The sequence below is a fragment of the Cricetulus griseus genome, chromosome 6 (assembly GCF_003668045.3).
Source record: "Cricetulus griseus strain 17A/GY chromosome 6, alternate assembly CriGri-PICRH-1.0, whole genome shotgun sequence".
NCBI classification, from domain to species: Eukaryota; Metazoa; Chordata; class Mammalia; order Rodentia; family Cricetidae; genus Cricetulus; species Cricetulus griseus.
Window position 1 is genome coordinate 6,642,555 of NC_048599.1, and position 71,680 is coordinate 6,714,234.

A 71,680-nucleotide genomic window follows, 5' to 3' on the forward strand; every position below is an offset into this window, starting at 1 on the left:
ACTTTCTGACTCGTTAACAACAAAACATGACTGGTTGGCACATGGGGGACCATGAGCCTGGTTAACCATTCCCCTGGAACTCACAGCGGAGGGTCCCAAGTCATTCCCCCTTCACTTCCTTATCCCTGTGATGAAGGGCTTTCCCTGCAAACTAAGCCCTGTTTCCGACTGACAGCCCCTCCCAGGAACCCATCCTGACCACCCAAGCCCTCTCCTCAGGCCGACTGTAAGGATTCAGGCATATGCTGGCCTGCCCCTGTCACCTGGCAGAATCCATTCAGGCAGTACCCTGGTGAGCCCAGGGTTCCGAGTGGTTGTGTAGTTTGCACACAGGTGTGCAAAGGACCCCTTTAAAAGACAGGCCCCGCCCACTTACACTCTCTTCTCTTTCCTGCTCCTCTCCTTCCCACTCTTTCCTGCTGTTCCCCTGGAACAGACAGGACTTTTCCTGTCTCCCTCTTCTCTTCTGGCCTCTCTCTGTCTCTGTGTCTCTTTACCTATCTTTTTTTTTTTTTTTAAACCTCCCCCTCAATACAACTTTCAATATGAGCCTACAGGTCTCTGTTTCCCCACCCGCCAGATGTCCATCACCGACTGGCCCCACCCGCCACCTGCGCTCCCAACCCATAATTCTTAACATGGGCTGCAGAGCAGCTATGGCCTCGTGCACTTGAGGCAGCTTCTTCTACCAACCTTCAGCCTGAGCCCTGACATTTTCATTTCCTACCATGAACAGCAGTACTCGATAGAAGGGCTGTCAACACTGCCTCATCTCTTCTTCGGGTGGTGTGTGGCGCATGTGACAGATAGCGGGTTGCTTGTGAGAAGCTGACCCAGCCCTCACTTTCCCAGGCAGGCTTGACCTTAGAGAAGACTCCTGCCCCTGGCACTGACACTGTTTAAACCGCGTTTGTCTTTGGGCTCGCATAGAAAACTGGAGGCTTAGTAGTAAAGAGCTGACCCTGTAAACCTGAGGAACCCATGTCAAAAACAGAGCCTTGTGGGTTGGGGTGGCTCATGCCTTTAATCCCAGCACTCCTGAGGCAGAGGAAGGCTGGTCTCTATGCGTCTGCATGGTAAATTCCAGGCCATCCAATCCCATGTGCTGAGACCTCGTCTCAACAACAAAAGACAAACAACAAAAAAGCAAGGCACCGAGGCACCGTATTACAAGCCCCTACACTGGGGACGTGGAGACAGGATGCAGTTTCGTTGGCCAGCCAGCCTGGCAAGAATCAGTGAGTTCCATGTCCCAGGGAGAGACCCTGCCTCAAAAAAAACAAAGTGAATTACTGAATAATGAAACACCAGGTTGTTTTTTGGTCTCTGGGCACACGTGTGTACACACACACACACACACACACACACACACACACACACACACTTACTCTGATGTGTCCCAGCACAGTATTTAAGTTTGAGGGAGTCCCAAGCAATCTCATACAGAGATTCATGTCATACAGACTCATCTGTTTGAGGGGACTCCTGAGGCTGATATGAATAGGGACCATTTATTGAGGAAACATCGGGACTCTCCTAACGCTGCTGTGAGAGGCACACCTTGGTTCCAACCATGTCCACACACACACAGGGCTGGCAGGAGGCTTATGCTCAAGCCTGTGTTTTGCATTTGAGAGGCCACAAAAAAAAAAAAAAACAAACCCAAAACTAATAATTCTTTTAAAACATCATTTAAATAGCAACAAGTCGGCTTCCCCGTCCCCTTGGCCCTCATTAGACGCGTCTATTGCTTCCATCTGTCTTCTCAGGGATGACTCTGGGAGCAGAGCAACTAGCCAGACTTTTGTCAGACCGATCAATCTCCTCTACTCCCCACTTGAATCAATAATTAAATTTTGATCTTTTCGCCCCCATACTCTGCTGCCACCAGGACTGTGCTTTTGGTTTGGCTTAGATACAGGGTGAGATTTGAATAGAACCCCCTCCCTGCTCACAGTGGCTCAGGCCTGCAGTGCCAGAGGCAGGAGGATTCCGGGTCAGGCTCAGCTACATAGTGAATCTGAGGCTAGCCTGAGCTATATGAGCTCCTGTCTCAAAAAGCTAGTGAAAAGGCCCCAGGGAAGAATGCTTGAAGATGAGCAAGACCAGAAGTCTCTAATCCTGTACAGAAGTGCCTGGCTGGGAACATGGCCCAGTGCCTTGTCACTATGCAGTTTGATGGATACGGTTCAAGCAGGGAGAAGGTTAGCTCAATCCTGCTGACAGGCTGACACCCATAGACTGGCCTTCCAGGTAGCCCCTGGGTTCTCGCCCTGAGGATTCTTATCTGGCTGCCCTCTACGTTGGGCCAAGCACACTTGCAGGGTGCATCACAGAACCCTGCCAGAACCTCCTGCTCTCCCGGGGTTCACATTTAAATGGAGGGAGAAAGCCAGGCAGTGGTGGCGCACACCTTTAATCCCAGCACTCAGGAGGCAGAGGCGGGTGGATCTCTGTGAGTTTGAGGCCAGCCTGGTCTACAGAGTGAGTTCCAGGATAGCCAGGGCTACACAAAGAAACCCTGTCTTGAAAAACTTAAAAGAAAAAGAAAAAAAGTGGAGGGGGAAAGTCAAGACAACACACAGCAACCATAGAACAGTGCGGAAATGAGATGACAGATTTCCAAAGCTATCAAAGAGGAAGCAAAAAGGTTTCTGGGGCCAAAGAGATGGCTCAGTGGCTAGAGGCACTTGTGTGCAGACCTGACAGAACTGTGTTTGAGCACCGGATCCTGCAAGATGGCGGAGAGAGCTGACCCCAGAGAGGTGTGTGAAACCCTCTGCATGTTATTATACACAACGTAAATCAATAAATGATCCCTGGTAATAAAGCTTCTAGGAGAGGCCTGGGGAGATGACTCAGTGGGTGCGAGCACTTGTTGTACAAGCATGAGGATCCAAGTTCAAATCCCGAGCACTCCTGAAAAAAAAAAAAAAAAGCTGGGTGTGGCCAAATGTGCGGGTTTCCAAAGCACTGCAGAGGTGGAGACAGGTGGATTCTGGGTGTTCACTGATCAGCCAGCTTATCCCCAGAATACTGCAAGCTGCAGACCCAGGGAGAGAACCTGTCTCAAGGGAATAATGTAGAGAGTGACAAAGCAGGACATCTGATGTCCTCCTCAGGCCTCTGGCCTCAGCAGGGAAGGCGCGCGCGCGCGCACACACACACACACACACACACACACACACACACACACACACACACACACAATCTCTGACAGACTTCTCCTTCAGAGAAGTGATTGTGGAGGAGTTGCTTAGGTACAACCATGGAAACCATGGGAAGACACCTGGCATAGCGTATGCAAAGGCCCTGTGGTGGGAAGGGGTCAGGTCTGCTGGAGGACCTGCAGTAACACACTATGCCTACAGAAGAGCCAGCAGAGCGAGGAGGCACAGAGTGCCAGGGGTCACAGCCACTTTCTCAAGGATGATGATGTGAAGTCTGGGGTTGGTTCCAGGGCCAGAGCTTGAGCTGGGGATGAACAAGACTTTTCCATTAATGGATTTCATTTTTTGTAGCAGTGTTAGGTTTCCACAAAATACGGGGCTCCCAAGCCCTATTTATAACCTGAAAAGAAAGAAGTATGCATGTGTGTCTCCCCCATCTGTGTGCGCACACGTGTGTGTGTGTGCGTGTGTATTTCTTCCTCCATCTCTGTGTGCTCGTATGTGTATGTGTTTCTTCCTTCATCTCTGTGTATGTGAGTGTGCATGTGTGTGAGAGTGTATATGCATGTGTGCACACATGTGTGTGTTTCCTCCTTATCTGTGTGTGAGTGTACATATGTGTGTGAGAGTGTGTGTGTATGTGTTCTCACATGTGTGTTTCTTCCTTCATCTGTGTGAGTGTGCATGTGTGTGTACAAACGTGTGTACACATGCATGGAGGCCAGAGGTTGAAGCCAGGTATCTTCCTCATTCACTCCCTACCTTAATTTTTGAGGCAGGGTCTCTCCCTGAAGCTGGAGCACCCAGATTCTGCTAGGCTGTCTGGCTAGCGAGTCCCAGCAATCCCCCTATCTCTGCCTCCCGTGCATTGGTTACAAGTGTGCCCCAGCAGGCCTGGAGTTTTAGCTTTTTGGGTCCTGGGGATCCAAACTCAGGTCCTCACACTTATGTGGCAAGTGCTTTGCCCATCGATACACTTGCCCACAGCAGAGTCTTTAGTGGCATCCACTGAGGCAGAAATCCATTTTGCTTTCCTCAAACCTCAGCCATTTTTTGACACAGGGTCTTGCTGTGCTGCTAGGCTAACCAAGAACTCGTGACTATCTTCCTGAGTGCTAGGACTGCAGGCATACCCCACCCCACCACCCTGTCTGCCCATCCCTTTTCTCTTTTTTAAATTTACTTTTGTTATTTTTGTTTGTTTTAGTTTGGGTTTTGGTTTTTAGAGCAGGCTTTCTCTGTGTAGCTCTGGCTGGTCCTGGAACACACTCTGTAGACCAGGCTGGCCTGAACTCAGGGATCTGCCTGCCTCTGCCTCCCAAGTGCTGGGACTAAAGGTGTGTGCCGCCACTGCCCGGTAGACTTACTTATTTTCATTTTATGTGTCTGGGTGCTTTGCCTGAATATGTGTTTGTTCACCACATGTGGGCCTGCTGCTCTTGGAGACCAGAACAGGCCATTGGATCCCTGGAAAGGAGTTACAGACGGTTGTGAACCACCGTGTGGATGCTGGGAATGGAAGCCTGGTTCTCTTTGTAACAAGTTCTTAACTACTCACTGAGCCATCTCTTCAGCCCCCAGTCTGTCCATTCTTTTTTAGGACCTGAAGAGGCAGACAAATGAGAAGACTGCCCTGGAGGCTTTGCGCTGGTTCCCTGAGCAACACCCCCCCCCACACACACACACACATACCATCGTCTTCCAAAACCATCCCTTGGCTGGCCACCATCCCAGGCCATGGCACCAGACTCCCAGTCCTGTGTTCCCACCGCCTGGCCTCCTCTGAGTCCCAGGGAACGACAACACAGAGAGACATAAAACACAAAGAGGCTCTCCGGAAGAAACTGTCCCAAAGCCATTGCCACACTCGGCTGTAACACCCAGCCAGCTCTTCCATGCTGCTCCCCAGCCCACGGTCGAGTCTTCGGAGCCCAGTACTTTGAAGATCCCTGTCACTCGGGAGGGTGACTCAGAGCCGGGGCTGTGGCTTGTGGGTGTCTTCAGAGAAGTCACCAGAAGCCTTGTATTGTCTGAAGATCCTTTCAAACACACCAGTAAATCAAACTTGTCCACTGCATGCCCTGGGGAGACTCATCGGGGCCTAGAGAAGACAGCGCACTTGGCACACAGATCCGTCGCCAAGTCTCAGATCAAGGGCAGTGTGGGTGGGGGCCAGGCTCCTGCTTTTCTGCCACCAAGACCATTTTTTCCCCTCAAATGTTTGCCACCCAAGCTGGGAAGCAGGGCATGAATGAGCTGATACTCAGACAACAGATCTGGGATACAGGACAGGCCGTTAACATCCTGGCCGTTAAGCTGGCCATGGAGACCCCCCCATTCCTGGACTGCCAGCACTTCGTAGCTTGGAGCCTGTTAGGACAATCATGTGTATGATAGAGAGGCGTGTGACACAGAGAGCATGGAGGGGTCTTTGGACAACCTGCAGAAATCTGCTCTCTCCTCCCATAGTGTGAGTCCCGGGGCTTGAACTTAGGTCGTCAGGCTTGGAGGCAAGTGCCCTTACTGGATGGGTTCTCTTGCCAGCCTCTTTCTTTCCACCTTTCTTCAGTGGAGGGGTCGAGTCCTAAGTTGACCTAGTGACAACATCTGCAGGATCCCAGTTGACGAGGCTCTGGGACAAAGTGGGAAACAACGGATAACAATCCTGCCTGCTTTTCATCCGCATGTGCACACACGTGGACATGTGCACAGCTTACACAGCGAGGTCCTAGCTAGGTGAGCCTGGTCAAGTAGGATGTGTTTCTGATCACAGCCCTGTGAGATTCTGAAAGACAAATCTCACTGGTCCAGTTCCAGTAAACGTTCTTCATTTCTGGGTTCTTCCAGAAAGATCTGAGTAGGAAAAGTTTCCCGGGGCTACTGAGACAGCTGAGCAGGTTAAGCGCTTACCCTGAAACTTGAGTTCCATCCCCAGAACTCACATAAAGGTGGAAGGAGAGGAGCGATAGCACAGGACTGTCCCCTGGTCTCTGTTTCTGTGCTGTGGTGCAAGCTACCCCATCACACCTGCAATAATAGTAAATTTTAAAAATGTAAATCTTTATAAAATGTTGCTGTCCCAGTTTCTTTCTATTGCTATAATAAACACCATAACCAAAAAAGCTTGAAGAGGAAAGGGCTTATTTGGCTTCCATGTCCTGATCACAGGGAGCTCAAGAAGGGCAGGAACCTGGAGGCAGGAGCGTCTGTTGCCGAGGCCACGAAGGAGTACTGCTTACTGGCTTGCTCCTCATGGCTTGCAGCCTGTTTTCTCACAGCTGTCAGGACCACCTGCCCAGGGGTGGCACCGCCCTGGTGAGCTGGGAAGTTCCCCATCAATCATTCATCAAGAAACACGACAAGGACTTGCCCACTGGCCAATCTGATGGAGGCATTTTTGCAGCTGAGGTTACATCTTCCCAGGTGACTCTAGCTTGTGTGGAGTTGACAGAAACTCGCCAGCACAGTTTCTTACAAGAGCTGGGCATGGTGGTGCAGGCCGTAATGTCAATAGTCACTTGGGGGTGGGAGACAGGAGAATTCTAGGTTCAGGGCTAGCCTGGGCTACATAAGGATCTGTTTCACAAAAGAAGCAGGGGGTTGGTGAGGAAGGCAGGCAGGCTTCATCTAGATCACCTCCCCATGTGTAGGTCAGACTCTTGCCTGCCCTCCACTCCACAGTGGGAGGATACTGAAGAAATGAAACACTCTTGTGGAGCCCTGTGGACAGCTGTCATTGTTTCTCCCATGCTCCTCAACCCGGTAGTGGCTCCAAGGCAGTTCTTTTTAAAGAGATACTCTCCCTTCCAGGCTCCTAGGACTGACATGTGATAGTGTCCCTGGGGAGGAAGCTGGTCATTCCATGAGGAAAAAAACAAAAAACCCAAAACTAAAAAGCTTGAATCTCCCCAAAGCCTTCTTTCAGTTAAATAAAATTAGTAACCTAATATTAAATGTAACACAATGCTAAATGTAATTAAATGTAATGGATACTAACATGAAGAATCCAGACAGACACCAACCACATGGAAGAGGATCTTATACCATGAGTTACATTGTTATTGCCTGTTTCCTCCCTTAATCGGATCTCCCCACAACTCCCGCCCCCCCCATGCCCACTTAGTCCCCCGCTTGCTGGGAGTGTAAGGGTGTAAGTGGGATTCCTTCTGGACGCCTAGGATATCCACTCTCCCCGACAGTAGATTTTGTCCGCTGAGGAATTTTGAATTGTCTGGAAATCATTTCTGTTGTTGTAGGGAGGACAGGAGCAGAGGGGAGTGGCCGAGGACACAGCACCCAGGACGACTCTTCTACCCACAGAAAGAACAAGCCACTCTATACACAGTGAGATAGAGCTGAGAAACCCTGTTCCAGAACAAACTAAAACGACTTACAAACCCCACTGCTTGCTAGCAGGCTGTTTCCCTGCTAGCCTGCAGATTTTCGGGAAATTCACAGCTTCCCCAGCCCTGGAGAGACCTCAGAGGCTTGTTTATCTGGGGAGATGCCGGAGAGCACATTATTCATTAAATGCAAAGAGAATTCCCCCCTGCCCAATTCCTCCACAAACACACAAGGACACACATCCATGGTCCCTTCACGCCTCACCTCTGCTTCAGACTTCCAACTAGGGACAGCCATTTTGTCACAACCATACTTCAGATTCCTCCTCTGAAACAGAGTTTTTGGAGGATACTGTAGTCACCAGTTGCCACTGTGACAGAAGCTCGTAGGACACAGTCCTGCCCCGAATATATCCAGTTCCAGGATGAAAAGTGTAGTTCTGTCCTTTTACCATCACAAAGTCAGCAGTTGTCAGTAGAAGCTGAGGCCACTGTACTGTGTGATGCTGCTGGCTGACATCCCTAGAGCAATCATGGGGACAGAAGCTAGAAAGTGTGTGTGTGTGTGTGTGTGTGTGTGTGTGTGTGTGTGTGTGTGTGTGTGTCTCTGTGTGTGTCTGTGTGTGTGTCTGTGTGTGTGTGTGTGTGTGTGAGTGTGTGTGTGTGTGTGTGAGTGTGTGTGTGTCTGTGTGTGTGTGTGTAGTGTGTGTGTGTGTGTGTGTGTGTGTGTGTGTGTGTGTGTGTGTGTGTGTGTGTGTGTGTGTGTGTGTGTGTGTGTGTGTGTGTGTGTGTGTGTGTGTGTGTGTCTGTGTGTGTGTCTGTGTGTGTGTGTCTGTGTGTGTGTGTGTGTGTGTGTGTGTGTGTGTCTGTGTGTGTGTGTGTGTCTGTGTGTGTGTGTGTGTCTGTGTGTGTGTGTGTCTGTGTGTGTGTGTGTCTGTGTGTGTGTGTGTCTGTGTGTGTGTGTGTGTGTGTCTGTGTGTGTGTGTGTGTCTGTGTGTGTGTGTGTCTGTGTGTGTGTCTGTGTGTCTGTGTGTGTGTGTGTGTGTCTGTGTGTGTGTGTGTGTCTGTGTGTGTGTCTGTGTGTGTGTGTGTGTGTGTGTGTGTGTGTCTGTGTGTGTGTGTGTGTGTCGGGGGCACTGGGAGGAGGAACCCTCAGTTGCAAGGTGAAAGGTAGGCATTCTGGAGACCAGCGACTGAGAAGCGCTTCTCAGCCCTAAATAGGGTCAGTAGGATAGAAAGTTCATGTCTGGTGTGTTTCACAACCAACAGTTTTATGGACCCAAACCAACTGTGTAGCCATGTGTGACCTCAGGCTGGCAACAAAGGACCATGAGGCTCCTTGTATCACATCTGGGGTTCTGAAAGGAGCACCACTCCTCAGCAACACACAGACATCCTCATTTTCTTCTGGATGACCTTAGGCTTCTGGGCCTGCTGTGAAGGGACCATGACACAGTGGTGCTTCAGGAGTGGAGGAAGCCCCCGGAAGATTAGCTTGGAAACTGTGGCCAGGTGGAGCCAGTATAGGGGTGCCCAGCCACACTCTCTCTCTCTCATATTTCTCTTCCTTCTTTTTTCCCCTCTTGCCTCCCTCCTTTCCTTCTCCTTTTGGTTTTTATTTCCTGGGGATGAAAGTCAGGGCTGTGCACACGAGGCAAGCCCTAGACTCAGAGCTGGCTCTCAGCACCCTCACCTCCCAGGGGCCACTTTAGTAGGGAACATGTTAGGCCCCTTGAGCAGATCAGCCAGGGAAATGTCTGAGCTCTTCCTATGTGCGTCTTATAGATTCCACCAGTCCAAGGCCTCTGGACAGGACATGGTGACAATGAAAGAAGGAGCCACTAAGCATGTCCTAGCAGTAGTCTTCACCTGGGGACGGAGCTGCTGCGACCCAGAAGAATTAACTGTCTGAGCAGAGAAAGGAAGGAGGCATGCACAATGTCACTGCCAAGGCACAACCAGTTGAGTAGCAGAAGAGGGGACAGAAGAGGGAGGGTGAGTCAGGTAAGGGTCCTTAGGGGCTTCCAAGGGGGACAGCGAAGATTAAACCCAGCCCAGCTCACAGGGCCCCGCCCCTCCCCAGCACCTGTGCAGTCTCTAGCTGACAGAGAAGGGAGAGCATTTTCTTCAGTGTGGTAGGTAGATGCTCCTGTAGTCAAACGCCCCCATCCTCCTGAAAACCCTGAGTAAACTCATTGGGTCACACACACACACACACACACACACACACACACACACACACACCCCTAAAAAAATAGACAGGGCTGGCAGGCTCGTGAGGAGGGAAGGGGTGGAAGGAGGAGGGAGACAAGAGAAAGTAAAGGGTTAAATATGATCAAACACATGTACATGTATGAAAATGTCATAATTAGAGCCATTGTTATGTGTAATTAACATATTCATTATATATATATTCATATATATATATATATATATATATATATATATATATATAGTCTCAAATATATATATTTGAGACTGGGTTTCTCTGTAGCTTTGGAGCCTGTCCTGGAACTCACTCTGTAGACAAGGGTGGCCTCGAACTCACAGAGATCCTCCTGCCTCTGCCTCCCGAGTGCTGGGATTAAAGGCGTGCACCACCAATGCCCGGCCATAAAATGTATTTTAAAAGAAGTTCCAGATGACTTTTTGTACAATCGAGAGGCCCAAGCTTTGAAGTGTGTATTTCAATACCAAGACAAATGGAACCCTTACACTTAGTAAGGGGGGGGGCAATGGGCCCTAATCTGACTCTGCAGGACAGGAAGCCTTCCCATGGACAGGACACATGAGGTGAGGGTGGAGGACACTCCTGGAATCTGCACTGTCTGAAGCCTTGGAGCTGGCAGTGACCTTGACCTAGTGTGCCAGGAGAGTCTGTGACACTTTGACTGGTTTGAGGAAGAAGCCCTGACTGACAGCGACTTGTGCACACACTTTGAGAAATCCTGGCATGTTGCATCTCTACAATAAGAAACCCCATAAAAGCCGGGTGCTGGTGCACAGCCTTAATCCTGGCACTCCGGAGGCAGAGGTATGAAGATCTCGGTGAGTTCAAGGCCAGCTTGGTCTATGAGTGAGTTCCAGGGCAGCCAGGGCTACACAGAGAAACCCTGTCTCAAGGAACAAACAAAAAAAGAAGCCCCATAAAGATCAACGCCCCCTGGTGTCATACGGGGGAAACCGAGGCTCGATGAGGCCAAGGAGTCATCCAAAGAGGCAGGAATGGGAAAGCTACTTTCCAACCTTCCCAGTGTGCTCTTGGCGGATTCTAAAGCCAGTGCCTGGGAGCATGTGTGAGCGTCAGGCCCTGGAGACTGACCAGGTGCCCCAACAGGCTATCTAGGCCATGCACTCGCTCGGAGCGGGCAGGGTGGCCGAAGCCTCTCCAGCATCGGAGCATTGGGTCTTTGAGACCTTGCAGATGCCACTTGGAGGCTCCAGGCCTCTGCTCCTGAAAACCTGGGTGTGTAATTTAAGTCTTATTAAATAATGAATCTGGGTCAGCTGTAATTTATAGATTACTCTCATTAACTGGATAAAAATAATCACCAACTCAACAGTGAGTCATAACAGCAATTAAGGGGGGAGGGATAGAGCCTAGCGCTGGGTGGGGTGTGAGGACATGTCTCCAATTATTTCCCCAAAGATCCCGGAGATAGGCGAAGGGCAGCATGAACATCGCCCCAGACTTGCTTTTTCTCTCCTTAATTTTTAAGCCCGTCAGGAGAAATTTAATCCATATGTTCGGAATTTGTTTACATCGAAGCCATCAAAACAGTGTTCGTCAGAAGCATTTGAAGTCTAGGAACACTCCAGCCTTCTTTGTTCCAGGCCTTTGGTCTTTGAATGAGGAAGTTGTCCTGTGCCAGATGCCAAGGGGCCGTTCCCACAGGAATGCTGTCCTGGCGCCCTATCCCACCTTGCTCCTGCCCCTCTGCTCCTTCACAGGGTAGGAGGAGGGGGCTGCCTGGCTCAACCCTGGGAACCCCTTAAAGGGTGGTAAGTCATCCCGGAAGAGCTGGTCTACCCAGAAAGGACCGGCAAGCCCAGTCTCACACAGAAGGATGGTTGCTTGGCTCTCCGGCCACTGAGTGTGTCCCAGATGTTCTGCTGCCTCGGCAGCTCCCCAAGGCAGGCACGTGAAGCATCCCCATTGCATAGATGGGGAAACTGAGGCCAGCAGAGATGCCCACATGCACCAAGCAGAAGAACTGCTAGACTTGAACTCTTCAGATACAGAACCTGCAGTCCAGAGAGCCTGCGCAGGAGGCTGAATGGGCAGGGGTGCTGGGTACGAAATGCTGCAGGCTTGACTGATCATGGCGTACACGGACAGGCGACCATCACAGAGCTGAGGCCACACCTGGCGTGCACCCCCCCTTCTTCCTTCTGCCCCTCAGCCCTTCCCATGTTTGCAGATTTAGCCCAGCCAGTACAGTGCTTGCCTGACATACACAAAGTCCTGGGCTTGGTTCTTAGTCTGTGATTCCAACACTTGTTAGGTGGAGGCAGGAGAATTAGAAGTTCAAGGACATCCTTGGCGATACAGCCAGCTTGAGGCAAGCCTGGGCTACACAAGACCTTCTCTCAAACAAGCAGGTGGCTTTCTTAGGACCAGTCTTGGAGGTGTCTTTCTTTTCAGTAGATATTGAAAATTTGTGTCCATATAATGACAGTTGTACAGCATCTACAACCTCCATACAGCTGGCTTACTCATCACCAAAGGTGTTTTCTTGATGTCCCTCTACAACCATAGAGTACCCCAGTCATGGGATTTCCCTAATGCCAAAGGGATGTCACCTCAAGGGGTACCTGCCACTGTACCAACGAGTGACATACCACAGTCTCCACACTTTTCTGCTTGGGTCAGGACAGACGGACCACTGGGCGTAAGACCTCAACCGTGTGTGTTGGCCTCACTTTCAGCTCTAGCCCAGGGCTTCTGTGAAGTCACCCAGCCTGCAGCATTCAAGTCCTTGCCAGGTGGCAGACACACTCAGAGCTCAGACCCGTGTTCGCTCACACCAACACCTCCTGTGGCTGTGAGTGGAACATTCCCCTCACCCCTCCCGTGACAGGTGGGGGCTGCAGATGTGTGGTGTGAATTGAACCATGGTGCCGCTGCGGTCAGAATCAGGGACTCCTCTGCCTTTCTCCTGGGTGGTGTGGCTCCTTCTATGTGTGCCGTGTCCTCCTTGCCACAACGTTTCCCTGAGTCCTCTCTGCTGCTGCTTTTCTCTGGTGACGACATGGAACACTTGAGATCTGTGTTCCAAATATGCAGCATTTGGAGGGGGGGGGACGGGGGATGCGTCCCCTGGAGGGGAATGACTTCACGGCTGTTGCTGTAGAGCCCTCATGGGTGAAGGTCAGTTCAGCTAAAAGCTGAGACTAGATGAGGTAGATGCTGGGGGCAGAGATGAGACAGGAGAGTCGGATGGGGAGTGGGGTCCAGAAGACCTTACATGAGACCGCAAAATTAGCCCATGAGAAACAAAACAGTTGTCAAAGAGGACAGACTGCCCGAAAGCCCCTGTTGAGGCCAGCTAGGACTAGTCAGGGCCACTGATTCAGGGCAGAGGCACACCAGAGTGTCTGGAGGTAACCTGTGGTTCCTTATGACACTAACACACACCCCTGGGTGGAGTCAGGTGATGGGTGAAGGTGTGTGTTGAACTACAGGTGACAGGGTCAAAAGTGACGGGCTCATTTGCATGCCCGTACCATGCAAATGAGCCACCTATGCAAATGAGCCTCCCTTCCCAGAGCTCTGCTCTCCATCTTCTAACCTGTTCTGGGCTCCAGCTGGTCCTCCCTTAAAGCTTGTCTTCCTAATAAACTGTCACTGCTTCTACCACTACCCACGTGTCTCTGGAACCCCTCCAGAGCTGCCTGCAGAACACTGATATCCACAGGTGTCAGAGGGGCTGGCATGGCCTCACTGTCCCCTCTCCTCCCTCCCTCAGCTGAACTAGCAGCAGCATGAGCTACCTGACTTTGACACCACTCTGGGTCCTGTCGTGACACTGGAACGTTGTCTAAGGCTAGACTCGATGCCCACAAGGCCAGTAGCATGCAGCAGTGTGTCACTTGGTGGCCATTGTCCTGGGGTAGGGGAGGCTCAGGTTGCAGTTGCCATATGCCATGGCTGAGGCTGGCTGTGGCAGCACCCAACTCCCTCTGGCCAGGGTGTCAAGGTTCCTAGGTTTAATCTGAAAAAGTCAACCAGACCTGGGTCAGCAGGCCTCCAGGATATGGCTTGGCCTGACTGTCCCTGGGCCTGAGAGTCCCTACTCAACCTGCTGTGACCAACACACGGCCCCAGGCCAGGATGTTCAGAAGATGTGAAGTGAGGCCCTTCTTTGCCCAGGGCAGCCAAGGAGACAGGAAGTTGACAGTCTGATGGCCCTGGCTGTCAGGGAGCTGGTGTGCTTCCCTAGAGAAAAGGCAAGAGAGCGTCATAAGTGAGGGGAGGTCGCTATCTGGTGCTAGGAACGCCTAAGCGTGGAAAGAAGGCCAATCTACCCAGTAGTTTTCAACTGGGTCCTATTGTCACCCCATAAACACACCCCTGCAACTCCAGGGGGACATCTGTCACATCTGTCACTCACAGGAGATGCATTTGGGACTTTCAGTTACACGGACCATTGGACCATTGGACCACTTCGGGGTAGGGGGTGGGGCAGAAGGTCCAAAGATGCTCCAGACTGTCCTGAACTAGACAACAGCTCATGACACAGTCGCCTTGTCCAAAAACAGGGGCGGTGTGTGGAGGACATGTTTCATTTTGAAAGAAAATTTTCATATGTATGATACATGTGTTATATTTGCCTCATGCATGTGTGTGTATGCACAGGCACATGTACAAGCAACGTCAGGTGTCATTCCTTGGAGACACCATCCACCTTATTTTTGAGATAGGGTCTCTCATTGGTTTGAGGCTCACCCATTAGGTCACACTGGCTAGCCACGGAGCACCGGGGACCCTCCTGTCTCTGCCTCACCAGCAGGGGGATGCATGTGTGCCACCATGCTCAACTTTTTGTTTTCTTTTAAAGGTGCTGGGGATTGAACTGAGATATTTGTAAGGAAGGCTTTTTATCATCTGAGCCCTCATGCCAGAACAACAGGTTGTTTTTAACACTGAAACTTTGGGATTAACATGAAAGTCCCTTGAAGGACGAACGCAGATTGTGTGTGCACACAATGGTGCTGTGGGGCAATCTTTTACACTGTAAACATGTGTTACTCTCCTTGGTTAATAAAGAGCCGACTGGCCTATAGCTGGGCAGGAAGAGATGGGCAGGAGAGCCAGACTAGGGGAGCAATGGGAAAAAGAAGGGTGAAGTCGGAAGAGTCTCAAGCCTGACTTGGAAAAAGCAACATGGAAAGTTCATAGATGAAGTAAACAAACACATAGATTGATAGAAATGGGTTAACTTAAGTTGTAAGAGCTGGCTGGAGACAAGCCTAAGCTATTGGCCAAGCATTTATAATTAATAATAAGTCTCTGTATGGTTATTTGTGGAGCAGCTGGTGGGACAGAGCTGATAGGAGGTCCCGACGAAAAACTCCACCTACATACTGGACTGTCTGCAGCTCTCCCAAGCTATGAAAGAAGCAGTGTGTACGTACACACGCACTCACGAACACACAAATAAGTAAGTAGCTTTTGAAAGACAACCCTGTAGTGAACACCATCGCCTCCAGTCTGTGGACCTGCCCTTGATTCTTTCCCTGGGCTCCACCTCCACCAGGGGATGTTGGGTTTAGTTATCGGTTCCTCGGCTTTGGAGACCACTTTGCAAGGCCACCAGGGTGTCAACTGTGGCCTTTGTTATAGCATTGCCTACCTGGCCTGGCAAGAATTCAGAGCAAGAGACTGAGGAAGAAATGAAACCACAGAGGAGTTCTGCTTCCTGGCTTGCTCCTACTTGTTCATCTCCTTTTGTTATACATTTTGAAGACTATGGGGGGGGGTGGCACGACAGTGAGCCGGCCCCTCCCACATCAATCAGCAATCAAGAAAATGCCTCACAGATATACCTACAGCTCAGTGCAATGGAGACAATTCTTTAGTTGAGGTTCCCTTATCCCAGGTGACTCTGAGTTTGTGTCAAATTGACAGCTGAAGCCGATAATGACACTTAGCAATGAATAAAATGTGATGGACAGCTAGGAGATTGAGGGACGGGGCATCCATATGACAGTGGTCCTGAAGGCGGCAAATGACCGTACCGGGTGTGACTGGGTCATTAGAGACACATTGGTTTATGAAATCACCTGCTCACACGGACCCTGGACAAGTGCATGGCTGCCTATTTTAGCCAAAGTGTGAGGTTTTTTGTGTGAGCGTAGAGACAAATCTTATTCCTGGTGAGTCAAAGAGTCAAGTGCAGAGAAAGCAGGAAAAGGAACAAAGTAATCAATGACACTAAAAGGAAGAGAAAAAGTATCAATGACTATTTTACAATCATAGGCACAGAAGAGCCTCTTGAAGCACAATGATGAAGACTGAAATCATAAAGACAATTTTAACCACTGAAAAGTTAACTTTTTAAAAAAAAGATTTATTTATTAGGTATAGTGTTCTGCCTGAATGTGTCCCTGCAGGCTAGAAGAGGATCACTAGATCTTATTATAGTTGGTTGTGAGCCACCATGTGGTTGCTGGGAATTGAACTCAGAACCTTTGGAAAAGCAACCAGTGCTCTTAGCCTCTGAACCATCTATCCAGCCCCCCAAAGAGTTAACTCCTAAAGAGCACTTAAAAATCCATAAATAAGTTGAGAGATAATAAAACTGGGAAAATTAGGGAATCTGTGTGAAAGGTGACAGACATGGTATGGCACCTCAGTCCATAAAGAATGATTGCTAAGCGGCAGGAAAAAAATCACTCATACTAATAGCATGTTGAGTATGAAGATGGACATGGTGGTGCATGTCTTTAGTCCCAGCACATGGGAGGCAGAGGCAGAGGCAGAGGCAGAGGCAGAGGCAGAGGCAGAGGCGGAGGCAGAGGCAGAGGCAGAGGCAGAGGCAGAGGCAGAGGCAGAGGCAGAGGCAGGAGGATCTCTGAGTTGGGGTCCAGCCTGGTCTACAGAGTGAGTTCCAGGACAGCCAGAGCTACACAGAGAAACTCTGCTTCCAAAAACAAAACAAGCAAGCATCAATGAAAAGGCAAGTATGTAAATAAACAAGTGGGAAAGTTACATGAAGTTATAACTAATTCAGTGCTACGTCAGACATGTTCAGTAAGATGGTTGTGTGGTGCCTGTGCCTGCCCCAAATCCCATAACTCACTGCGTCCTTACCAGGGGGTCCAAAGATTTAGGCTCTAAGCCCAGTGCTGCAGAATTCCTGCACTCCTTTGTTTGAAGAAGCTGAGTTAACCAGGAGAAATGAGGCTGCGGATAATACCTGCCCCTTGGGACTGCTACAATGTTTAAACAAGTTCATGCGTGTAAAAGCTCCGGGAACCATGCCGGCTCATGAGAAAGACCCTGCACCTGTGATGGTGCAAGTCATCTTGCCACTGAGGGGACCCCAGCCTGGGTGTCAGGTGTCTCTACAGCCAGCAGGGGGGAGTCCCCCAAATCTTTTCAAGCTGCCCAGAATTTCCCAATAAAAGAGGTTCTGGGCAAGGAAGCCAAACTTTCAGGCATGCCAGTGAGAGACCAAGTGAAGTCAGAGGTTTTCAGCCCCTGTCTCCTCAGAGTATAACCGTATGGTGAAGGGGGAGGTTTGGACCCAGCCACACATAGGGAGTCTGGCTAGGCTGTGTGTGTGTGTGTGTGTGTGTGTGTGTGTATGTATGTATGTATGTATGTATGTGTTAGAGAGAGAGACAGAGACAGAGAGAGAGAGAGAGAGACAGAGAGACAGAGACAGAGACAGAGACAGAGATACAGACAGACAGACAGACAGACAGACAGACAGATCTGTAATCTTGCTCAGCTCCATTTCTAGGCATCAACCTGTGTAACTGGAATACAGACAGTGACATTTGCATGTATTTGCTGCAGAACTACCCACAGTAGCTGAACTAGGGAACCAGCCTAGGTGTTGAGAAAACACAGGGAGTCAGGAAAGTGGGGAGTGTATACACAATGGGATTCCTTTCAGGCATGAAGGAAGAACCAGGCTATGCCATTTGCAGAACAATGGACTCAGTAGAGATAACTGCATTCAGTGAATTAAGCTAACTTCAGAAAGACAAACACGATATTTTCTCTCATATATGGTTCCTACATTTTAATCATAATTAATTTGATTTGATTGTTTGACAGCTATGCAGATAGATGGACAGATGCAAAAGCCAGTAAAGCTCCCTGGGGGAACCAAGGCGAGGGAGAGTGACAAGAAAGGGAGAAAGGAACTATGAGGTGGGCCATGCTCAATACATAATGCAAGCTTGCACAAAAGCTTAAAAAACAAATCAACAAACAGGCTGGAGAGATGACTCAGAAGTCAAGAGCACTGGCTGTGCTTCCAGAGGACCAGGGTCCAATTCCGAGCACGCACATGGTGACTCACAACCATTGGTAACTTCAGTTCCAGGGATCTGACGCCCTCTCCTGGCCTCCACGGGGAACTGGTACATGCATGGTGCATAGCCATACTTGCAGGCAAAATATTTATAGACACAAAATAAAATTTAAAAATCTATAACGTCAACAAAACAAACTAACCAATGAGCCTCAGTCTCGAAGGCTGATGGAGGTCAGGTGGCTTCTGCGACACTCACCGCGACAGAGGCGGAGAGCGGCCCCACAGCCCAGTCTCAGGCTCCAGGCTTGCACTGAGGGTGAGATCTTGGAGAATGCGGTCTCTGAGCTAAGCCCTTCAGCACCTGTAGCTGGCTTTCTGGAATGTTCTCAGGATGGTTCTAAAGTTGAGCTTCTTGAACCTTCAGCATTGACACTCCAAGCCAGGGGGTCCTCTATGCCCATCCTGGCATCACAAGGTCTGGCAGAGCCTCTGCTCTCCACCTGTGGGTGCAGAGCCTGGCTGTGTCACTCAGTTCTGACAACCAGAGAGCTCCAGAATGCTGCTGTGTGGGCCTAACGCTTCCCATCAGGACCAGGTCTTTCAGGAAGCCTCGTATGGGGATGTAAAAACCCCCACCCTTGGAGAATGTGCCCACTGGTGACACACCACACACCAGGTATCCACAGGCTGAGGTCACATCTCTGGTGCCAGTTTGATCCAGAAGCTACCAGTGGGTTTTTGAAAAAAAAAAAAAATGACCCCTTAGGGAGTGGCACTATTAGGAGGTGTGGCTTTGTTGGAGTGGGTGTGGCCTTGTTGGAGGAAGTGTGTCACTGTGGAGGTGGGTTTTGAGGTCTCATATGCTCAAGCCACACCCAGTGTCTCAGTTCACTTCCTGTTGCCTGCAAGCTCCTTCTCCATCGCCATGTCTGCCTACACACCACCGTGTTTCCTGACACAACAATGATGGACTAAGCCTCTGAACTGTAAGCCAGCCCGCGTTGAATGTTTTCCTTTATGGGAGTTGCTGTGGTCATGGTGTCTCTTCACAGCAACAGAAACCCCAGCTAAGACACTACCTTTAAATCTCTCCTGGTGAGCCAATGACAGATACTCAAACATCCAATCAAAACTCCGGCTTTCGGGGTTCTTGTGAAAGGGGGACCATCTGGTCTCACTGCACCCCAACACACAACAGCCAAAGGGAACACAGTCACATCTGCGTCTTCAGGTGGGCCCAGGCCTCCTGTGTGTCATTGTCCCCACTGCTCTATGGTGGGTGGCTGAAAGTTGGAAGGCTGGACCATTGCTGTTTGAACCCAGACAGGCCTCAAACTGGCAGCCATCTTCCGGCCTCGGTGCTGGGGCTACAGGCATGCGCCGCCTTCTTCCCGTGACATGCTCACATCCATGTCCATGCACGCATTTACATATAAACGCACTTGCATGTGCACACATAAACTTATGCACATGCACACACATGCGTGTAAGTTTGCACACGAAGCATGCGTGAACACAGCTGTAGCACAAACGCCCGCATACACACACAGACCCCACGTCTCACCTCCACCGCATCTCGCGCACCTGGCATCGAGGCTCTGTCCTTTGAAGCACATGCCCTGGCCCTGCAGGGGCTCACGGGTGTCATGGTGGATTGATGGATGGGATAGCTCAGCTTTCCCAAACTACCACATGTGTTTATTATGGCGATGAGTGTGGGCCTGGCCGCTTCTGGCTTGTGTAAGTGTCAACTGGTGACAACATGTGCTCTACAGAAGGCAGATGTCAAGGGGCAGCAGAATGGCCGCCCGCACTGTGAGGACCACCCAGGGGCACTGTTCGTGTAGGCTTGGGCCTCCCTAGCCGTTGATGAGAAGAAAGGCACCGGGCAGATGCAGGACCACAGGGACAGGCCTGCAGGAAGGTCGTGAGTGCAGGATGGGATCTCAGATCTGCTCACGCCGGCCAGCCAAGGCCACGCAATCCACCCCCTCTGCTCTGAAGACCCCGACCTGCTGCTTTAGTCTCCTTGAAGACCCCATGGTCACCCGCAGGTCCCAGGAGGCTCTGTGACAGTGTCTCGGCACCTGACCGGCACCAGGCACCTGGCACTCATTTCCCGTTTCCCGTTTGATGCTAGCAGAGCTGTGATTTCCCTCGGCTATTCTGACGATTGTCCCTGGGCCTTGGTGAGCACTAATAGGATGTCACTGTCAACAGGGCCTTTCTCTACATCCCGAGTGCCGCATCATCGCCACACCCACTTCTCAGGGAAGGAGGCCCAGAGGCACACTGGTTCTCCTCTCTCCTGCCATTCCTCCTCCCCCTCCTCTTCCTTCTTCTCCTCCCTCCTCCTCCAGCACTAAGGCTGAGGTCACAGAGCCCCTTCAATCACCCTTCTCTCTGTCCACCTGTCCTGACTGCGCTGCCCCAGCAAAGTCACCGAGCACTGCAAAACTATTGTAGCACGCCAGAGCTGGGTGTGTCCCGCTCCCCCCATCTTCTCTTCCTCTCAGGAGACTTTGCAGAGGCCTAGCTGGCTAACAATCTCACCTCCTCACAACTGCCTCACCTCCTCACATCTGCCTCACCTCCTCACATCTGCCTCATCTCCTCACAACTGCCTCACCTCCTCACATCTGCCTCACCTCCTCACAACTGCCTCACCTCCTCACATCTGCCTCACCTCCTCACAGCTGCCTCACTTCCTCACATCTGCCTCACCTCCTCACATCTGCCTCATCTCCTCACAACTGCCTCACTTCCTCACAACTGCCTCACTTCCTCACAACTGCCTCACCTCCTCACATCTGCCTCACCTCCTCACATCTGCCTCATCTCCTCACAGCTGCCTCACTTCCTCACATCTGCCTCACCTCCTCACATCTGCCTCATCTCCTCACAACTGCCTCACTTCCTCACAACTGCCTCACTTCCTCACAACTGCCTCACTTCCTCACAACTGCCTCACCTCCTCACATCTGCCTCACCTCCTCACAGCTGCCTCACTTCCTCACAACTGCCTCACCTCCTCACAACTGCCTCACCTCCTCACATTCTGCCTCACCTCCTCACATCTGCCTCACCTCCTCACAACTGCCTCACCTCCTCACATCTACCTCACCTCCTCACAGCTGCCTCACCTCCTCACATCTGCCTCACCTCCTCGCATCTGCCTCACCTCCTCACATCTGCCTCACCTCCTCACATCTGCCTCACCTCCTCACAGCTGCCTCACCTCCTCACAGCTGTCTCACCTCCTCACAACTGCCTCACCTCCTCACATCTGCCTCACCTCCTCACAACTGCCTCACCTCCTCGCATCTACCTCACCTCCTCACAGCTGCCTCACCTCCTCGCATCTGCCTCACCTCCTCGCATCTGCCTCACCTCCTCACATTCTGCCTCACCTCCTCACATCTGTCTCACCTCCTCACATCTGCCTCACCTCCTCACATCTGCCTCACCTCCTCACAACTGCCTCACCTCCTCACATCTACCTCACCTCCTCACAGCTGCCTCACCTCCTCGCATCTGCCTCACCTCCTCGCATCTGCCTCACCTCCTCACATCTGCCTCACCTCCTCACAACTGCCTCACCTCCTCACATCTGCCTCACCTCCTCACAGCTGCCTCACCTCCTCACAGCTGCCTCACCTCCTCACAGCTGCCTCACCTCCTCACAACTGCCTCACCTCCTCACATTCTGCCTCACCTCCTCACAGCTGCCTCACCTCCTCACAACTGCCTCACCTCCTCACAACTGCCTCACCTCCTCACATTCTGCCTCACCTCCTCACAACTGCCTCACCTCCTCACAACTGCCTCACCTCCTCACATCTGCCTTACCTCCTCACAACTGCCTCACCTCCTCACAACTGCCTCACCTCCTCACAACTGCCTCACCTCCTCACATCTGCCTTACCTCCTCACAACTGCCTCACCTCCTCACAACTGCCTCACCTCCTCACATCTGCCTCACCTCCTCACATTCTGCCTCATCTCCTCACAACTGCCTCACCTCCTCACAACTGCCTCACCTCCTCACAGCTGCCTCACCTCCTCACATTTGCCTCACCTCCTCACAACTGCCTCACCTCCTCACATTCTGCCTCATCTCCTCACAACTGCCTCACCTCCTCACAACTGCCTCACCTCCTCACAGCTACCTCACCTCCTCACGGCTGCCTCACCTCCTCACCATCTTACTGAACATGGCAAACCTGAAGCAGCACCTGACTAGGTTCCCACAGCTGTGGCCATCGGCACTAATCCTCCCTTGTCCCTACCTCAGAGCATTAGCTGCCTGGCAGCAAGTCAAACACACACGGGCCAGGCGGGGGAGCCAGGATAGCCTCTGTTGGTTCCCAGCGTGGGCATGGACAAAGGACTCGTGGGCAGATGAGCTACTAGAGACAGATCTTCAGGGAGCCATAGAGACTGGGGACAGCCGACCAAGGACTGAAGAAGCCAAGCAGGTTCCCCACCCCAAGGTAAGTCACATCCACAGCTTCCTGCCCCAAGTCTGGGAGCAAATCCTCCACAGGCTTCCAGGCAGTGACAGGGCGGGGCCAGCCTCACTGCTCCCTCCAGGTCCTGCTGCCTTCAATGGCTCCTGAGGTGCTGATACCTGAGGGTAGGTGTTCAGGGCGGTCAGAAGGCACTTTGGGGTACAGGGGAGTCTGCAGGAGCCAGGCTCTCCCTTCTCATGGACATTTCATGAGCACAGGTAGGTCCCACCTTGCAGAGGGGACAGGCCTGGCGCCCTCCTAGCTTCAGGCACCTGACTCCAGCCTGAAACCCAGCCCTACTTCTTGTTATCCAATCGCTTCATAGCCGAGCCAGGTGTCACACTGTCCCGGCTATGTCCACCTGGCCTAGGATGGGTCAGAAAGGCAAGGTGAGGAGGCCCAGAGCCCAGGTTTTAGTCAGTTCCAAAGATCAAGGACCACCCACGGAGGCATGCAGGGATGAGGGGTTCAGAGCCGCTGAGACGGTGCAGCTGAACATCTACACAGGGTATCGAAGAGACTGGTGCATATCAGTCTGACATCCATCACCCAAGACCCAGACCAAGGCCTGCTCATCCGTCATCCACCCCTCCGCCCACCTCTCCATCTATTCATCCGCCTACCCACCCATTACCCGTCACCCGTGGTCACCATGGTGGCATGGCCACTACCGCTGAAAGTTGATAGGGCAGGAGTTCAAATGGGTTGTTGCCACCACAGCAGGGGAGGAGGGGAGTGATCAGCCTGGGGTTGTCTGGAGTCACCAAAGCCTCCAGTGCCTGCCCCTGGCTGTGGTGGGAGGGAGCTGACCAGGTTGGCTTTGATCTGACAAATGCATGCATTTCCCCCCCAGAGGGGGTCAGCAAGCAACCAAAGGAACCATAACTGATTTGCCATCGACCTATCCACCTGTCCAGTCCTTACCTACACACCCATCGTCCACCCAACCATAATCCACTCACTGGACACTCCATCTCACCACTCACTCCCCTGTTCACCTGTCTACCCAGCACCTACAGACCCGCCTTCCCAGGTGTCCACCAACCTTCTTCCACCCGCCAATCATCAACCCACCCGTAACCCATCCACCCACCCACTCACCCACCTGTCCACCCATCCACTCACCCACCTGTCCTTCCACCCACTCACCCACCTGTCCACCCATCCACTCACCCACCTGTCCATCCATCCACACATCCACCTGTCCATCCATCCACACATCCACCTGTCCATCCATCCACACATCCACCTGTCCATCCATCCACTCACCCACCTGTCCATCCATCCACTCACCCACCTGTCCACCCACCCACTCACCCACCTGTCCATCCACCCACTCACCCACCTGTCCACCCATCCACTCACCCACCTGTCCATCCACCCACTCACCCACCTGTCCATCCACCCACTCACCCACCTGTCCACCCATCCACTCACCCACCTGTCCATCCATCTACACATCCACCTGTCCATCCACCCACTCACCCACCTGTCCACCCATCCACTCACCCACCTGTCCATCCACCCACTCACCCACCTGTCCACCCACCCACTCACCCACCTGTCCACCCATCCACTCACCCACCTGTCCATCCATCCACACATCCACCTGTCCATCCATCCACTCACCCACCTGTCCATCCATCCACTCACCCACCTGTCCATCCATCCACTCACCCACCTGTCCATCCATCCACACATCCACCTGTCCACCCATCCACCTGTCCATCCATCCATCCATCCATCCATCCATCCATCCATCCATCCATCCACTCATCCACCCACTCATCCATCAGCCCATCCACCCACCCACTTACAAGAGAGAACATGGGGTCTGGTACCAGAATCTGCTGGCACAGAACTTCGGAGTAGAAGCTGAAACCAATGCAAACCCAAGGGGCATTTGCTGAGCAGTGCTCAGGATATGCAGACTGCAAGGGTAAGAACTTCTCTGCCCCTCTGGAACTGAGTCTGGGGCTGAGTTCTTCAAAAGCCTCACGTAACTGGCCTACGTCACATCACCTTGTTCTCTTCTTCCCTGCCCTGGCCTCTGCCATCTGTTGTGCTGTTTTTCCAGACCTCCCACCTCCTCCACTCCCATGTGGGTCCCAGCCTGGCAGCAGCCCACCTTGCAGACCAGAGGCCAACCTGTGACAAGCGGTCCCCTGGGCCAGGGCTTGATTGAGTTTGGAATAGGAGGGCTATGGCACAGGTCCCTGGCACCCACACACTCCACATCAGCACCTCTGACCGATTCCTTTGGGCTCAATTTCAGGATCCCTGACCTAGAGCAGGAAGGAATGCTACCACTCAAGGTGTGAGGCTGGAGCATGTGTCCCCAGGCAAGGCTGGAGGAGCAGCTGGGTGATGACATCTTCCTGTCTCTCTCCTCCCCTGCCTCAGGGTCTCCGGCTCAGACTCAGCCTGGGCATTCTTCCCCTTGGCCATAAATGGACATTTTAGTCCTGTTTCTAGCCGAGCACACCCAGAAGATGGAGAAGGACCCAGTCTTGTGTGTCTTTCTTTGGGGAATGTATGATGCTTTTCCAAAACCCTTTAGCCTCACCCTCATCACACAGGTGGAAACAGCACAGGCCACTCCAGTGCCACACCTGAGACAGGACAGTGGGACCATGATAACCCTGCACTGCCTGTGTCTCACAAAGCCCCACACCGCTCCCTATTCTGGTCCCTTCTCTTCAAAGTTTTCCTCCAAGCCTCTCTCCCTGCCTCCACCTCCCATCCTGCAAAGGCAGCCTGATCCATTGTTAAGCCTTGAATCTGAAACATGCAACAGGCTTATGTCTTGAACACTTCGTTTCAGGCAGTGGTGAGACTCAGGGGTGGGGTAGGGGAGGCTTTGGAACCTTTAAGGGATAGAGCCTGGCTGGCAAGAGTGGCTGCTAGGGACAGACCTTTGAAGGTGACAGCTGCACCTGGTCCACAGCACTGTCCTGCTACCGTGAGCCACTCTGCCTCTATGAGGGACTGAAACCCTCTCACACAGATAGCCGGTGCTGAGAAGTGGAGCTGTTGCTGTGAGACACCTGACCTGTGGTTTGCAGGCTTTGGACCTGGCTGAAGCCTAGACTGCCCCGAGCTATCTTATTGGCTGGTTCTGGTTGGAGCCCAGAAAACCTGAGCTGGTGAGGGCTCAGGCAGGAACCAGGACCTTGCTAGGAACCAAAAAGAAGTCATTCCCATCAGGCAATTCCAGCTCGTTCTTGCAAAGCACTTGTCTGTATTCTGCCAATGTCCTGGACTTACATGTGGCTTAATTATATAATAATGTACAGCTTGTCATGGTGGCACACACCTTTGATCCCAGCACTTAGGAGGCAAAGGCAGGCAGATCTCTGTGAGTTCAAGGACAGCCTGGTCTAAATAGCTCGTACAATGTCTACCAGAGCTACAAAGACCCTATCTCAAAAAATAAAATGGACAAATTAATTTGTGTGTAGGTATGGAGGTCAGAGGACAACTTTGGCATCTTTCTCCAGGGCTGGCCACCTGGGTTGAGGTTTTTTGGGGGGTGGGGATGTGACAGCTCACTGAGTAGTCCTACCTGCTGGCTTTTTTTTTTTTTTTGAAGGTCTCCATTTTTTATTCTTTATGTACAAAGATTAGCATGATCTGTTTCACTGGGTAGACAGTCTTGAATAATCCATTCAAAGTTGCTTACTCCAACGTAATGAAGCCTATGTCCTTTGCATACTGACAGAAGCACTGACGGCACATGTTCAGCCCATATTTTCAGATCAGACCCTGGCAGTTAGAGCAGACTTGGCAAGAGTGAGAGCCCTGGCCAAACTTCCGAGGGTGACTCCAGTAGAGCTTCTGGTAACCCGTCTTGCCTTCAGCCAGCCAGAGAGGAAAAAGTCCTTGCTTTGTTTTTATTGTTGTTGTTGTTAATGTGGGCTCTGGGACTTGAACTCAAGTCCTGGTGCTTCTCAGGCAAGTACCCTCCTGGCTGAGCCATCCCCCTGCCCCACCCCATTTCCAAAGGTGTTTAAACAGACACACAACCTGAAAGTGAAAAACCAACTGTCAGTATACGTTATGCAGTGAAGGCAAAGTTCCTGAGGCAGAGGGCTGATGGACACAGGTCACAGATCCTGCCTGCTGGCAGAGGAAGGGCCCCACACACAGCTCGGGGGCAGCCTGTCTCCACCGACCACTGCAGTTCCTCTTTAATTCCAGGCTTCGTCCCTCACTGGTTCCCAGCTGTTACCCACTCCCTTTGTGCATGGGGATCTCTGATTATTTGGGCTGTAAATGTGCTTGTTTGTCATGTGACCTCATTCTCATCAATAGGATTCAATAGCTACAGGTAGGGACAGAAAAACTGCCTCCTCCCCTCCCCAGACTGAAAAGGGCTAAGCAGGTGATTCCAGCTACCCAGAGGCTGAGGCAGGGGTCTTAAATCAAGGCTAGCCTGGGGTACACAATGAAACCCTCATCTCAGAAGGCAAAAAAGAGAACTGGACAGTGGTGATGCATGCCTTTAATCCCAGCACTCGGGAGGCAGAGGCAGGTGGATCTCTATGAGTTCGGGGCCAGCCTGGCCTACAGAGTCAGTTCCACGATAGCCAGGGCTACACAGAGAAACCCTGTCTTAGAAAAACAAACAAACAAAAAAGCAAAAGGAGTGGAGAGAATTAAATAACTGTCTTTCTGCTGCTGCTCCTACTCTGTTTCCTAAATATGGAAACAGTGGGTAAAGGCATGGCAGCCATGGTGTAGCCACAAGGACACAGGCTACCTGCTAAGGATGGAGAAGCTAGGGCCGTTTTATGACAGTATTTCTCTGCAGATTCACCAGCCTAGAGGCCAAGCCTCCCACAGGAGTAAGGAAACACCACCCTTCCGTTCTAAAATGCTCTGTGGTGAAGTTTCTGCGCATACAGCTAACAGAATCCAGAGAGACCATCTCCTTACCAGCAGCCCAACACAACCCCAAGGCTCACAGGGTTTACTTTATCTTTCTCAAATCATAAGCACCAGGAAAAGCAATAGGCTGACTGGCTGTGCCTGGAACGGCACAGTTGGCCCAGTCCACATGCCATAAGAGAGAGCTGGTACCCAACAGGAGATGGTGGATGGACACCCCGTGAGGAGGTGGGGCTGAGCAGAGCAGGGCACAGTCAGCCCTCAACAGAGATACCACATCCACAGAAGTTCCCAGCAGCCAGCAGGCAGGTGTCTCTTGGCTGCAGTTTCCAAGCCTCTCCTTTCAGAGGGCTCCCCTCTGTATTTCTACTCCAGCAACCGGCCCTCAATCTCTTTCTTAGTTGGGTCATCTGCTGACCCCAGCATGGCAGTTCTGTCAACTTGACATAATCTGGAACCACCTGTAAAGAGAAACCCAATGAGGGAATGTCTAGATCACGTTGACTTTGGGGGACTGTCTTGATTACATTGAGACAGGAAGACCCATCCTGAGTGTGGACACACCTTTCCCTCACCTGGGAGAGTGAGCTGAGCAAGCACGCATGCATCTACGGATCTCTTCTCACTGTGGATGTGGTGCCAGAGTCTTACCACCGTGATGTCTCCACAGTGATGGGCTGTGACCTGGACCACAAGCTGAAATAACCCCCTTTCTCCCTGAGCCACTTTTGTTGGGATGTCTCATCACAGCAACAGGAAACAAAACCAAGATACCAAAGTACCCTCCAGACCTAGTGGTGCCTCTGCTCGTCTCACAGTGGGGGCAGCCAAGTCTTCATCGGCCACACAGTCCCATCAATAGGGATAGACCCCCTTCCCCAGCAGGCACTGGCAGCCATCAAGAGACCAACACCAATCACCCTGGGAAAGTGTAGGCAGTCTGGTCACCTGGGATCTCATCTGGATGCCTGTGACTTTGACTTGGCAGGTGACCAGATTCAGCAAAAGAAAATATAAGACATTTCAGAAAAACAACAAATGGCTTGCTAGTGTGGTTGTGTGTGTCTTACCTGTTGTGGCCCTACTAAGTGGGTGACCTTGCCCAGCCGCTCCCTTAGTTCTTAATATGCAAATGAATCAGATAGACTCCTCCCCTGGTGCTAAACGATACAACCCCTGGCACACAGTAGGTGGTTAGCAAATGCTTAACCTTGACGTTGACCTTCAATCCCAGCTGACAGAAGGCCTCCCTTCTCCCTGAGGGTACACCTGAGTGTTCTCTCCAGGGGCAGAGAAAGCCCTGCCTTTCTGGGCTTGCTCAGTAAGTTGCTTCTCAAGGGACAGGGGTCTGGGCACCTGCCCCAGACAACTTAAGGAGACCGAAATGAACTGGTGGTTAGATGGTGACCCAACCTGTGTTCTGGCAACCAACAGAGAAAAACACCCTAACCAGTAAATATAGCAAAACTGAAATGCTACACTCCTGCGTGACAAAGCCAGAGGAGAGGCCTGGACACCAGCAGCCAACCATTGCCTCCCTGACGCCCTTGGATGGCCCTCAGCCTTGTCTGACACCTGAGGTCTGCAGCAGCCTATTGCTATGGCCCCTTCCTCCTGGAGTCCCGAGACGGTGTGTATCAATCCCCACCCCTTCTCACTGTGTGGCCTCCTGCTGAGTGGTGCCCTCTAGGTTCCAACACTAATAACAGAGATAACTCCCAGAGGACAGTGACCCAACAACACAGCAACAAAAAACAACAACAAAAACAAGCAGTGTGACTCTGACCATGTTATTTACTTCTCTGAGTCTCACTTTCTTCTAGAGAAAAGGGAGCAATTGTAGGGTGCCCACACCACGGGTTGTTGCAGGTTTCAGTATAACTTGGCTACGTGTGACACCACAGGGCTGTCACCAGGAGGCAGACGGGACTTCCCAGTGAGTGGACTGGAGACGTAAGAACTGCCTCTTGCCCTCTGAGGGCTCTCCCACCCAGCACCCGCCTCTTCTGGAAAGAGCAGGCAATCCCTGCCTCATCCACTCAGGCTGTGGACAGAGAGGTGTTCAAAGCTGCCTTTTTTCTGCACCCTCTGTAAGTGCCACAGAGAAAGCAAATCAATCCCTCTAAGTGTCACAGAAACGTCCCCAGACCCAATTCCCTAACAAGCAGTGCTACCCGATTAGCCAGGTGTGTGTGTGTGCCTGCGGGGGTGGGGGTTGAGGGTGGGGAAGTGGGGGGTTAGGGGGTGGGGGAGTGGAGGCCAGAGGTCCACATTAGATACCTTCCTCGAGTGCTTCTCCATCTGTGTGTGTTGGGGGGTGGGGTTCGCGCTTGCGCTATGTCATCAGGGGCCCAGTCTTCTTTAATCCCTCACGATACCCTCTAGACAGGGTCTTACACTGAACCTGGGGCTTGAAGCCTGCACTAGGCTACATTGGCTCCTAGCATGAATCCCCGGGGTTCCAGGGCGACAGGAGCCCAGGCAGCCGCACCCAGCTTTTATGTAAATGATGGGACTGAACTCAGGGCCTCAAGCTGCACCGCGCAAGCGTTTTACTGACTGAGGTATCACCCGAGCCCGCTAACCAGGAAATTTAAATTATTTACGCATAAAACCAACCATTTTTGCCTGAGATGCCCTCCAGGCCCTGGGATGCAAGGCACACTCTCTGCTGGCAACAGTCCCCAACGCCACCTTCTCATTAGCACCGAATAACAAAAGTCTAACAGTAGCGCCCCTCCCCACTGCTCTCACAGCCTGCCACAGACTGAACGGTGTGAAAACAGCTCTGCTCCGTGGGCTCTCCTTTTTTTCTATTGCAAATAAAATTTGCCCACCCAGGGATACAGGCCAGAGGGAAGTGGGGTGGGGGCGGGATGAGTGGCAGGTCCCCTCCAGGACTGGGGGAAAGTCTAGAAGGGCTGGATATCTTGATTGTCCCTCCCCCCTCGCCTTCTCCTCCCCTCCCCCTCCTCCACCTCCTCCTTTTCTTCCCAGTTCCCGTCTCTGGGAAAAAGGCTGCTGACACACAGGGTCACAGAGAAACACAGCAAGCATGTGTTAGCACAGCTCCGCGGCCAGTGTGGATGGAGAGTTCTGGGAATGTGCTGTGATTCCTCTTGGCCCATGCGGTCGTCAGCCTACCAGGCAGGTCCGGAGGTGCCCCCTCCATACAGAAGGCCAAGTTCAAACATCACCCCTGCCCCGCATAGCTTCAGATCTGCTACTTTCGGCAGGCCCTTCTGTCATGCCTGCCACTGAAACTGTGACAGGTGTGCTCCGCTCTGTGCGTGCTCTGTGACAAAGCACCATGACCTGCCACCCTAGGGTCCCCAGGCACCAGTGTGGTCTTAAAAGCCATGCATGTGGGGGCTGGGAGTTGGTTCAGCAGGTCAAGAGGAAGCACTACTCTAGCAGAGGACCCGAGTTAGATTCCCAGCACCCACATCAGGCAGCTGCTCACTATTGTCCTAACAGCCTCAGGGGACCTAACACCCTCCTCTGGCCTCCCCAGACACCTGCTTTTATTTGCACACACCCACACTGGAATGCAAATTTGTATTACACTCACCTGCACAATATTAAAAATACCGGCACTCAGGAGGCAGAGGCACGTGTATCTCCTTGAGTTTGAGGCTAGCCTGGTCTACATAGTGAGATCCTACCTCAAAATAACAAACAACGACAACAATAATAATTGATAATAATTTTTCAAAGCCATCCATTCAGCGTGCCCGCACGCTGGTCTCCTTTGGTATCTTGCACAACCTATGGTTCACAACAGGTCCCTCCTTGCTGAGGCGGGTCCTGGGCAGAGGAGGGCTCAGGTTAAGCAACGCGCCAGCTACTCAGTGAGCATGGACTGTGCAGGTGAGCTCCTTGATTGAGGTCTTTATTGCCCACTCACGGGAGTGCTCTGCACTTTTGTGCAGCCCCGAGAAACCCCCACCTGTAATCAGGCTCGGCTGAGAGGATGCCCCTGGCAAAGGCATGACTGGCTTTGGGTACCATTCTCTCTTCCATACCCTGCTTGGGCGTGGCCCACGTTAGCGCCTACCTCAGGGCGAGTTTGCAGAAACTTGACCATTTCTGAGACAAACTCCACAACGCCTCGCATTGTCTTTGCTCCAGTCAGGTGGCTGGCCTGAGACAATCCTGTGCCCGAAGGATTCTGATTGGCTAGTAAGCAAGGCCGGTTCCTGGGAGGCCGGACTAAAGCATCCACCCTACCGCAAAAGCATTCGGTATTCTCGGGGAGGAGGTGGGACGGGGATGGGAGAAAGGAAAGCTAGAATTTAAGTGGCTTTTAAAGGGAATGCGGCCACATTCTTTCCCCAAGTCACCTGTTCCCGGGGCAGGATGTTGCCTCCCTCGGAAACTACCCTAGCCTCGGCCCAATAGAGATTGAAATTTGCCCTGCGAGCGGCGCGCCCCAGCGGTGAAAGGGTCACCATAGAAAAGGACTGCTCTGGGCTGGAGAGCTCTGGGTAGGAGCGCTTGCTGCGCTTCCAGAAGACCCGAAGTCCGTTCCCAGCACGCACATAGGATGATTCCTAACACCTGTCAAAGCCAGCTCCCCGGAGAGCACCTGCGCTCTCTCTCTCTCTCTCTCTCTCTCTCTCTCTCTCTCTCTCTCTCTCTCTCTCTCTCTCTGTCCTCTCTTAATTAAAAATGATAAAATAGATATTTAAAAATTAAGATGATTCTTCAACAGACATTCACATTTACATCCTATGCTGTAGGAACCAGCTGTGCTCCCAGGGGAGGGAGCTTCCGTAAACGTGGTGGTGGGGGGTGGGGACTGAGGATACTGTGACATCTATCCGGGGGAGCCCAGGGCTGGGCTGAATATCGACACCCCACCAAAGGTGTCTCCCGCTGGCATTGTCCCTAGTGCTTAGATCCATCCACTTGTCCTGAACAACCGTGAAGACAGACATTAAGGCCCACCTATGTTGCCCTGCCTTGGTGTTTGCTGCGCACTCTCGACCCCAGACTGCCATTAATAAGCCTAAGAGAACGAAAGAGTCACAGGCCACAGCCTTTAGCCTCATCGGGAGTGGAACCTTCAGTTTAATTATGTGGGTTCCGATTCTAAGTGCTCCGGGGAAGTTAATGAGAATCTTTGACCAAGGCTTCGTCTCCAGCCCCTGCCCCCAGGGGAAAATGGACCAGCTGAGTCTCCCAGAGACAGGCGGAGCTCCTGCAGCGGACATTTTCAGAAGTCCCGTTTCTCTATTTGTTTTCTGTATCTCCAAGAGACCGTTAGGGAAATGAGTCACACTTAGCCCAGGAACGCGCCCCGGCGAGACTCCCTCCTGCACTCACGGCAAGTCCCTGTCCCCAGGGGCTGTCAGGGGCTGAGACCGAGAGGCGAGGTGGTAAACCCCTTTCACCCACCTGGCCAGCATTGTTCTGGGGATGGACACGGACTTCCGGGACTGTCCCCATCACTCTGCCTCTCATCAGATCCATGGCCCTTTTCCTGTGTTAGAACTGTGACATCATGCATCCTCAGCCACAGTGTTTCAGACACACAGAGAGCCAACCCTGCTTTGCTTGAGTTTTATGAGTTTGGGTTTTTTTTCTGTTTTGTTTTGTGCCGGGCCCTGCTTGAGGAGGTGAGGGATGGAGGGACATATTGGTTTAGCGTGTGTGCTGCGTAGCTGAAACTCTCTCCTTTGATGTTTAAGACCAGTTGTAAATCCTTGAAGTTCGTCCTTTTATATTAGCATGTTAACAAGCTTTGGAGGGCTGACAGGGCTGACAGGAAAGCCCAGCTGGATTGCTCCTGAGCCCCCCCCCCACTTTAATTCAAAGCAGAAGCGGTACTGGTGTTTACGAATGCGGCAGGAAGGGGCTGCTTGGTGATGAAGCTATTGGGCTTGGTGCTTTCTCCAGACAGAGCCCCAGTTGGAATCAATTAAGAAAGGAAGTTGCCATCCTCCGATGGCTTGCTCGCTCTCTGAAAGAAACCTTTGCCCCAGATGAAGTTCAACAATGAAATGCAAGAAGAAAAAGAGAAGGCACCCCCACCCCAAAATCTGCTCAACGTGAATTTAGGTCTTTGGCAGCAAGGGTGACCAAAGGAATAAGATCGTGATTTCCAAGCCCAGGAGTCATGTGGCATACCGTCTCTGCTGGGGTAAAAAGAGGGCACAGAATGCAAGCCCAAAGCTCTCTCCTGGAAACTGAGGAGGTCCTGCCGTCCAGGAATCCATCTTGAGCCCTAGGTTGAGCAGCCTCTGGTGAGGGAGTGTGGGGTGGCATTTTCTCTTCTGATGAAAAGGTGCGGGAAGGGGCCTCTCAGCTGAGCAACTCTGTGCCTGGCCTGCACTGAACAGGAGGCTTTGAAGGGGACACATGGACCCACTCCCTGTGTGTCTCAGGCATATGACAGGCCTGAGGGATGCCATTTGTAGGGATGGATGATGGAGATGAGTTTGCGGTGCAGAAGGTAAGAGTCCAACTTAAGTTCGGCACAGCGTACAGTGTGGGTTCCCAAAGACTCACCCAACCCTGTTTGAACAGCAGTACTCAGCTCGGCTGGACAAAGCTGTCCCCTCATGGGGCACCTGGCGTAGGGATGGTCCCATGACCTCCCAGCAAAGCCTGCTGCTCACTTTGCTTCATCTTCTCATTCACAAAATCCCCTTTGCACTCCCACATGTCGAAGGGTGCTTCAGGCAGCCCGGTGGCTTTTTATTTTGAAAAGGTTTCAAGGAAATAAGGCCCTTTCCTGCGGGACAGCCTCTTCCAGACACGAGGCTGAGGCTCAGACTTATGGTGTTGCCAAAATCCCACGTGTACCTGGTTAGGGGACCAAAACATCCTACCAGAAATGTAAACAACGACAGTGGAGAGTCGAGCTCATTGGAACCATCTTGTGGAATCAGAAAACATTTCTTGTCATGTGTGTCTGAGGGGGACCCATTGCCAGAGGTTCCTTCTACAATGACCTTTGGTCTAGACTGCTCTCTAGGACCTTTCTTCTAGCCTGGGGGCACATCTTCCACTCTGGGTCTCTGTATAAAAAGATGGTGACATAATTGTCTTGAGGGTGAGAACTCAATGTGTACAGGTCACCAAGTGGGTAGCCAGTAAGTGTCAGCCATTAAAGCAAGCTTCAATGGTATGTGAACAATGATAGAGTCCGGTATACTATTCCAAAGTAGACTTCCTAGAAAGAATGCCACCTCAGTGTTCCCCAAAACCTGGCAAGGATTCCCTTTTCTTCCATCATTGATGCTAATCACCAAACCAAGAAAGGTCCACATGCCAGGTGATGGTGGTGCATGCCTTTAATCCCAGCACTCAGGAGGCAGAGGCAGACAGATCTCTGTGAGTTCTAGGACAACCAGGGCTACACAGAGAAGCCCTGTCTCAAAAAAACAGAAAGAAAGAAAAGGAAAGAAAAAGAAAGGTATACCTGTCACAGGACAGGTATTAGCTAATGAATCATTTGAAGGGTTTGAACCTCCTGACTACAGGGACTTCTCCCAGAGTGGGCATGTTTGGGTGTGCTTTACTGAAAATGTGCATTGAGAGACTTCTTTTATTTTATTTGGGGATTTTTGTTGTTTGTTTGTTTGTTTGTTTGTTTGTTGAGACACGGTTTCTCTGGGCAGCCCTGGCTGTCCTGGAGCTCACTATGTAGACCAGGCTGGCCTCAAATTCACAGAGACCCTGCTGCCTCTGCCTCTCGAGGGCTGGGATTAAAGGTGTGCACCACCACCACACAGCTTGAGACTCTTCAAAAAACATTACTGCCGCTAGGTGTGGTGGCATTGTTATTTTATTTATTTATTTTTGAGACAGTCGCTATACAGCCCTGGCTGTCCTGGGACTCACTCTGTAGAGCAGTCTGTCCTCGGAGTCACAGAGATCCCCCTGCCTGTGCCTCCCAAGTGCTAGGATTAAGACATGTACCACTAGTCCTGGCCAAAACTCTTTTACACACAGTGTGTCTGCTACTTCTCTTGTTGCTCTAACAAAATAACCAACAGAACCAACTTAAGGGAAGAAAGATTCATTTGGGCTCACAGCTTCAGAGAACACAGTCTGTCACAGCAAGAAAGATGTAGCAACTGAAATGACCTGTCAGGGCAGGAGCTGGTTGTAGGAGGGTTGACTCCCCCAGTCCCCTAGGGGGCCACTTCCTTCTGGGAAATCACACATTCCCAAAGTTTACCCATCTCCTGAAACAGCAGCACCAGCTGGAGACCAAGTGTTCTAACACATGGGCACAAGGAGACAATTCTTATAAAACTGTAAGACATGGGGGGGGGGGAAAGTTAATATTTCCGCAGGAGTGTGCAAAATCCCTCCTAGCAGTTGTTTTTAACACTTTTTAAAAGACTTATTGCTATTTTTGTGTATGAGCCTTGCACCACACGCATGGCTAGTACCTGAAGGGGTCAGAATAGGGCTTCAGATCCCCAGGAACTAGAGTTAAGGCAGTTGTCAGCAGCCTGTGGGCACTGAGAATCGAAGCCAGGTCCTCTGCAAGAGCAGCCACTGTTTATCACTGCTAAGCTTTCCCTTCAGTCTCCCAGCTGTTTTAACACCAAGCACCCCACAAGTGTGGAGTGGGGGGCTACAGGCATCTGTTCAGACTGTCCCTGCTTAAATAGACACACATACAGCACCAACTTTAAAGACTGGGATCTGTGTTTTCACTCAAATATACTTTGAGACATTCTTGCTACGCTGTCTAAGCCTTAGGGTTAAGCCATCCATCCTTTGCATCGGGCTTCAAGGCTGCAGGTATGGACCACTTCAGCTGGCCATCTTGAACAGCCTTGGTGTTTTTCCACAAATTCTACCTCATTTCAATAGAATATTTAGATGTTCTGATTAACAGGAAAAACTGCAAAGAAAGTTCTAAGAGACCCTGTGTACCCCACACTCCTGAGACCCCCATGTACCCCACACTGTATACTTCCCACTCCTGAGACCCCATGTACCCCACATCCAGAGACCCCGTGTAGTGAACACCCAGTTTCTCTCACTATCAATCACTCACTCCAGTACTGTGAGCTTGCTCTCATGGGTATACCGGGAATTAGCTGATGCCTGACCTGACCTGAATGAGAAGCAGCCTCCACAGACCCATTGGTTGGAAACCTGGGCTCCCAGCTGGCGGCACTATTTGAAAGTTGTGGAGCCAGATTCCCTGAGGAAGTGGGTCACTGGGTGTTCTAACTGCACCCCGCGTTCTGTCCACTCATTTCAGATTCAATGTAACTAGCTGTTTCCTGCTCCTGCTGCCATGCCTTGCCCGCCACGGTGATGGGCTGGGTTTCCTGAGACCATGGGGCAAAACAGAACCTCCCTCCTTATGCTGCCTCTGTCAGTCACAGTAGTGACTATGAACAGCCACACTCCTGGAAAAATGGAAGAGGAACACAGGAGTGAGATGGAGCCATGTGCTAGTGTAAGCATATTGGAGTGCTGGTGTGAGCGTGTCAGAGTGTTTAACCTGTGACCATGCTCCTTGCTGGGGATGACGTGGGGTGTGCTCCTTGCTGGGGATGACGTGGGGTGTGCTCCTTGCTGGGGATGATGTGGGGTGTGCTCCTTGCTGGGGATGACGTGGGGTGTGCTCCTTGCTGGGGATGATGTGGGGTGTGCTCCTTGCTGGGGATGACGTGGGGTGTGCTCCTTGCTGGGGATGATGTGGGGTGTGCTCCCTGCTGGGGATGACGTGGGGTGTGCTCCCTGCTGGGGATGATGTGGGGTGTGCTCCCTGCTGGGGATGATGTGGGGTGTGCTCCTTCCTGGGGATGATGTGGGGTGTGCTCCTTCCTGGGGATGATGTGGGGTGTGCTCCTTCCTGGGGATGATGTGGGGTGTGCTCCTTGCTGGGGATGACGTGGGGTGTGCTCCTTGCTGGGGATGATGTGGGGTGTGCTCCTTTGGGGATGATGTGGGGTGTGCTCCCTGCTGGGGATGACGTGGGGTGTGCTCCTTGCTGGGGATGATGTGGGGTGTGCTCCCTGCTGGGGATGATGTGGGGTGTGCTCCTTCCTGGGGATGATGTGGGGTGTGCTCCCTGCTGGGGATGACGTGGGGTGTGCTCCTTCCTGGGGATGATGTGGGGTGTGCTCCTTGCTGGGGATGACGTGGGGTGTGCTCCTTCCTGGGGATGACGTGGGGTGTGCTCCTTGCTGGGGATGACGTGGGGTGTGCTCCCTGCTGGGGATGACGTGGGGTGTGCTCCTTGCTGGGGATGACGTGGGGTGTGCTCCCTGCTGGGGATGACGTGGGGTGTGCTCCCTGCTGGGGATGACGTGGGGTGTGCTCCTTTGGGGATGACGTGGGGTGTGCTCCTTGCTGGGGATGATGTGGGGTGTGCTCCTTCCTGGGGATGATGTGGGGTGTGCTCCCTGCTGGGGATGATGTGGGGTGTGCTCCTTTGGGGATGACGTGGGGTGTGCTCCTTGCTGGGGATGACGTGGGGTGTGCTCCCTGCTGGGGATGACGTGGGGTGTGCTCCCTGCTGGGGATGACGTGGGGTGTGCTCCTTTGGGGATGACGTGGGGTGTGCTCCTTGCTGGGGGTGACGTGGGGTGTGCTCCTTGCTGGGGATGACGTGGGGTGTGCTCCTTGCTGGGGATGACGTGGGGTGTGCTCCTTGCTGGGGATGACGTGTGGTGTGCTCCTTTGGGGATGACGTGGGGTGTGCTCCTTTCTGGGGATGACGTGTGGTGCGCTCCTTTGGGGATGACGTGGGGTGTGCTCCTTTGGGGATGACGTGGGGTGTGCTCCTTGCTGGGGATGACATGGGGTGTGCTCCTTGCTGGGGATGACGTGGGGTGTGCTCCTTGCTGGGGATGACGTGGGGTGTGCTCCTTGCTGGGGATGACGTGTGGTGTGCTCCTTTGGGGATGACGTGGGGTGTGCTCCTTTCTGGGGATGACGTGTGGTGCGCTCCTTTGGGGATGACGTGGGGTGTGCTCCTTTGGGGATGACGTGGGGTGTGCTCCTTGCTGGGGATGACATGGGGTGTGCTCCTTGCTGGGGATGATGTGTGGTGTGCTCCTTTGGGGATGACGTGGGGTGTGCTCCTTCCTGGGGATGATGTGGGTGTGCTCCTTCCTGGGGATGATGTGGGTGTGCTCCTTCCTGGGGATGATGTGGGTGTGCTCCTTGCTGGGGATGACGTGGGGTGTGCTCCCTGCTGGGGATGACGTGGGGTGTGCTCCCTGCTGGGGATGACGTGGGGTGTGCTCCTTCCTGGGGATGATGTGGGTGTGCTCCCTGCTGGGGATGATGTGGGGTGCACTCAAGGTGCATCCTTCCCTCCCCCTCGGCCATCCTCACTGATCTGGTTGGAGGGTGTCACTGCTGTCTGCAACGCACTTGACAGGGTCCCTGAAGTCCCCAGCCTGGCCCCCGGGGTAGGGGGACCTGATTGTCTGCATGTGCCACCCTGATTCCATTTCAAAGTTTATACAGACCACAGACCCCTTTCAAAGGCGAAGATTAGACAACCATTTACTGCTGAATGAGAGCCAAGCTGTATCTGCCACCAGTGTTTATACTGGCTTTACAACCGCCCCATAGCGCCCCCAGGAGGCCCAGTCAGAGACTACCAACCCTGAGCACCTTCTTACCACCAACTGATGACCCTTGGGAGGTGGACACAGTGAGTCTGTGCCCCCAGCCACCCTCTCGGTGGTCAGGATTACACCTTAGCCCAGCCCCATGACATTTTCTCTTTGATGTCTGGGTCCCTGGTGGAAAGTGAGCTCCCAGGGACTGAGTCCTGTGTACCCTTGTGTCCTTGGGACCTGGAACAGTGGTTGTTGCCAAGCAAATGTTCAGTGCACAGCCTTTCCCACAATGCAGCTGGTGGCATCTTCCCCACAGGCAGGGCTTAGCAATCTGACACTCAGTTCCAAGCTTTGGGTATCTGGCCATCGGAGGTCTGCCTAATGGGACTCACTGGACCCTACAGCTCCAGCATAGCTGTTCCCTGCATTTGCTCAGCTCCTAGACATGTTGGCTATGACTCTTCTAGACTTCTGCGCTTGGACCCAGAATCCACACAGTCACCAGCAAGGTCACCATGTCCCCCAGGAAGCCTTTGCTGTTCCCTTCATTGTTTCCTTTGTACTTCCTCCCAACAGATCTCTAGTCCTCCAAGTATTATCATCACCAAGGCACCAGGCTTATGCTCCCTGTTCAGTCGCCAAGACAATGAAAGATGCATACCAGGTGTTAACGGGATGTTAGGGGAGCTAGAGAGAGGATGGCTCAGTGGTTAGGAGAGCTGGCTGCTTTTCCAGAGGACCCAGACTTAACTCCCAGCAACCACACGGCGGCTCACAACCATCTATAGTGGGATCTGATGCCCTCTCCTAGCATGTAAGCAGACATGCAGATAGAGTACTCATACCCATAAAATAAATGCCATTAAAAAAAAAGAATGCTAATAAAAAAAAGAGAGAGAAAAGAAAAAATAGGGAGAGGGAGAAGGGTTTGCCATGTGAAACAAGCTTGTTCCTAATTTGAACTAATAAAAAAAAAGAAAAAGAAAAAGAATGTTAGGATGCTAGGGCTGGGAGGCAGAGGCAAGCAGATCTCTGTGAATTCGAGGTCAGTCAAAACTACATAGAGAAACCCTGTCTCAAAAAAAAAAAAAAAAGTGTTAGGAACACAGATCTTGGGCTAGATCCAGCTGGGGCTCCTGCTCCTCCTCACAAGGCATGTCTGACTTTTGTTTGTTTTTGAGACAGGGTTTCTCTGTGTAACCCTGGCTATGTTGGAACTCACTCTGTAGACCAGGGTGGCCTCAAACTCAGTCCACTTGCCTCTGCTTCCCGAGTGCTGGGATTAAAGGCAAGGGCTCTCAAGCTGCATACTGCTTTTTGCCCAGGCTGGCCTTGAACTTGAGGCAATTCGCCTGCTTCAAACTCCAGAGTGGAGTTTAAAAGTATAAACTATAACATACCTGGCCCCAAAGCAGGTTTTCTTCTTTCCTGAACCTCAGTTTCTTCATGAGTAAAATGGGTTACTGGTCTCTTCTCCACAGAGTTATATTCATATATTTCCCAGTCCTTTTCACTGAAACTCACATGGAGATGTCTGAAGATTCGCACACCTCTGTCCTTTGCCATTACACCAATGGCAACTGTTTGCTGGATTCTAGCCCAGCAATACAGTCTAGATCCCGGCACTGAGACAACAAACCCGCTTTTTCTCTGGGCGTTTGTTTGGAAGCAGACATTCAATATGGCGGCAGAGGGCTGTTCCAGAACAGCTAAGCAAACCTGGAGCCCAGGTCTTGTCTCTGCTTCATTTCCCTTTGTTGTCATTGTTGCTTTTAGCTTTTTGGCGTGTCTCCCTTCCCCACCTAATTTACCTAGCCACCTAATTCATTCTGTTTTCCTTCCCATTTGGTTTTGGTTTTGTTGTTTTCTGAGACTGGGCTTCCTGAAACCAAACTGTCTTTGAACTCCTGATCCTCCTGCTTTCTCCTGCTTGCTAGGATGACACACATGTGCCCCGCACCTGGCCCTGCCCCCATTCTACACACCGTATGTTAGAATAGACTCGTCCCCATACATTGTCATTATTTTCCCACCATTGTGGCAAATACCTGCGAAAACGACTCACCGGGTGGAAAGGTCCGTTTTGGCTCAAGGTTTCAGAGGCATCTGACGCTGCCACTTTGCAGTCTGAGTTCCTCCAAGCAGACCCCACCTTCTGAAGATCCCCCAGGCATTAAGTGTGCACACACTTGTGCATGAGCGAGTGTTCATGTGCACACTCGAGAGCGCGCATGCACACACACAACACACACCAGAAAATCTCAAGAGTCAGAAGGAGCATAGTGGCAGCCACTCTGAAGCAAACAGGATACACGATGCTGGCCTGCAAAGAGAGAGAGAAAAGTGAGACTATGTGGAAAGCTGTGGTGGGGGCTCCAGTCCCTGGGAGGGGACAGCAATGGCTCTTTGGACACTAAGAGTGCAAAGATCATGGAAGAGACGAGGTCCAAGCCAGTGTCAACAGAATCATTCCTGTGGCACTGAGTGGGGAAGCTGGAAGCTTCTATCTCAAGGGTCATTGTGAGCCATAGAAGCTCTGAAGCAACAGAGCAAAGGGTCCCAAATGGCCTCATACAAAACCAGGCAGCTATGGACACAGGGGTCACAATTCTGTGAGCTCTGACCTGACTCTTCTGGTTCTGCCACAGCTGTTGTCTGGGGTCCAGGCATAGTGCTTTTTAAAAGCGTGTCTGTTGGATGCATCTGACAAGGCTGGAACCAGCTTCCCCACATCCTGGTGCTGGGGTCCTATGGTACAGTGAGCCTTGTCTCCACTGTGGCAGGCCAGCCTTGTTGCTACACCACCCCTCTCCAGGCCCCAACCGAAACCCCAACCATTTCCAGTAATGTGATTTCATGCTCTGAGGTCTGTCCACCCTCCCCAGCCTCTGGTTCCAGAAAGAGTGCATTCTGGGAAAGACATAACAAAGGCCGGCCTGCATTCTGTTTGGTTCAAGCCAGCGCCTGGAAGGCTGTGGGCTCTGCCCCTGACCATGGCCATCCCTCTGTGAGCTGCAGCATCTGCCAGACCTGACTGGAGCTTTCCTCTCCCAAATAAGCCACCTTTGTAGGAAACATTCTCTTTTTTTTTCCCAGATTTTTTTTTATTTGAGAAACAAGATTGTTTTACATGACAATCCCAGTTCCCTTCTCCCTTCCGTCCTCCCCTACCACCCCCTCCCCAACTAAAACCCTACCTATCACATACCCTTTTTGCTCCCCCTGGATGGAGAGGCCTTCCATAGGGTGTCATCAGAGTCTATCGTATCCTTTGGGATAGGGCCTAGGCCCATCCCCTTGTGTCTTGGCTCAGGGAGTATTCCTCTATGTGGAATGGGCTCCCAAAGTCCACACCTATGCTAGGGATAAGTACTGAACTACTACAGGAGGTCCTGTAGATTTCCGAGGTTTCCTCACTGAAACCCATGTTCCTGGGGTCTGGATCAGTCCCATCCTCGTTTCCCAGCTATCAGTCTGGGTAGCAAGAGCTCCCCAATGTTCAGGTCAGCTGTTTCTGTGGGTTTCATTAGCCTGGTCTAGACCACTTTGCTCTTCTGGATTCCAGTTCAGTTCAGTGATAAGTTGTGAGTGTTGCCTCTACTTCCACCAGCTGCTGAATGAGGGCTGTCGGACGGCATATAAGTCAGTCATCAATCTCATTATCAGGGGAGGGCATTTAAGGTGGAAACATTCTTTTTAATTTCCTAATCTCCACCGTGTTCTCCTTCCTCATCCCCTCTGTTCTAAGATGACTGCCTCCTGCCTCCATCTGTGTGCCTTGCAAGAGATGTTACCGTCTTGGGAGGGACAGGCAAGAGGCTGGGCCAGGTCACACTACCTTATGGAAGGCAAAGTAGGAACACATGCTCAGAGTTACTCTGTACATAGCCCAAATGCCCACCAACACAGAAGCAGACAAACAAGGGCTGGACAGCTGGCCTTGGGTGAACTACTTCCCGAGTATCAGGACCTGAATTCAGAGCCTCAGGACCCAGCATGGTAGTGTGTTGGGGGTGGAGACAGGATCCATAGGAATTGCTGGCTGGCTCCAGGTTCAGTAACAGGCCATGTCTCAAGGTATACAGAGGGGTGGGGTGTGGGCATGGGCTCAGGGGAGAGGTGGCTCAGCAGTTAAGAGTTTTTACTGCTTGTGCAGAGGACCGGGGTTCAGTTCCCAGCACCTGCTTCCAGAGGCTCACAATCACCTGTAGCTCTAGTTTCAGGGCATCTGACATTCCATGTTCTTGCTGATACATACGCACACAAACTCACACAGGCACACATCCATGCACACAAATCATAAATAAATATATATATTTTAAATAAGACGAGGTTTGGTAAGGGATGAGGGAAGGTAAGAAGGGAATGAAAGGGCCAAGCAGCCTGCAGAATCTTTTCTCCGAGATCAGGCCTCAATTTCAGTTTCCTGAGACTGAACAAGCAGTTTCTGAGGAAGAGCCACGAAAAAAACGACAATCAATCTCCAGCACCCCAACAGCAAGGATGAGGAGGCCTGGAACATGCAATATGTGATCAGGCCAGGCCTGAGCCAGCCTCCACAGCAGCTCAAGGATAGGACCTGGGACTTGTCCAGGCCTGCCCAAGAATGGAAAACAATGCACTGACTAGCCCGCAGCCAATTAGAACGTACTGATACGATTGCCACTTGCTTAAGGCAATCATATCTAAAATGACCCAACTTCCTTAGACACTCCCCTCAGCAAGGCTTAAAAGAAGCCCCCATCTCCTTCTCAGGGTTGTCACCATCTTGCTTTTGTGTAGCGGGGTTGGCCCCAGCATGCTGGAATTAAAAAAAAAAAAAAAAAAAAAAAAAACTCTTTGCTTTTGCATCGGATCTGGTCTCATGGTGGTCTTTGGGCGTCTGGACTCTGGCCACAACAGTGAAGGCAGGAAAACATCACTTCTCCAGTAAGCAGGACCTTAGTGTGCCTTATGTGATCAAAAGGTCAAATGTCCCCCAGAATTGGGGTTTGAAGCTGGACCACCGTGGCTCATTAATGCAAGGTTCTCTCTTGCCCTGCTTTTTTTTTTTTTTTTTTTTTTTTGAGGCAGGGTTTCTCTGTGGCTTTGGAGACTGTCCTGGAACTAGCTCTTGTAGACCAGGCTAGTCGCTAGTCTCGAACTCACAGAGATCCGCCTGCCTCTGCCTCCCGAGTGCTGGCATTAAAGGCGTGTGCCACCAATGCCCGGCTTGCCCTGCTTTCTTGGCGAGGCAGGAGAGTGGGACAGAGTGAGGCCTGGGAGAGCCTTGGCAGAGGCAGACTGCACAGAATATGAAAGAAACCAGTTGACAAAGAAGAGAGATGCAGCTCCCTAATCTGCCTACTCTTCACCGGCTCAGCCCCTACCACTGCCCAGGCCAAGTAAAGCCAGCTGGAATGGCGGGCACATGACAGAGATGCTCCTGAGTGCCCGTGCGTGACCTGTGGCTCATTTCAGATCTATTAATTATTTTAGTCTATGTATAAGAGGGTTTTGTTGTTGTTTCATTTGTTTGTGGGGGGTCTTCCGTCTTGCTTGTTTTGCTTGTTTTTTGTTTTTCAAGACGAGATTTCTGTGTGTAACAGCCCTGGCTCTCCTGGAACTTATTATGTAGACCAGGCTGGTCTCAAACCCACAGAGAGCCTCCTGCCTCTGCCTCCTGAGTGCTGGGATTAAAGGTACTTTCTGACTGGCGTTGAAGCCCACTCTACAGGCAGGAATTCATGTCTGGGATTGTAAACCTGTTCAAAACCCCATGACTGGGGACATCATAGGCCCTTGAGGGGGAAACCTACCACAGTTATTTTGTTAAATAGACACGTTGTCAACTGCATTCTAAATGTCTATGTGTATACCATAGGTAAGGCTGCTCTCCGTCTTGGTCAGAGAATCTTCTTTTCACAGTGGGCAGTAGTTGAGGCAGAGACTTTCAACTGGTCAAGAGCTGTGAATAACTGACTGAGAGCACTCAGCCCTAAGGGGACATCAAGTCCCCCAAAGACTCAGGGAATACCGCAGAAAAGGGGCAGGGGGATGGAAGAGCCAGAAGATGGGAGGAATGCTGGGAAATGTGACTTCTGGACTTGACATGGCCCCTGCACTCACAAACTCACCGCAGCTGTGGTTGCCAAAAAGATCAAACCAGTCAGCAGCCCAGTGTGAATGGTGGAGGAGCTCGAGAGGCTCTGCCCCTGGCTGAGGAGTTGCTGGCTATGGATAGCGGGAGAAGACTGTTTTCTTTGGGATGAGGCCACTAGTCAATTGCCCGATTGCCTGTGGGTCAGCGGATGGCCCCAGACCCGTGCGTATCTGGGCAGCACCAACTGGACTTGGTGGGTTATGAGAAAGAATATATGGAAGGGAGAAGTAATAGGGAGTCTGGGGGAGTGGTCAAGACTTATTGTTTATATATCATTATAAAAGAATAAATAAAAATTAAGTAAAAAGAAATATAAACAGGGCTAGCAAGATGCCTCCGAAGTTTAAGAGCAAGTGTTGGTCTCACCAATACATAAAATAATAACACCCACACACATAAAATAATAAAAACTTAAAGAATTATAGACAACTGTGCATGTATGTGTACACACATGTATCATATACACAGGTGTGCATGTGTGCTCACATACACGCATCATACACAAACACAGGTGTGCATGTATGTGCACACGTGTGCAAAAAACACAAACGGATGTGTACTTGCTACTTAGCAACAGATAACAGTTCCAATAGCCCAACAGCCATTTCTATCAGAAAAATATAGTGAAAAATATCGATTTGATACCCCAGTTAGGTTTACACTAATAAATGATTTTTAATTAAAAAAAATCTGTCCTGGAGGTCAATGTAAGAAAGCTGCCCAGATTAGTGCCTCTCAGGGGCCTCTCTATGCCCAGGTTAGCACCTCTCAGGGGCCTCTCTATGCCCAGGTTAGCACCTCTCAGGGGCCTCTCTATGCCCAGGTGAGTGCCTCTCAGGGGCCTCTCTATCTAGGTTGGGGAATCTGGGAGACAGGCACCCTCTCCCCAGGGCATACTTTGAGAGTTCCCTGCAGGAAGCTCCCTCCTGGGAGCCCTCCATCCCTGTCCCCCCACCCATTGGCAGGTGCTGCCCCTACTCTTTGCAGCTGTTGGATCCTGTCACTGTTTCCTCTGTGCTCAGTGAGATGCCAAGCCGATGAAGCCCAGTCTGCCTCGTTTCTGCAGGGCTGAGCAGGAGGATGGTTCTGATTCCCCTCCCCAGCTAACTAGTGCTGTCAAGTTTTCACTCACAACTCCAGGCAGGGTCCTCCACTGGAGGAGAGTATTACCGGAGCAAACAACGGTGGCTGCCATGGACATCACAACCCCACTCCCACTGATGGAGTCCAGCAGTAACCCCAGGCCAGCAGAGATGCATGGAGACATGGGTCCTTCCTCCGTGATGGAGACAGTGCTAAAGGTGAGGTCACTCTTCCTTGTCGGTGAAGCAGCTCCTTAACCCACTCCTTCCCTAAGCAAAGCTCTGTCCTCCTGTCAGTGGGAAAGTCACATTCAAATATTTGATCCTGTGCCATGCACTGAGGGACAAAACTTCTACTGGTGGACTGTCTGATGAGCTATTTGTAGCATGCAAGGTTAGGCAATTCCTCCCCAGCTCTGCTCTCACAAGAGAGCAAGGCAAATCAAACACTAAAGAGCAGCAGGCCAGGGGGTTAAGGTAAGGAGTGAGCCATTGTGTCCAACACATGTCTGTCGGTTTTACTTAGGGATTTTTTTTTCTTCTTTTTCAGTAAACATCATTAGCAATGCATGTTTTATAGAAAAACAGAAGACACTCACAGATAAACCGGGCCCATCTTTTAATGCATTTAATGCATTTCTTCTTTTGAGTTCAGCTCTCTGAGTCCCCCTGAGAGGGGGTTGTAGGTGGCAGAAATCCCTAAGACCTGGGTCTTGAGGGTCAGGCCCGCCACCCCAGCTACTTCAAGGCTGAGGCAGAAGGATCATAAGCCTGAAGGCTGCCTGGACTACAGAGTAAGTTCAAGGCTAGCCTGGGCAACTTAGTGAAGCTCTGTCTCAAAACAAAAAGTAAGCCGGGCATGGTGGTGCACACCTATGAACCCAGGACTCAGGAGGCAGAGGCAGGAGGATCTTTGTGAGTCTCAGAATAGCTATGGCGACATAGTGAGACCCTGTCTCAGAGAAGCAAACAGCAGCAAAACCAAAAAGTAAAACTAGAGGTAGGAATTGATATCCACACAGTGATAGGGCACTAGTCTAGTAGGCATGACGTCCCAGCTTCCATCTCTGAAAGGAACAAGGGAAGGAAGGAAGAGAGTGATCGTGAAGTATACCGGGAGGAAAGGCCTTAAGTAAAACCCGGAAGGAAATGACACAGGGGACATCCACCAGTCTCAGTGCTGTCTGTGACGTGTAGGACCTCCAGGTGTGTCTGGAGGGTATGCACCGAGACACTAGTCACTCAGACCCAGGACAGGCAACAGGCCAGACACCAGCAAAGACACAGATATTTCTTCCCCCGTGTGGAATGTTCCAGGGGGAAAAAAAAATGTGTTGTTTTCTGGATCGTTGTACTTGCTCCTGTGAGAGAGCTCCCACGTGCATAGACTGTGTTGCCCACGGCTGGCACCAAAATAGCTTTGAAATCTTAAAAGTCCTCCCTGTCGCCATTAGTTAAGTGCCATTAGTTAAGGGACAACAAGCACAGAGGGTGTGGGCTCCTCTGCAGAGCCATGTGTGCAGCCTGGGGATGCATTAGCCCACCCCCCATGCATGTTGGTCAAACTCACCAAGGGTGAACAAGCATCTCTGCTCCCAACCGCAGGCGTTTATGGAGAGGGGGATTTGATTTGATACGTGGCCTTGGGTGTGTCTTTAGGTCATTTCTGGGGCCAGGAAAGAAGGTAACATGCAGCCCCAGAGGCTGCCCCCTTATGAGCTGCAGCAGTGTTGATGCATGAGGCTGTGCAGTACCCAGGTCCGTGAGTACAGCAGGGAATGTTCTGGAACTGGGCTGTTTCTATTCCCTTGGGGCTCTCTGGTGAAGCCCCTCCACCCTGGAGCTCTGCATCCGCAGCCTGAGACTTCCTCAGAACTGCCTGTGGTCCCAAGCTCTTTCCACTGTCTCCTCTTGTCAGCCCTCCCCACCTCTTTCCTCTCCATATTTCCAGGTATCAGATCTGTGTCTGTATCCGAAGGCTCCTCCGCTCTCCTGCTCACTATTCCTGCCTCCTGTGCTCCCGTCCCACTGGGACTTTGCATGCCATTCTGCCTTGGCGCTGCTTCCCGGAACAGCTGAGCCACACAGACACCTGTGAGGCAGATGCCAGAGACTCTACCTAGAGGTGAACCCTGTCCTAGTGCTCCACTAAAGCAGCTGGGTTCCCCATGCCCGGCTTTCACAATGGATCCAAGCCTCTGTTCACTCTCCTACTGCGTTCTCGGGGTTCTGACTATTGTGGGCACCTCGCTCACCACCATAACTGCCCCACGGGCAGATGAAGACTTTAGATATGGGAATAGACACACGGTTACAAGGGAATTAAAGGCAGGCATGGTCAGGATGCTGCAGCCAAGGTGTCATATGTCAAAGCCTTTGAAGTCTCATCTCTGCCCTGTCTCTAGGTCTCACCAATCACTGTGTTCACTGAGGGTCTTGGTTGGCTAAAGCACGGGGCTGTGTAGAAGGACAGGGGTTGGCCATGGGTAGGAGCCGGTCTCAGAGCATAGAGCAAGAGAGCCACTACCCCAACACAGACGCACGCATGGCTCCCCTGAAAGTGCAGAGACTGCTGTGGGTTAGGAAGTGCTTGGGCTGTGGTGAGAGGTGGCCCCAGGATGTGTTCTTGCTTGAAGATTCTGTAAGCAAAGGGAGATAGATGCTGTGCCTCCAAAACAACCAACATCCATTCTGAGTACTAGCACCGGGTACCCAAAGCAGCTCTCAGTGTGGAATATTGTACTCCAACATGCAATGTCGTACCTGGTACTTAATACACGATTACTCAGTAAGTGCTAGACAGATAGGTGGATAATGGATGGATGATGAATGGATGGAAGATGGATGGATTAATGAACTGAAAGATAAGTGAATGGATGGATAAATGAGTGGATGGATGGATGAAGATGAGTGGATGTGTTGGTGAATGCATGGGTTGATGAACAGGAGGCTGGACGGGTTAAAGAACGGAAAGAAGGAAGCATGGGTGGATGGAAGGAAGGAAAAATAGAAGGATGGACATAAAGAAGATTACTGGGGATTGACCATGATGAAGTAACAAAGTCACTGAGGAGCACATGCTGTGTGTTTATGATCTGCGCAGGGGTGAAGGGTGGCAGCCGCTCTACTGGACTGGTCTGTGTTGGAAATAAAAACTGTTATTTCTTCTCTGCAAGCAGGCTATTGGCTGCTCACTGCCTGGTCCTGAGACTGTCCCTACCCCATGCCTGGTCTCCCCAGTGCACAGGAGTACAAACGCAGGCCGGTGAACCAGAAACCTGACAAGGAGAGTCGGGTGAGAAGCAGCTGACGGCATCAGTCATAAAAAGCTCGAGGCTTGGGCAGAAAAGTAATCATCTTGTAATTGACTGTTTACTAATGGAATCTATTAATTTATTGCCATGAAAGAATCATCTAATTTGTGGTTAATGGTGTTTAAAAGATAAACAACATAGATTACCTCTCTGGAGCACAGCCCTGAAGAGCTCTGGATGTGGGAGGGAGTCCAGGCTTGGGCTGGATGCACTTTGGGGTCAATGGTCAGCTGGTCTGAAGGAAGGTGTACAGTGACTTCACCTCCATCAGCCCATATAATCTCCAGAGGGGCTGAGTTCTCTGTGTGTCTCCTTCAGGACAACACATCCTTACTCTGAGACCTATGGGACCAAGCTCAACCGCAGTCCCCACTAAACTCAACTGCCCCTTCTCTGAGGCTTCACTCCCCTCGTGGAAAACCATACAGGTTGTTCTCAACCTGGTGTGTCAAGTGCCACACTGAGCCCCCTCAAAAGCCATCTTCTCAGCCCCACTGCGCAGGGAAGATAACTGGGGAACAGAGAGGCAACACAGGTGCCTGGAGTCTCATGGCATTGGGATCCTGGGTGGAAGGAAGGAATTCAAAACAGAACCCACTGTGTGTATCAGGGCAGCCTTGAACTCACAGAGATCTACCTGCCCCTGCCTCGCCGGTGCTAAGATTGAACATGTGTGCACCCATGCTCATCCAACTCTTCCTCTCCCTCCACCGTGTCTCCTTCTGTCTCCTCTTCTATTGTTTTTCTTGTTGTTTTAGCATCATTCTAAGTAACACCCAACTCTGAGAAGGAAGTAATACATTTACTGCCAGCATGAATTCAGAATACTACCCAACTAGTAAAACAAACCTGTGCTCTTATCCCCACCTCGGAATCTTACAAACTAACAGTAGTGCAAAGCTTCACAAATTCTAGTCCCGTCCCCCAAACACCCAGAGCCCCTGGTGCTGCTGGACAGTGCCACAGTCCCTGGTGACCTGTCTATTGGAACAGGCCACACTCCCCAACCTTGGTAACAGGGGTAGTTACCTCCTCTGCCCAGCAATCCGCTAGCCTCTCTCCCTGCTGGAGGACACCTAGGGTATTCCCAAGGCTCAGGGGATGGGACAATAAGGCCTGAAGCCAGGAAGACTTGGGTATGTTGGTTGCCAACATCTCAAAGACTAAGTGCTGCCAGTTAGGGCAGAGCTCCACAAGAGCCTGGGGCAGTGACCAAAAAGGACATCCTGTCCAGCCAGTGTTTTCATATCTGGGCTGGGCAACCTGGGCCTTCCTTCACTAATTCCTCACCTGGGGCCATTTGCTGTGCTCTCTGGACTCAAGGTCCCCTGGCTAAGCATCCCACTGACTTGTGAAATAATGATGAAGTGTGTTCCGATCCTGAAGTCAGGCCAGTACTCGGGCTGGAATAGTTTTATCTCCCCACAAAGACCGGGCCTCCCACACAGGTGTGAAAGTGACCCTTCAACCAGGCTGAATCCAGCCACAACAAGGCTGAATATCAGGCTCAGGGAGAGGTAGAAACTCACTGAACCAGGCCTGGGGACAGGCCTTGAGATAATCCTGTCACCCTTGGATACTTGAACTGGTGACTCCTTCCCCCACAAGCCATAGTAACAGGACAAGCAGGGAGGCAGGCCAGGGCTGCTTCTGGGTCTGTGTGAGCCAGGCTGAATCAGTGTCTCACATGATGCTCTGGCCACCGGAGGTCCGTCCCACATCTCTGCTTCCTGACTTCACCCCTCCAGGCTGGCCTGCTGGTCATCTGCTGCACTCTGTCTCAAGCTCAAAACAGAGTGCTTCGTGGATGCCTTTGTAAATGTGTCCCATGCTCCTGCCTCAGTTTCCCTACTTCCTAGGTTTGCTTTGTCTTACCCCATCGCGGGAGACTGCTTTCCAACAAGTTAATTGCCTTCTACTCAGTGAAAGAAGGAAAGTCTTTGAGCAGCAAGTCCCACTTGGTGTCTAACCCAGTCTTTCATACTGCTACCCCGGACAGTGTCTCTGAATTTTTCCTCAAGACCTAGATTTCAGGGGCTGCAAAGGCGATGTTTTGTCACACAGGGCAGGTAAATCCTTTACCCACTCCAGGGTGCTCCCATTTACTTCCCCTGATCACTTTTTGTCTCTTCAGATCTTTCTTCTGGAAGTGCAGGGGGTGGGGGAGAGAAAAAATAAACAAATAAAATGTCTGTTTAATCACCATTATTGTCAACACAGTGGCTGAGCCAAAATACCTGGGCTCTGACTCACTGCCTGACATCCTTGGCGAGAGGCAGTGGGAAGTAACTGCAGGCGCATCCTGGGCCGAGTTGAGAGGCTCTGGTCTGCATCCTGAACCCTCCTCACTTCCACAGAGCTAAGATGCCAGGCCTCTGCACTCCTGGGTACCCTCCCTGGCTAGAACCCTCTGCGCACCAGCTACATGGGAGATCCAGCCAGTGACTGACAGCTGGAAACTCTCCTTGGGATCTCTTTTTCCTTGGGGTTACTCTTGGCCTGCAGGAATAATGCTTGATTTGTGTGCTCGCATCTTTCTCTCCTCTTGAGGTTCCCTAGCTCTGTCCATCTAGAAGGAGCACTCTGCTCCAATGGGTGTGGGTGATGGTCCTCAAGGCCATCACCTCAAGGCCACTAAGGTCAAAGGTTATGAGGATTGGGGGCAGGGTTTCGGGGTACAACCTGACTCCATGCTAAGGAGGAAAAGTGCTAGAGGAAGAAATAAGACCCTGTTATGGAGACTGATGAGGAATGTACTGTGTATGTTTATCTTATTGATGTTAAATAAAGTTCTGTGTGGCCAATGAGACAGCAGTTAGACAGGACTAGGAGTCAAAGAGGATTCTGGGAAATGTGGTAGAGAAGTGGTGATCCAGGCAGGAAGTGACATAGCAAGGAGACTCATATTCAAGCAAGGAGAAACAGGAAATGTCCCTTTTCCCCTCCACTCTTCCTCCAGCAGTGCAATGTGAGCCACCTGCAAGAGAGGGTGCCAGCGGAAGGCATCCTCTATAAGATAAGTCTTATAAAATATATAGATTTATGATAATTAAGACTGAGTTAGCAGATGAGAATCCTAGTCATTGGCCAAGCAGCATTGTACCTAATACAAGTCTCTCTGTGCATTAATTGGGGCCCTAACTCGGGCAGGCGGCTGGCGTAAAGCGCACACGTGGCAGTGGGGCTCGGCGGCTTTTGGTGGAAAGATTTATCGTAACAGGAGACAGGTCCCTGAGTCGTCTGAATACTCAGGCTGTTGGTGCTATGTCACCGCTATTTTTATTGGAATAAAAGATAAAAATAACAGCCGGTGGCCCTGTACTCTCAAGCCAGGATGGTAGCCCCAGGGTCACTTACTCATCTGGTAAACAGGTCTCCTTTCGGCTGGCTCTGTGGTTCAGTGGATAGAAAACTGGACCTCTAACAGTGAAGCGGGTGTCCTGTGGTTCACTCTGAAGAGCTGCCCACTGAGCCCCTGTAGTTCTGGGCCCCCCAGACCATTCTAGGTTAAGAAGCCAAATCCGGGAAAGCAAACAAAGTTGCAGCATCAGCAGAGAACATTCTGAGACAATTCAACCCCTAGAAGTGGAGAAAAGACAGTCACCAAGACAGAGGTAGGGGTTAGTAGGAGGCAGTGGGGTGTGGGTCACAGGATTCAAGATTCCCACTTGTCAGGAAGGGGGAAGAGGGAGACACTGGTGCTCAAAACCATACTGCAGGGATCAGGAGCAGCATGACCTAGATGTCATGAACATCTCTAGGGTTTTGTGTATTTTCCTTCCACATCAGGGATTGAACCCAGGGCCTCAAGCTTGCTGGACCAACTGAACCCTCAGTTGTAGCCATCATATCAGGTTTTGCTTTAGCTTTAGAGACAGTGTCTGCTGTGGCCCAGAGTAGCCTCAAACTTGTAGCTGACCCATACATAGATCCTTCTGCCTGCCCTTCCCAAAAGCTCACACCACCACACCTGGCTGTCTGTCTTTAAAATGCATTACCCAACCTTAAAATGCCCTGGACATCAAAAGCCACCACTAATGAAAAGACACGGGACAGCTTAGGGAAGGTGTTTCCAGGGGCCGGTGAGATGGCTCAGGGGTAAAAGCCATTGCTGCAGCCTGACCACCTGAGTTGGATACCTAGAGTCACACGGAGGAAGGAGAGGACCGCCTCCAGCAAGATGTCCTCTGGCCGCCGTAGTCACACTGAGGCTTATGTGTCTCCCGTCTCCCCTCAAACTAAGGAAGGGTATTAAAATTTGTTGTTGTTGTTTGAGACAGCAGAGTCACACTATGTAATCCTGGCTAACCTTGAATTTGTTGGGATTAAAGGCATGCACTGCCATGACCAACTAGCCTGGTGGTCTACAGAGTGAGTTCCAGGACAGCCAGGGCTACACAGAGAAACCCTGTCTCCAAAAAGGAAAGGAAAGGAAGGAAGGAAGGAAGGAAAGAAGGAAGGAAGGAAGGAAGGAAGGAAGGAAGGAAGGAAGGAAGGAAGGAAGGAAGGAAGGAAAAAAACAAAAACCTTTTCAAGTAGACAAAAGTCCTACAAAACATTAAAAGTGGCCATGGCCAAGCAGCAAAGGGCCACAAATGGAATTACATTATGTAAGTTGGGGCTCACGCATGAAAAACCTTGCCAATTCATTAGTTACCAAGTAATTGAAGTATGGACTGTAATGACATCTTTCTCTGTGCCTTATGGAGTTACAATATTGAAAAGGAGCAACGGCTCACAGCCTCAACAGGGACGGGCGCTGTCCCTTGACAAGTGCACATGGCAACTCTGAGTTCTGGATTATTTACTAAGTCCTTTGAAATGTGCATTTTTAAAAGCTCAGTGTTTTTATTTCTGAGTAATTATAAAAAATACTTTGTATAAGGCAGGACATTTGTGCCAGCATTTTACAAGGGAGAAAGCAAAGCAGAGGACAAGCTTGCCACAGGCCTTGAATGAGAAATACATCGTACACGATGAGGCAAGCTCAGGGCACCACAGAAACACATAACAGCTCATAGGAGACACTGGTAGCTGAGTGTGACACTGGACACACTTTGGCAGCTGAGGCAGGAGGATTACCAAGAGTTCAAGGCCAGCCTGGACTACAGAGTCTCAAAAATCGAGGGCTGGGGAGATGGTTTAGTTAAGAGCACTTATTCTTGCAGGACCTAGGTTCAATTCCCAGCCCCCACTGACAGCTCACAACTATGTATAACTCCAGGAGATCCAATGCCCTCTTCTCACTTCTCAGAGCATCCATGTGGACAGAGCACTCACACACATAAAATAATAAATTCAACAATATTCCAGTTAAATAAAGGATCAGGAAGCCAAGCACCATGGTGCACACCTGTATTCACAACACTCATGAGGTGGGGGCCAGAGGATCAGAAGTTCAAGATCAGCCTCAGCTACATAGCAAGTCCAAGGCTTCCCTGGGCTACAAGCCTGCCATTAAAGAAAGATCAGGTCACAGGACTCCAGGTACATAGGGCTGGATAAACAGCTCAGTGTACTGTATGATCATGTTTATTGTTCTAAAATTGCAAAATAAGTAAAGGAAAATAACATTACCCAGAACCCACACACCCTATGACCATCATGGGGCCATTGTCGGCCTCCAAAGCCTACATTGGTTTACAGTGTTTTGTTGAGGTTTGTTTTTCTTTTGTTTTTGTTTGTTTGTTTGTTTGTTTGAGACAGTGATTCTCTGTGCAACAGCTCTGGCTGTTCTGGAACTTACACTATAGACCAGGCTGGCCTTGAACTCACAGGGATCCACCTGCCTCTGCCTCTGGAGTGATGGGAACAAAGGTGAGCGCCATCCCCGCCCAGCTCATTGAGTTATTTTTGATGTGCTGGGCAAACCTGAGGTCTCCCCCACGCGTGGGCAATCACTCCACCTCTGTGCCCCAGACTCTGCTCCCTGACTTCTTGGTCCTGAAATACTGTCATTTTTTTCATTTTTATTTCTTTTTAGTTTTTAAAAATTTGTTTATATAATTTTTTGTTTGTTTGTTTTATTTTTTTGAGACAGGATTTCTCTGTGTAGCTTTGGAGCCTATCCTGGCACTCACTCTGGGGACCAGGCTGGCCTCGAACTCACAGAAATCCGCCTGCCTCTGCCTCCCGAGTGCTGGGATTAAAGGCGTGCGCCACCAAGACCCAGCTCTGTTTATATAATTTTTATAGATTTATTTATTATGTACAGTGTTCCATCTGCATGTATGCCTGCAGGCCAGAAGAGGGCACCAGATCTCATTACAAATGGTCGTGAGCCATCTTGCGGTAGCTGGGAATTGAACTCAGGACCTCTGGAAGACCAACTAGTGTTCTTAACCACTGAGCCATCTCTCCAGCTGGAAAATTTATTTATATTATGAGCATGTGTGTAGCGTTCTTTCAAAAGACATAAGTTTTGTTCCCAGCACCCAGTTGCCTGTAACTCCATCTCCAGGGGATCCAACACCTTCTTCTGGCCGTCTAGTGTACCTGCACACACACACAAACACATTAACTTAGGGGGCTGGAGAGACGACTCAAGGATTAGGAGCACCAGCTGCTCTTCCAAAGGACCTGAGTTCAATTCCCAGCACCCATATGGTAGCTCACAACCAATGCCCTCTTCTGGCATATATGCATACATGCAGATACAGCATTCATGTACATACAGTGAGTAAATAAATCTTTAAAAATATTAACTTAGAAAACCATATTGTTCTCATCATTGAATATCTGCAAAGCATACGTGTGTGTGTGTGTGTGTGTGTGTGTGTGTGTGTGTGCGCGCGCGCGTGCGCGCACACACACGCACGCACACACACACACACACACACACACACACACACACACACACACACACACACGAGCCCAAAAACTTAGAGAACAATCTGGAAGAGATCTTTAAACTGCCAACGGCAGTTTTCTTCTGGAGATAGAATTACATCTATGTGTGTAGTGTTGTCTGTGTTTCTATTGATAGGTACCAGGACTGGCAAGTGCAGGCAGGGGCTGGCGAGAAGACAAGTGCTGTTGCATATGGCACTTGTCATAAACGTTGAAGACAAACACAGGAGTACTTATCAAAAGTCTTAATGTGTCTGACTCTCCTCACCAGTGATTTTGCTTCTAGGAATTTACCCTAAGGAAAGAGTCTGAGATGGACGCAGAGATGGGTATACAAGGGTGCCCATTGAAGATTTATTTACAGTAGTGCAGACTTGGAATGGGTTTAAAGAACCAACAATAAGGGATTGTTTAAAGGCGGGCTGGCTTTATGCTAAGCAGCCATGAATAGTGATGTTAGATGGAGTGACAAAATACGAAGAAATCAGAGGGTGGAGGTTGGAGCTGGGTGGTCGACCAACTGCCCAAGAGTGTGCAAGGCCCCAGGTTCGCCCCCAGGGTGCCAATAGACCAAACACTGTAAAACAGTGTATGCTGTAGGGGCCAAAGATGGACACATGTCTGTAGGGAGTCACCCTAGCCCCGCCCAATAGTCCTGGGGCAGGTACCAGGTGGACCCGGGGACTCGCCCATAAGGGCGTGGTGAAGGAAAGCCGGGATGACGTAAGGGAGCTTCTTAAGGGGCTGCACGTGGGGACGCGGGCCCTTTTTGTTCTGGCCGAGCTGGCTGGGTTCTTAACCTAGCTCTGGCCTGTGTTTCACCCAGCTGTCCTCTGAAATAAAGAGACCTTAATCCAATATATGTCTGTGCAGTTCAGTGAGATGAGTGGATTCTGAGTAATTTTTATTTTATTTTTCTGTTATCTCATACTTTACAATTTCAGTATGATAAACAAGGTATTACAATATAGCTTTTTTTTTGTTTGGTTGGTTTTTGTTGTTTTTGTTTGATTTTTATTTTATTTATTTATTGAGACAGGGTTTCTCTGTGTAGCAGCCCTGGCTGTCCTGAACTTGTACTATAGACCAGGCTGGCCTTGAACACACAGAGATCTGCTTACAACTGCTGGGAATAAATTTGTGTGCAACTACCACCCTGCTACAATAAGGCTTTTTTAAAACGTCATTCTTTTTTTCAATATTTAACTTTGTATTACATTTATGGTGTGTGTGTGTGTGTGTGTGTGTGTGTGTGTGTGTGTGTGTGTGTGTGTGTGTAAGACATGGTACATGTCTAGAGGTCAAAAGACAACTTGAAGGAGTCAATTCTCTCCTTCTACCATGTAGGTAGGTCCTGGGGTTTGAACTCAGGTCTCCAGTGTGAGTTGCAAGGACCTTTACCTGCTCAGCCATCTCACAGCCCCATTTCCCCCTCCATCACCCACTATTTTTTTCCTTATAAAAGCATTCCCAGGAATAGTTACACTAAAGAAGAGTTGTTCTCTCTGTAGATTCTGGTGTACAGCTGGGCTGTTGGGGACCATGCAAGACCACAGATCTGCCTGGAGATCAAAGGTTTATAGTTAAATCTGATGCCACCTGGAAGTGGCCTCTACTAGAAGCTCCCAGGCCCCCCTCATCCTCAGTGGGCTGATGTGTTTTCTGTCCCGGGAGGGGATGCAGAGGCTAGTGGCCCAGCTAGCCTTCACAGCACCAGAATTTGCCCGATTGGCTTGGTGTTGTGTGTGATGGAAACGGATGGAAATCCCAGTCAGGGTGGGATATTTATTTTCTAAACCCATTTCCCAGGAACATCCAGCGGCATGGCTGGAGTTACCAGAGGCTCCAGCTGCCCTACACCCCAGTCTCTGGCTGGGACACCATTTAAAACCCCAAAGGTGGAATGCTGGTGACAAGGGCTGGCCAGAGAGGTGCAGGAAGTCGCTCACCCAGGTCACTGTCAGTCAAAATGAAAGCAGAAAATACACAGTGAGAAAATCCAGGGGTTCTGGTCAGGGAACAGAGGGATCTGGGAACCTTCCAGAACGAAGGGATTATTTTTGACAGCTTCCTTAAATACTGAATGTGGGGAGAGTTCTTGACTCAGCAGTGGGTTCTTAGAGTTCTTTCGGAACTGTCTGGGCTCTCTGTCTCTCCCTCCTTCTCCCTCTTCCCACTGTCATCCACTGAGTTTCTACTACTTGACTAGTGTCTGTTGAGAGCTATAGTAACTCCAATGAGCAAACCCAGCCGGTGCCTGTCCACGGGACACAGGCATCCCCGTACAGCCCAGATAAGAAAGTTATAGGCCCTCCTAACCTGGAGAGTCCTGGGCAGGAAGACCCACCGGGTTCTGGACAGTCCAGGGTGGGAAGCACTGTTTGTCCCCCAATCTGTCTCCTGCACTGCACCACCCTGTCATGGACACGGTAGGGCACGGAAAACAGGCTGTGTGGACAGAGTGTGAGGGGCCACAGCCCCACATCGGAGGATGCCAGGCTCCCAGTGCGAATGGCACTGTTGCAAAAATGAACAGATGTCTTAGCTAGGATTTCTGTTGCTGCGATAAAGACCACAACCAAAAGCAATTTGGGGAGGAAAAGACTTATTTCAGTTTGTAACACATGGGTCACACTTCATCACTGAAGGAAGTCAGAGCAGGAACCTGGAGGCAGGAACTGAAGCTGAGGTCATGGAGGAGTGCTGCTTCCTGGCTTACTCAGACTCCTTCCTTCCTTCCTTCCTTCCTTCCTTCCTTCCTTCCTTCCTTCCTTCCTTTCTTCCCTTTCCTTTCCTTTCCTTTCCTTTCCTTTCTTTTTCCTTTCTGGGTTTTTTGTTTGTTTGTTTGTTTTTTGCTTTTGTTTTGTTTTGTTTAGTTTGGTTTGGTTTTTGGTCTTTCAAGACAGGGTTTCTCTGTAGCTTTGAAGCCTGTCCTGGAACTCCCTCTGTAGACCAGGCTGGCCTCGATCTCATAGAGATCCGCCTGTCTCTGCCTCCTGAGTGCTGGGGTTAAAGGTGTGCGCCACCACTGCTTGGCTGCTCAGCCCACCTGACCAGAATGCCACACCCACAGAGAGGTGGGCCCTCACACATCAAGCATTAATCAAGGAGCCATCCCACATACAGACTTGCCTAGAGGAGGCCAATCTGATGGAGACATTTTCTCAACTGAGATTCCTCTTCCCGGACAACTCCAGCTTGTGTCAAGTTGACAAAAAAATAAATAAATAAATAAATAAGACAACAGAGAAGCCACAGACTGGGAAAATAAACTTGCTAAACATGCCTCTGAGAAAAGGCTGGCATCTAAGACATAAATAATCCACCAGCATTCAAAGAAGAAGTCTGAGCCAATTCAAAATGGGCAGATTAGGAGAACCGCCACCTCGCCCAGGAATACAGATGAGACAGGTGGATGACTCGATGCTCAATGTCATTAGTCATCACAGGACTGCAGATTGGAAGCTCAGAGTAGGGCGGGGCCTGTGGCTCACTCAGTCGGCAGGGCTCCTGCCTGGCATTCCCAAGATCCCATCCGCAGTCCTGTGTAACCCCGGCTGGGTGATGGGCACAATCATCTCAGACATATATGGCTAGGAGGTTCAGGAGTGCAAGCTTCTTCTTCAGCTACAGAGTGGTCCAGGCCAGCCTGGGCTACATGAGGCCAAACAACAAAATAAATGTAAAAATTTTAATTTTTTTCAATAAAAAGATGGGTTGGATATAGCTCAGGGTTGAAGTACTATGCCTGGCAAGTTCAAGGGCCCAGGTTCAATTCCTAACATCACGAAAAAGTTACAAGTAAATAAAATCCATTTTAAAAATTAAAGAAGACAGTTCCAAATTCTTGCAACTGTTTTTGTTTTGTTTTGTTTTGTTTTGTTTTGTTTTGTTGAGACAGTCTCACACTGTAGCTCAGACTGACCCCAAACTTACTATTGCCCAGGTTGGCTTCAAACACATGGCAGTTCTTCAGCCTCTGCATCCAGAAATCTTTCAGCAGATTTGAATTCATGAGGTTGGGGAGATGGCTCAGCCCACAAAGGTGCTTGCTGCCAAGCCTGATGGCCAGAATTCAGTGCTCAAAACCCACACGATGGAAGGAGAGCACCAATTCCTACACACACACACACACACACACACACACACACACACACACACACACTACACAGGTAAGTAAACAAATGTAAAATAAGAGAAATTAAAATCTTTTGGAATCCATCACTATCTAGAGGGCGGGAGATGACTTGTGAAAAACTGGCTCTCTGGGCTTCTGCTTCTCCTGCAGAACTGTTTGTATCTCCCTGTAGCATCCACGTAGCCTCTCTGTTTGAAACCTATCTCCTGCATACGGGAGGGGAGAGGAGGTAAAGCAAGGGCTGGGAAGGGTGGAAGAGGGAGAGAAGAAAAGTGACAGGAGGGTCTTTCCATGACCCCCCAGGGGAGATCCTGAGGCGAGGTCAGCCATTGAAGCTGCTCCACTGAGTGGCTCCTTAGTGGCTCCCTGCCTCGAGGTCTCTGGGTGAGCAGACCTGCTAACAGGCTGCCACTGGCCCAGACACCAACTTTTCAGGTCCTGAATAGGACTCCTTTTGGGAGTTATTTTTAAAAAGACACACCCTTTTCCTCCCTCCTGGGCTGGGCCCTCCTAAGAGGAAGTTGTCTCTTCATGCAAGAAGAAGCAGGTAACTGTTCCCAGAACTTGGCCAGCTCTGTCTCTATAGACTGCAAAGGGACACTCTAGACCCATTGCACAGTGAGCCAGTCCTTGCCTCAGGCCCAGAGGTCAGTGGCCCTGCTCTGCAAAGTCAGACACCATGAGACATCACCCAGCTACCATATGCCCTTCAAAGTGGAAGACTCACCATGAGGAAGCTCTAGCTGGAGTGTGCCATGCTGAGTGGCTGCCAGTCTCAGGAGGCGACAGCCTCTGGTCTGTTCCTTCTCGGCCTCCCTTATCTTCCAGCCTGACTCCATGGGACTTGAGACCCAGGGCCTAGCTCTAGCCCACTATGACAAACCTACTGGATCCCTCCACTCCACAGCTCTCCTAGCCTGTTCAGTCACCGTGCTACTCTGTCTTTAAATACACTGTGTTCTCTGTGGGAGGCCTCCATGCTGCTCCGGCCTCACCCCTCCACCTAGTATCTCCAGCAGCTACGTGGCTTGCCATAGAGTGACTCCCAAGTCTTCTTTGACATTTGATCAAATATATATATATATATACAAATATATATATATATATATATATATATATATATGTTTTTTCTGTCCTTTAAACTATTCTTTTGCCGGGCTGGTGCGAATGCCTTTAATCCCAGCACTCGGGAGGCAGAGGCAGTGGATCTCTATGAGTTCGAGGCCAGCCTGGTCTACAGAGAGTGCCAGGATTGGCTCCAAAGCTACACAGAGAAACCTGTCTCAAAAAAACAATAACAACAAAAACTATTCTTTTCCCCTCTTCTCAAATAATAATAACAACAACAACAACAACAATAATAATAATAATAATAATAATTTAAAAATCAGCCAGGCTGTGATGGCACAGGCCTTTTAATCCCAGCATTTGGGAGGCAGAGGCAGGCAAATCTCTGTGAGTTTGAGACCAGCCTTGTCTATAGAGTGAGTTCCAGGACTGCCTCCAAAGCTACACAGAGAAACCCTATCTTGAGAAAATAAAATTCTGTGGGTATGTAGGTTTGTACATCCATGCTGAGGTGGCAGCGGAGGCCAGAAGGGCTCCGAGCCTCCTGAACTGAAGGGACAGGCAGTTTGCGGCTGATGTGGGTGCTGGGAACTGGACTAGATCCTCTCTCCCGCTCCCTGTCCCCATGTTACCCTCAGTAACACTGTCAGTTACTGAAAGCATAGACCGCTTTTCATGTTTTCTCTAGTTACCAACCAGCGACCTTCAAACAGAGCCCAGCATCTCCCAGCACTCTGGATGGTGGAGTCAGGCTCTAACTGAAAGGAGACCTCCCAGGGAGTCCTACCCTGGCCCCAAACTGGCTAAGGATATTCCTAACCACACTCTTCCTGCCCCACCCTCTGTGATAACCCCTACCCCCCCCCACCTCCTGCCATCTCTTCACTTTCTGGGTGCTATTTTCTTTGTAAAACTGGTGTGTGTGGCTCCAGTAGCTACCTCAGTCACACCTCAGGAGACTGTGGAGTTGGTGTAGGACATCCTAACGTGAAAGTCACAACTTTATTTCACCCTTACTAAAGGCTGAGTGATTACCTCAAGACTCATAGCAGAAGGCAGAAGTAACCCCTTTTCTCCACCTCCTGACAGCAAACATGCCCCTGGTCACAGAGGCAGAAGAAACTCGAGTATCTCATCTATGAAAAGCTGGCCTCCTGTAGTCATAGAAATTCATCACACAGGTCTGTACCTTCTCTGTGCTACCATGAAGCAGACACAGCTGACTTACTTCTCTGCACAAGCCTGTGCTTGCCCGAGATGGCCGAACTCTTCTTTCTCCAGCTTTGAAAGGCACAAAGGGAAACATACAGCTCCCTGCTGAATGCTATGTGCTCAGCCACAAAGTTCAGGCCTCCAGGTACTCTCGAAAGGACTGGGGTGCTGGCTTGGGACCCCTGGCTTCTGAGAACTCTGAGCCAGGTGTGCTGCTGGCTCCCTGACTTGGCACATGCCAGCACTATTCCAACGTGAGTCACTGCTCTTAGAGGTTGAAAGGGAAGCCGCCAATGAGCCAGCCAGAGGTTCCTGATGCTGAGCCAGAGTGGCTATGACAGGACCAGGGGAGCTGCAGCAGGAGTGCTGTGGAGTATGGCAGGAGTGAGCCATGTCACAGCCCTTTCCTAGGATTCTCACTGACTTACATCCGAGTAATAGGCTGTCTCTCCACATTCATGCCCACCTGGACCCCCAGTGTGAGACCTTATTTGGAAATCCAGCAGTACAGATACAACTAAGGTAAAGATATACATGGGATGTTCTGGAGGAGGGTAGGGCCTGCATCCAGGGAGCATCCTTGCGAGGGACAAGGTGTCACACAGTCACACAGAAAAGGCCAAGCAAATGCAGCTGAGATTGGCAGGTCTACTGGCCAATGCCAGGGATCACCACAGCTATCAGAAGCCAGGAGAGAGTCTGGGAGACTCTTCATCAACCTCCACAAGGGACCAACCTGCCAATGCCAAAGTTTGGAGTATCTGTCTTTCCAACCTCTGAGAGAATCAGTTTGGTTTGTTTGAATCCACTTACTGAGGAAGCCAGGAAAACTATCACACTCAGACAGAGTGGTTCATATGTCACCATTGGGCAAAATACTCCATGGGAAGTGGTGGTCAGCAGACTTGAAGCTAAAAACAGTGCAACAATTTGAAATTGTCACCACCATCATACCATCTTCAACATTCCACTACCATTACCACCATCGTCACTGTGTCATCAACATCATCATCACCAACACCACCATCATCATCATCACCATCATCACCATCACCACCACCATCACCACCATCACCACCATCACCATCATCACCACCATCACCACCACCATCACCACCATCACCACCATCATCACCATCATCACCATCATCCACCACCATCACCACCATCACCACCATCACCACCATCATCACCATCATCATCACCATCATCACCATCACCATCATCACCACCATCACCATCATCATCACCATCATCACCATCACCATCACCATCATCACCATCACCATCATCACCATCATCACCATCACCACCACCATCACCACCATCACCACCATCACCACCATCATCACCATCATCATCACCATCATCACCATCACCATCATCACCACCATCACCATCATCACCACCATCACCACCATCATCACCATCATCATCACCATCATCACCATCACCATCATCACCACCATCACCATCATCATCACCATCACCATCATCACCATCATAACCATCACCATCACCATCATCACCATCATCATCATCACCATCATCATCACCATCATCATCACCATCATCATCATCACCATCATCACCATCATCATCATCACCATCACCATCACCATCACCATCATCATCATCACCACCATCATTGAAAGGTTCAGGCATTATGCTGGCCTGCCCCTGTTACCTGGTGAAACAGGCAGTACCCTGGTCAGCCCAAGGTTCCATGGGAACTAAGTCTACACACAGGTGCAGAGGACGCCTTTAAAAGATAAGTCCCTGCCCCTTTACGCTCTCTGTTTCTCTGTTTCTCTCTGTTTCTCTGTCTCTCTGTCTCTCTGTTCCTCTGTTCCTCTGTCCCGCGCTCTGTGCGCTCTCTCTCTCTCTCTCGCTCTCTCTCTCTCTCTATGGCGACCGGCCATGGCAGTCAGCCATTTACCCTGTTCCTCTTCTTAGTCTCCCCATTCTGCCGGGCCTTATAATAAACTTATAGTCAATATGTCTGTCTCAGCAATTTCTCTTTTCTTCTTTTTAAACAAAACAATAACAATCTCCATAAACACATCATAGCACACACGCACGTGCACACTCACATCTGTGCTCACACAGTAATAATTAGTAAAATATATTTCTAAGATGATGGGCAGGGGAGATGGCCCCATCAGTGAGTAAGAGCGGTTGCTGTGCATATGTGCGTGAGGACCTGAGTTCAGCTCCCAGCTCCCATGTGAATGCTGGGTGCGGCACACACACCCCTGTGGCCCCAGCACTGAGGGGGTTAGGGTCACAGAAACAGGGGGATTGCTGAAGCTTGCTGGCTGCCAGCCTAGCTCTGAGTTAATTGAGAGATCTTTTCTCAAGAGAGCAGAGTGGAGAGTGAGAGAGAGAGCAGGACCCTGGAAGTCCTCTTCTGTACTCTGCATGCGTGTGCACAGCTGCAGGCATCCACGCACACACACCCATATGCATGCAAAAAAGAAAGGAAATCGGATGCCCAATTGCCCTCTGACCTCATCAAGCACAGCGTGGACTCCAATGCACACACACATGTACAAAACAAAGAAATCAGTGTAAAAGCAAGCGAGAACAGGCACAAGGCTGGCAAAGGTGAGTGTGGACTTGGGCCAGTCGGGTGGATGAAATGAAAGCCCAGTGCCCACCAGGGGTAGAGTCATAGGGAGTGGTGCAGACTGCGGCAAATGAGAGTGAGCACCCAGCACACTGTAGCTATGTGTGATTGCAGTGCCAGCATGGCCAGATCTTCTGGTTTTCCTACAGAAGCCAGGTTCTCGTGTGAAATACTCCAATGTTCCTAAATGCTGACAAGTGTTTGATTTCCCTGTAGTGTGCTGGCCAAAGCCGGTTCACACTTAACTTCCTAGCCTCCTGCTTCAAACCATGAATTGTGTGGTAAGTTTGCCCATTCATCTCTTTGGTTTTTACCTAAGCTGACCTTGAACTCCACACAATTCTCGGTCTCCCAAATATTGGGATTATGAGATAACCGTGGTGAGGGATCACCTTTGGTTAGCATCCATCTCTACCTCCTTTTTTTTTGAGACAAAGTCTCACCATGTAACTCTGGCAAGACCAGGCTGGTTTTGAACTCACAGAGATGCTCAGGCCTCTGCCTCCCAGTGCCAGGAATAAAGTCATGAGCCACCACACCAGGCTATTAACCCTTCTTCCTCAAACCTCTCGCTGGCTTAGCTAGACAGCTGCCCAGGGACTGTCAGGGACACAGGAGCAAAACTCAAGGTCAGGCGGAGGGAGCCAGTGCTCCCTACAGGGGGAGCGGGGAGATATCCCGACCTTTCGATACTGAAATACAATGTTGCCATTTACCAACGCGTTGGACCACCTACAGAGATCCTGGAACCCTGGGATGCCTGCGGCCCATAGGCCACTTCTTGGACATGCCTGAAAGTCTAGAATGTTCTTCTAGTCTAATGTCTTAACATGGAAAAATCAGAACCAGTGGTGCTTTGGTTCCCGAAATCCCCAGAAGCCAGATAAAGCTGAAGGGAGAGAACAGACCCCACAGAGTTGCCCTCTGACCACCACACAAGCTATGGTGCCGACCCACCTCCACCTAATACTGTACACACGTCATGGTCATCGTAAGAGTAACAATGTTTTCAGAAACACAAGGTAGATGCTACATCAACTTTTCTGCCATAATATTTCTAGTTAAGGAAACATTTTATCTCAGCAGGTAAAAGCCCCGGCCAGGGCTGCATGACTGGATTGGAGCAGGGTTAAAATGTAGTTGAAGTCCCATTTTAATTGAGAAATCAATGACGCAGGCAGTTTGACCCTGCTTTGTGATACAGGCTTGTGTCTTGACTTGCCCCCAAAGGACTGACAAGCAGCTTTGAAAGGCACATTGCATTGAAGCTGGGACTTGATGTCCCCTCTGGCACGTTGCTGCCTGCCCCAGATATGAAGTAGGCTAGCAATCCCACTGACCTGCCAAGCTGAGACACAGTGACCCAGGTGGCCTCCAGGGTTCCCATCACACAGTTGCACTGGGCCCTGTGCTTGCATGCCCCTCATCTGGGAGCACATCCTCCTGCTGAGGTGGCCTAGGCCACTGTCGAGCTGTGGAGGGAGGGAGGGACCCATTTTATCATCCTCAGCTGAGGTGTGTCATCAAAACATTCTGCTGGACCCTGGTCCCAGATGTGAAAGAAAGAGAAAAGGAAGGGAAAGAAAGAGAAAAGAGCACAGGCCTGCCATCGGGCGGTGGTGGCGCACACCTTTAATCCCAGCACTCGGGAGGCAGAGGCAAGCGGATTGCTGTGAGTTCAAGGCCAGCCTGGTCTACATAGCAAGTTCCAGGACAGGCTCCAAAGTTATAGAGAAACCCTGTCTTGAAAAACCAAAACTATATTAAATTAAATTTAATTAAAAAAGAAGTTACCATGGGTGCCCTAGTCAAAATAGGACCTCTATAACAACCTCTACACTTAAGGCCTAGACAACGTCACAGAAGAGGGGATGGAAAGATATGAGCCTGAGGACCTGGGTGTGCGTGTGTGTATGTGCCCGTGTCCTCTGGGCAGGACAGAGAAGCTGTACCAGTGAGCTCTCTGCAGTATGGCTCCCTGCACAAGACCTGCCAAGCCACGCCAGTGGCCATGAAACCACAGATGGAGGAAACCTCACAAGGCCCGACCCTGAGATGAGGAGCTGTGGGCTGACGGCTACTGAAGGAAGGAGAATCAGTTTGTTTGTTCATTTTTCAGGACAAGAGTCGAGTCCTAGTGGTCAGCCCTAAACAGCAAATAAGGACACTGATAAGTCCACCATAGTGAATATAGATGAGTTCATGAATTCCAGAAGGAACTGGGGCTGTGGGGTGGAAAGTAGGTGGTGGAAAAAATACCATGCTCAAATTTTAAAAATAATAACAACCTACTAATGTGCAGGTGGGATTTGTTGTAGGTTCTGTTTTTTCTATCTGGTTTTTTGTTTTGGTTTTGAAAAGGCTCTAGCCTCAAGCCCACTATGCAGCCAACGATGACCTCCACCTTCTGATGTTCCTGCCTCCCTCTCCTTTCTGAATACTGGATACTGCCTGTATCACCACAGACAGCTTTTGGAGCACTTGGGATGGAATATGGGGCTTTGTGCATCCCCACACCCTTAGCTTCAAGTCTTAGGCAAGTGAACTGAGGTTCATGGGCAACAAGAAAATTGTTCAAATGCTCGCAGCAGGAGAGAAAGCAAAGACAGACGGATCCCTGAGTCCTCCCATTCAGTGTGCCTGGCTGTCCAAATGTGTTCTCTCTGGCTCCCTGGGATATAATTTTGGTTATCTGGAATGTTTAAATAGACCCCATAAATATTTCAACAAATCATCCACATCAGATTTGGGGCATCTGTGTCCTCAGTTACAGCATCTGGACCCGGAAACTCATATTTTCTTATTTACTTGCTTGGAGGGGCAGGGAAGAGAATATGCTCAGAGAGACATCAGTTTTCACTTTTGCAAAACAACCTGGCTGATGCCTCCAGGGCAGAGAGGGGCCTACTGCTTAATCCTGGAAAGACCCTTTACAAGTGACAGGATGCCAACAAAGCCAGTCTTCCTCCTTCCAGGCAGGAGGGAGTCCCCACGGAGCGGAACGGGCACTGTGTTCACCTGCAATTTTAGAATGAGTCACCCACTCAGGCCCAGTGACTACATCCCTGGGACACAAAATAGGCCACTTATCACCAGGCAGGGGATACCCCTGGGGCGTAGACTGTTAAGCTCAGGCTGTGTGTGCTTTGTGGGACTGTTACTAGTGGCTTTCTGTCTGACTTGCCCTGCATTTTACAAGAAGCATTTGGCTTCATTTTCAAAAATTTTTGTGTGTGCATATATGTCTGTATGTGTGAGTGTGCACGGAGGCCAGCAGAGGAGCACCCTCGCGTCTGTCTGCTCCTTTGAGACAGGGTCCCTCTGTGAACTCGGGACTTGCATTTTCTCAGAGTGGCTGGAAGCTAGCAACCTCAACAATCCCTCCATCTTGCTTACCTCTAGTTGAGGTTGTAGGCTATGTATGAGGTTTCTGGCTCATTATATGGGTGCTGTCTGAACTCTGTTTCTTATAATTGTGCAGCAAGTGCTCTTTACCGCAGAGTCATCTCTTTAGCCCCTGGACTCTGAATATAAACAGAAGTTGGATGGTCCTGCCCATTGATAGATGTGTGACCGTCACCACCAACAGGCCACAGCCTGTTCCTAAAAAAAAAGATGCCACCCTATAAACTTACCATAGTAAGATGGGACTGCTATGAGAAAGCTTGAGGAACCTTGCCTCGGAGACCATGGTGGATTCCAGGGCAGCCGAGGGTGACTGTGGCAGGGCACAAACACGCCAGGCAGACAGAGCTTAAGTGAGAAGTTTTATTAGAAAGGGGAGGGTGGGGGGAGGAAAGAGAAAAGAGGTAAAGAGACAGAGACAGAGAGAGGGCAGAAGAGAAGGAGACAGGAAAAGTCCTGTCTGCCCCAGGGGAACAGCGGGAAGAGAACTAGAAAAGAGAGCATAAGTGGGCGGGGTCTGTCTTTTAAAGGGGTCCTTTGCACCTGCCTGCAGATTACACAACCATGGAACCCTGGGCTGACCAGGGTACTGCCTGAGAGCATTCTGCCAGGTGACAGGGGCAGGCCAGCATAATGCCTGAATCCTTACAGGGACCATATATGACCATCACTTGGATCCCATAAAGAGGAGGACACCTAACATTGTGACAGTGACACCCCCAACAACCGGTCAGCTGACCACACTGTGTATCAAGGGACTGACAGGCAGAGAACTCCAGACTATCCCAGGGCCTCAGATCAACTCTGTCCCAATTGTCATCTCAGCCATGGCAGTCTACTGCTGAATTACCGTTGTCAGTCTGCTTGGGGTCACTCCCTGCTCAACTTCACCTCACCAGCCTGTCCCTGGCCCCGCCCTTCGCACCTAGACTACACAGCCCACACCTTCTGTTTCTGCAGTTTGAATCAGTGCTTAGGCCCAATGCAAAGCTGTGAGCCTGAGGCTTAACTCAGGGAGCCTGCAGAAGCCCTCCATGACGGCTCACCTAGCCTCTTTTGCCTCACTCATCTCTTCCTTCTCTCCTCTTCAGGATTTTGTGAACCTACACACACACACACACACACACACACACACACACAGGAGGGGAGAATGACTGTGATATGTGAGTTGAGAGTTCATATTAAGATCTGAGTAAAAATCTGCATTTGCCTCAGCCAACAACCAAGGGAAATCAGGTTGAGTGGAAAGTCGTAAGCCAACAAAAACTACATAGCTTGTGAACTCATTGTTAGTCGAAGAAGTCTGACATTGTGGAAAGACAACTGTGTCTGTGCTGACAAACTGAGACGGTTGGGCTGATGTTGCTGGGACGTCCTGCCTGCTCGGTGACACTGCGGACGTGACTGTTAGCACCTTCCCAAGGCTTACCTGTCTGCACCTTCCTTCCCTTCAGCGTTGTTTCCTCAGATTCTCCCAGGTGGTTCAATGCTGTCATTCAGGGCTCAGCATAAATGTAACCTCCCAGACAGGTACTCTCTGATGGCCAATGGTTCCCTCTGCTTCCCTCTCATCTGGAAAACCAAGGAGACAGGGCCACAGCTAGCTGGAATCACTGGACTCTCTGGGAGAATCTGAGCGACAAGAATTGAAAGATCTGGGCCAGTGAGGTGGTTCGGTGGGTAGAGGTGCTTGCAGCCAAGCCTGATGACCAAAGGTGATTCCTGGGACTCACATGGCAGGAGAGAACCAGTTCCTCCAAGTTATCTTATGACCTCCACATGTGTGCCTGCACACACACACACACACACACCACACACACACACACACACACACACACACACACACACACACACACACACACACTCCTTATCTACAGTTGGCCTATAATCCCGGCACTCGGGAGGCAGAGTCAGGTGGATTTCTGTGAAGTCAAGGCCAGTCTGGTTCTACGGTGTAAGTCCCAGCAGTTAGGACAATCAACACTTCGATCATGGACACCCTTGCCACCTCCTCTCAGCTCCCAACTTTCCACTGCTCTTGAATCCCCGACCTGAACAGGTGGCAAAGGGCTCTGGCCATGCAGCTTTGGGAGAAAGGGGCAAAGAGTGAGGGAGGGCCAGCCTTGCTGCTTGCACACGCTGTGCCTGGGGAAAACCACCTGCTCTGAAGACTGGAGACCCTGGAGTGGGGGCAGGGCAGGGAAGGCTCTCTACCCAGTGCTCAGCCACCTGGCTGCTGCCACCGCTTTTTACTAGGCCTGCCTCTGAAGCCTGGGATCTCTTCCGGGAGAACCCCTAGTCCTTTCTCCTTTGGCTCTGCTTGCATGGGAAAGGAGCCCACCACGCTGGTGGCCTTCCAGCAGAGGAGTTCGTTAAAAAACTATTTGAAGTACAGTTTGCTGCTAATGTTGAGATCCGGGCTTTTATTTTTATGAGATTTCACCCTTCTCCTCTTTTTCCTCCTCCTCTTCCTCCTCCTCCATCCCTTTATTTTCTCAGAAAAGAGAATTCATCTTTTGCCAAGGGTAAAACAAAAAACCGTCTGTCCTCCCAAAGAGCAGTTGGGGCTCACTGAGCCCAGGAGGCGGGTGTGGGTTGGGATGGTGGCAGAAACCTGGCTCAGAGGAGACCTGGGTGGGCAGAGGACGCAGGTGAAAGGCAGAGTCCCGGGACCGGGCCCAGAAATGAAGCCAAGGCTGGCCTACCACCACGGCTCCTCTCCTGAGGACCCTCTAATCCAGGTCACCCACCTCACCTCCACGACACCCCAGTCTCATCAGAGGGCAGCCTCTCCGCCATCTCTCTGCCTGCCATGGTAATTGGCTCAGGTAATTCAGATCTCAGCCAATCAGCAGGTGGTAGGCACTGTGCGCGCT

The 71,680-nt window shown here is 50.8% G+C and overlaps 1 protein-coding gene and 1 pseudogene across 1 annotated transcript; both read right to left on the bottom strand.

Moving 5' to 3' along the window:
- Positions 1–26,195: 26,195 nt before the first annotated feature.
- Positions 26,196–34,076, bottom strand: LOC100763669 (annotated as a pseudogene).
- Positions 34,077–36,883: 2,807 nt separating this feature from the next.
- LOC107980119 (uncharacterized protein DKFZp434B061) lies at positions 36,884–38,833 on the bottom strand. The gene is made up of 2 exons (XM_027423225.1): positions 38,733–38,833; positions 36,884–38,645 (listed from the first exon to the last, which is right to left on the bottom strand). Exons 1-2 carry the CDS (start codon positions 38,831–38,833, stop codon positions 36,884–36,886), a joined length of 1,863 nt encoding a protein of 620 aa, XP_027279026.1.
- Positions 38,834–71,680: the final 32,847 nt, after the last annotated feature.

Bases quoted from the DNA above. Each gene is read 5' to 3' on its own strand.
- LOC107980119 (XM_027423225.1), bottom strand. From the start codon at position 38,833: ATGCAGACAATCAGGTCCCCCTACCCCGGGGGCCAGGCTGGGGACTTC. The intron at 38,646-38,732 runs GTGAGGATGGCC...CATCATCCCCAG, and splicing joins GACACCCTCCAACCAGATCA to GAAGGAGCACACCCCACGTC.